Raw genomic sequence first — 72,089 nt, forward strand, 5'->3', positions numbered from 1 at the left:
TGGTGGGTTGTAATGTTGGGGGGGTTTGTATGTTTTTTTTTTACAGGCAAAAGAGCTGAATTCTTTGGGGCATGCCCCGCAAAGGGCCCTGTTCAGGGCTGGTAAGGTAAAAGAGCTTTTCTATTTTAATTTTAGAATAGGGTAGGGCATTTTTTTATTTTGGGGGGCTTTGTTATTTTATTAGGGGGCTTAGAGTAGGTGTAATTAATTTAAAATTGTTGTAATATTTTTCTAATGTTTGTAAATATTTTTTTATTTTTTGTAACTTAGTTCTTTTTTATTTTTTGTAGTTTAGTTAGTTTATTTAATTGTATTTATTTGTAGGTATTGTATTTAATTAATTTATTGATAGTGTAGTGTTAGGTTTAATTGTAGATAATTGTAGGTATTTTATTTAAGTAATTTATTGATAGTGTAGTGTTAGGTTTAATTGTAGATAATTGTAGGTAGTTTAATTTATTTATTGATAGTGTAGTGTTAGGTTTAATTGTAACTTAGGTTAAGATTTATTTTACAGGTAATTTTGTAATTATTTTAACTAGGTAACTTAAATAGTTATTAACTATTTAATAGCTATTGTACCTGGTTAAAATAAATACAAAGTTGCCTGTAAAATAAATATTAATCCTAAAATAGCTACAATATAATTATAATTTATATTGTAGCTAGATTAGGGTTTATTTTACAGGTAAACATTTAGCTTTAAATAGGAATAATTTATTTAATAAATAAGAGTTAATTTATTTCGTTAGAATGAAATTATATTTAATTTAGGGGGGTGTTAGGGTTAGGGTTAGAATTAGCTTTAGGGGTTAAAAAATTTATTAGAGTAGCGGTGAGCTCCGATCAGCAGATTAGGGGATAATACTTGAAGTTAGGTGTCGGTGATGTTAGGGAGGGCAGATTAGGGGTTAATACTATTTTTATAGGGTTATTGAGGCGGGAGTGAGGCGGATTAGGGGTTAATAACTTTATTATAATAGCGGCGCGGTCCGGTCGGTAGATTAGGGGTTAATAAGTGTAGGTAGGTAGCGGCGAAGTTGGGGGCGGCATATTAGGGGTTAATAAATATAATATAGGGGTTGGCGGTGTTAGGGGCAGCAGATTAGGGGTTCATAGGGATAACGTAGGTGGCAGCGGTGTGCGATCGGCAGATTAGGGGTTAAAAAATTTTAATAGAGTGGCGGCGATGTGGGGGGACCTCGGTTTAGGGGTACATAGGTAGTTTATGGGTGTTAGTGTACTTTAGAGCACAGTAGTTAAGAGCTTTATAAACCGGCGTTAGCCCAGAAAGCTCTTAACTACTGACTTTTTTTTGCGGCTGGAGTTTTGTCGTTAGATTTCTAACGCTCACTTCAGCCACGACTCTAAATACCAGCGTTAGAAAAATCCCATTGAAAAGATAGGATACGCAAATCGCTTAGGGGGATCTTCGGTATGGAAAAGTCGTGGCTGCAAAGTGAGCGTTAGACCCTTTCCTGACTGACTCCAAATACCAGAGGGCGGTAAAAACCAGCGTTAGGAGCCTCTAACGCTGGTTTTGACGGCTACCGCCCAACTCTAAATCTAGCCGTTTGAGATTTGCGGCAAAAAAACCTGGACTCCTAATCATTAAAACAAGATCCAAGCTACACGACTATGGGGGATTTATACACACCAGATGTGCTTTTAATATCTTTTTATTTTGTTATATGTATTAAACATTAATCTACACTTGAATCGTGTCCTGCGCTTCTCTCCTCTCTATCTTTTTAGACTGAGCATTTCTTTTGGGTTTGTGGAAATACCCTATCAAGAGGAGCTGCAGAACTTTCAAGAAGTTATATTTGTTCTTACTTGGTTGTGGAGGATTTTATGAATTTCTACATGAACTTTACAAGTATTGGTGAATACAGACTTTATATAGACGTTATATGTGTTGATTATGTATATTTATTGAATTTTATGATTTGTTTAGTATTTTACGATAGGTCTAGCATTCTGAATTTTTAACCTATATCGACTTCATATATTTATTTATTTATCACATTTTAGATCTTTTACAATTTGATCAATTTTATATATTTTTATCTCGATATTTACCGATATACAGGGTGTTTTTGCGCTTAGTCATTACTCTGTTGAGTAATTTGGGTGTTTATTGAATTATAAAAACTCCTAGCATTAGTAAATTATACAACAGGAAATACATTAAAAAAGACAGTAAAGTCAAAATTAAACTTTTATAATTCAAATAAACTATGCACCTTTCTAAATTACTTCTATTATTAAATTGTGTTCTATTGGTATCCTTTATAGAAAAATAGACTCAATAACAGCAATGCACTGCTAAACACATGTTGCGGGCCAGTGACAAGAGGCTTATGTGTAAAGCTTTCAATCACTAGCTACCTTCCAGCAGTGCATGGCTGCTCATGAGCCTACCTAGGTATGCTGTTGAACAAATAATACCAAGAGAACAAAGCACATTTGATAATAGAAGTTTATTAGAAAGTTGTTTAAAGTTGTATGCTCTATCTTAATCATGAAAGATTAATTTAGACTTTCCTGTACCAGATCAAGGGTTACCTGAAGCTTTTCAAGGAGTATTTGTATGGCTATATGGCCATTGAAAGTAAAACATGATGGATAATTATTTTAATATTGATGATGGCTACTAGAATATGAAACGAATATGTACAGACCTCCCAACCATCCAGGATCTTGTGAAATTATCAAGAGTTTCAATGCCTGCTTTCCCACCAGCAGTTCCACCAGAAAGGGCACATGTACCAGTTTCTTGGGACTTACTGGTCCAGCCCACAACATGGTTTGACTTCTCTCTGCCCCACTATTCATTGCCCCACCCATGAAATGCAGGGGGAGAGGTCAACACCCAGAATTCTACTCACCTTTATATCCTGGAAAGCCTCTAGATAATGTTGTGATAATGTATCTTAAGCATTGACCATATAGCGCTGCAAAATCTGTTGGTGCTCTACAAATAACCGATAATAATAATAATCACCTAGATTATGAGTTTTAAGTTGCGGCTTTTAACACTGAAAAAATAGCAATTCAGCGTAAAAGCAGTAAAGCACTATTGGGAGTTGTGTTGGTATAGCTATACCGCAAGCATTTTAGCATGTAACGCAACATCAATCCCGTACTCAAAAAAAATAGTGCCAATATTATAGGTTGTGCGGTCCAGCTAAAATGCTTGTGTTATAGCCTATACCGACACGATCCATACCGCCATCTGAGAGTAGTAGTTATGAGTTTTGTGTAACAAAAGTGTTTTCCAAAATTCATAACTAAACTGTTACAAAGTACACTAACACCCATAAACTTCCTATTAACCCCTAAACCAACACCCTCCCGCATTGCAAACACTAAATTAAATCTATTAACCCCTTATCTGCTGCCCACCAACATCGCGACTATTCATAAAAGTTATTAACCCCTAATCTGCCATCCACCCACATCACCGACACTTTTTAAATATATTGACCCCTATTCCCCCACACCCCGACATCGCCACCACTATAATAAAGTTACTAACCCCTATTGCGCCGCTCCCTACATCATCGACACTAAATAAAGTTATTAACCCCTAAACCGCCAGCCCCCACATCGCAAAACACTATATTAAACTATTAACCCCTAAACCTAACACCCCCCTAACTTTAAATTAAAATTACAATAAAACTCTAAATAAATAAAAACTTACCTGTGAAATAAATATAAACCTAACATTAAACTATAAATAAACCTAACATAACTATTCTAATAAAATAAAAAAACTACCAATTGAAATATCTAAAATACAAATTTAAAAAACCTAGCACTATAAAAAAAATACAAAAAAATGTAAAAAAAATCTAAGTTTACCAAAAATAATAAACACTAAAACGACCAAAAATAATAAACACTAAAACGATGAAAAATAAAAAACACTAAGATTACAAAAAATAAATGAAATAATAAAAAATAGAAACGATTACACCTAATCTAATAGCCCTATAAAAATAAAAAGCACCCCCAAAGTAAAAACACCCCCTAGCCTACAATAAACTACCAATAGCCCTTAAAAGGGCCTTTTGTAGGGCATTGCCCTAATGAAATCAGCTCTTTTACCTGTAAAAAATACAAAGTCCCCCCAACAGTAAAACCCACCACCCAACCAACCCCCAAAAATAAAAAACTAGCTCTTTTGCATTGCCCTTAAAAAGGCATTCAGCTCTTTTTCAAAGCTCTAATCTAAAAAAAAAAAAAATTGAAAAAAACCCCACTAACAACAAAAGATCTACTCATGGTTCTTGAAGTATGGACATCCGTCTCCATCCAGGCGGCGAGGTCTTCATCCAGGTGGCGACATCTTCATCCATCCTGGTGGCGTCTTCTATCTTCATCCAGGTTGCGTGGAGCGGAGCCATCCTCCTATTGGTTGTTCAAATCAGCCAATAGGATTTCAGTAGCTCTCATCCTATTGACTGTTTTGAACAGCCAGTAGGACTTCAGAAGCTCTCATCCTATTGGCTGATTTGAATTTGAAGAATCAAATCAGCCTATACGAATGCAATGCAAGGTACGCCATTTTCAACTTCAGTGTACGGCGGTGACCGTATGAACAGGACGCTCTGCACAAGATGGCATCGGCTTCCAGGATGGCTTCGCTCAGCACCGCTGGAATGAAGATAGAAAATGCCCCCGGGATGGATGAAGACCTAACCGTCTAGATGAAGATGTTGCCGCCTGGATGGAGATGGATGTCCGGACTTCAGCAACCGTGAGTAGATCTTCTGGGGTTAGTGTTAGTTTTTTGGGGGTTTTTTTGGGTGGGTTTTTTTTTAAATTAGGGCTTTGGGCTTTGAAAAATTGCTTAATGCCATTTTAAGGGGAATGCAAAAGAGCTAAATGCCCCTTTAGGGGCAATAGGTAGCCTAGCTATTTTTTAGAGTTAGGTTTTTTATTTGGGGGGGTTTGGTTGGCTGGTGGGTTTTACTGTTGGGGGGACTTTGTATTTTTTTACAGGTAAAAGAGCTGATTTCTTTAGAGCAATGCCCTACAAATGGCCCTTTTAATGGCTATTGGTAGTTTATTGTAGGCTAGGGGGTGTTTTTATTTTGGGGAGCTTTTTTATTTTTATAGGGCTATTACATTAGGTGTAATTGTTTTTATTTTTTATAATTTAGTTTATTCTTTTAGGTAATCTTAGTGTTTTTTATTTTTCGTGATTTTAGTGTTAATTATTTTTGGTAAACTTAGATTTAAATTGTTCGTAAAATTATTATTTTTTTAGTTATAATTTAGATTTTTAAATTTTTTCATAGTGTTAGGTTTTTTTAAATTTGTAATTTAGATATATATTTTTTTTTTTGTAAGAATTTTTTTTATTGAGGATATAAAGATAATACATTGGTAATAAAATGCCATGCAACAAGAGCAACTGAGTAGTTAACACACAAGGAGCTGTTGAATAATACAAAGACAATACATTAAATCTGTGTTGGCATCAACCTTGAACCTCTATTTTTGTATTATTTTCTATAGAATGATCCTCTATGTAAAGGGGGAGTTACTTTTGAACTCCCAAAAGCTTATGTGCACAGATAGAGGAACTTGGCATTTGAGGAGGCCACTTTTGGGCCTAGTGATTGGGATAGTGAGAAGGGAAAAGGCAGCAGAATAAGGCTGCTTAGAAGAGATTAAAGAGGGGGAGGGGAAAAGGTGAGAAAAGGGAAAAATGAGAGTCGGGGGGGGGGGAGATGGGCTCTTGTTAAAGGCATGAGTTGTCAAATGCTAAGGGAGTGCCAGTGAAGTTGTGGATTAAGGAGGCCCCATTAGATAAGAGAATTATAAAGGGTACCTTATAGGGTTATTAAATGAAGGGATTATGGTGTACTTGGCATTCAGAGAGACATTAAAGGCTATGTCTAGGGGACTTAAGTAGCTCGGTGAAGAGAAGAAAAGAACTTCCCATGTGCATCTGAGTAAATAATACCTTAGTTTGCACTGTGCCCTTACAGACACTATATCTATATAGTTCCTTCGCAGGAGAGTGTGTGAGAATCACTTCTAGGCAGTAAAACTCTTTTACATCAAGGGAACCATGAACAACATTAATACATATCAATAGTACATGGAAAGGATTCAAATACACCATATATGAGAGGTATAAAACCCTTTGCGGGGCATTCGCAAACTGGGGAATATATGAGAAAATGGGTATTAGTATTAGAAGGATATTCCATACAACATTAGGATAATACTCAGAACAGGTAGAACTATGCACAAACTTAGGTGTGACAATAATAAACCCATTAATAGGCAGTAGAGATGGTTGAGGTCTACGTGTCTTAAATTTTTAGCAGTTCAACCCGGTGAGGGGAAAAGTCAAATTGACCTATTAAGCAAGCATGTCTTCTCCACGTAGCATATGTCGAACAGGCTATGGGGATGTATATAAGTAAAGTGCTGACCAATCTATCCTATCCCCAATCTAATGGCCATGAACACAGCAGCTGTTAAAAATTTCTGGCTAGTGGGATTTCTGTCAAAGCCTGAGTGAGGTTTCTGGGGCAGTTGTAGGAGATCTTTGAGACCCTGCGGTTCGTTAATGTGCGGGTTATTCTCTCTGCCTTCCGTAGTCTTCTGAACTTTATGTGAGGGTTTGCTGGGCTGTCTTTGCCTGGACCGTTGAGGGAGCTGGACATCCCCATAAGGTTTCTCTCCTGAAGGCCTAGGTATTGGCTGCCGTACAGAAGCGAGGTGCGTCGGCGTAAGGGGTGAAGCTGCATCTAGTAGAGACTCCCGGCAAAACCTTGGCACAGAAGAAGCGGCAGCGCTATCTGGCTTAATAGGGTCCGATATGCTGTGTTGGGCATATATCTTAGCTTTCGGTAGCTTTGGCGTAATAATAGCGCTGAAGTTCTCCGGGTGTAGGGTAAGCAGCAAGTTTTCAAAGCAGCTGTCCATCTGCCTCTCAAAGACTGCCAGCTGATCCACTATCTTTGTAGGTAAAGTGTTTCTCTCCATCTTGCAGAGGTTATGAAGTCTCTGTTGTTGCTGGTTTCCTTCAGAGGCGATGTTGTAGTATAGCCTGCACTCTAAGATGGCGCCTGTAATGTAAGCACGTCTTCAGTGAAAAAATGCCATATAATAAGGCGCTGTAGTTGCCTCCCGTGACCTCTTCGTTAACGTAGGTGTTTTCCCTCAAGTGGCACTCATGGTCAGAGTGTATTTACCTGCTCTGAGCGGTCAATGGAGAAAAAATCAATAAAATATAGCCGGAGCTCATGTAGAGTCTGACCGCTCAGATGCAGGGCTGTCTCTGCCCCCCGTAATTTAGATATTTTAATATTTTAATTGGTAGTATTTTTTATTTTATTAGATTAGTTATGTTAGGTTAATTTATAGTTTAATGTTAGGTTTATATTTATTTCACAGGTAAGTTTTTATTTATTTAAATATAGTTATATTGTAATTTTAATTTAAAGTTAGGAGGGTCAATAGTTTAAGTTAGTGTTTTGCGATGTGGAGGACCGGCGGTTTAGGGGTTAATAGGTTTTATTAGCGGCAGTGATGTTGGGGCGGCAGATTAGTGGTTAATAACTTTTATTAAAGTGGCAGCAATGTCGGGGTTAAAAGCTTTATTATTGTAGCGGCAATGTCGGGAGTGGTGGAATAGGGGTTAATAACTTTTGTTAGTATTGACGATGTCGGGGGCTACAGATTAGGGTTAATAACGTTATTATAGTGGCGGCAATGTCGTCAATCAATGGGGTTGGGTTACGGCGATCGCCATTCCGCACTTCAGGTGTTAGTTTTTTCTAACACTCTCTCCCCATTGATGTCTATGGGGAAAAGCGTGCACGAGCACGTCAAAGCAGCCCTTGGCTTTTGTGCGATATGGACCTTAATGCCACAAAATCACACGCACAAGGAGGCTTTTCAGAAACTCATAATGGCAATACTATAGAGGGTGAAATAATGCAACTTTTTGTTGCGTTCGTTTCGCACCCTGTTTAGCGTAAAACTCCTTATCTAGGTTAATGTGAGGTGTAAATGTGTAAATCTTTAGCACAAAAAAAACTCTATAAGCAGCAAAGAAATGTCACACATGGGGTTTAATATGTTCAGGATATAGACATCTAAAACACAAACAATCTGATGGAAAAATGTTTTCTGGTAGATTGGAATACCAGTGAAGAATTGTTCACAGTTATTATATTTTAAATACAGGTTAAAATCTGTGATTAGAGTGTTATTATTGTGGTTTCAATAATATTTTAATGGGTTCAGATTTAAAAACCCAATGAAAATTAATGTTAAATACTTCACATTGAAATCTGATTTATTGTAATGGTGTTAAATGTGCTTATATATAAACAGTACCCGGATCATATCTCTAGCACAAATAAGGAACAAGTTACTTAGGTATATTGATTCTTATCTAAGCTTGGGATATCACTACCTGAACGTGCATCAGCAACATATGTATTCCTCTAATTGAATAATGTCTATTTATAAATGATACTCAAATGGGGGATTGCACTTCAAAAGCAGCTCCTAAAGACAGATATCACCACTTGCACAAAGCACTCTTCATATGAGAGAGGACCTCAGCACCCCAGTATAATGATTACATGTGACACCTATTTTGAAAAAAGTAGATAGCCATCTTTTAAAAGAGGGTTACATGCCCATGACAGAAAAAAAAAAGTCAAAAATCGTTGCCTTACAGGTTTATTAGCCTATATAATGAAAGAAAATGAAAAAAATTGTGGTCAATCATAGTCCTTCAGAAGGAAAAAATCCCCTTCAAATTTAATGGTGAATTTTGTAAACAAATCTTTTTATAAACTTTTCTAATGGATTGGAATTTACCCCTCTATTTGAAAGCAACAATATTCCTCTTTCAAATTAGTGATTATTTATTTGTCTAGTTAGGTAATTGGGATAACATAGATAAATATCTTAAGCATTGACCATATTTGGAGATGTCTGTTAACTCTGAAGAAGATCTTGTAAACTCTCAACATATAAATATAGCATATTACCTTTAATTTTGAAGAGCGCATCTTCACATTTAAATTGTTTCATGTCCTTTTAGCCCTCATTTTATCTTACTAATAACAATCAACTAGCACTAATGACTCATTCTGCAGTGTTCTTGATGTTATAGTTTATATATACTTGTTTCTCCAATATAATGAAAAATGCAGGTATCATAAAAGTATCTTATTATTCTAACATTATTTTTTGTGCAAGTATTCTATGTAGATATTTTCAAAAATTAATTAAAGCACCTTATGTGAAATAGGAATTGTTATTAGTAGAAAATGTATTTAATATTCTGTGTTATATATTTTATTCTTATTCATTTTCTACATTAATTGCAAAAAATATTGTCAAAAGTAATTAATTTTAGCTTCAAATTTTCAAGTAGTGTTTTTTATTGAAAACATTAGAATGTGATTGTATTTGTTTATGTATCTATTTATTTATTTTGGGGTAGTTAACTGATGCTAACTGTGGAACCATGAAATATGTGACAGAAATTTGTAGGATGTTGTTTACAATGTCTACTATATAAAACAAGAAATTATAATTTTTGCATTTTTCTCGTAATTTTTTACATAGTTCTTCAGATAAAGTTTAACATATTAGGGTCACTCAAAATTACATAATATAAATAAAATTAGGTATACTTTTGTAAAGGATTGTATTGACCCCATAATTTGTGTGGTTAAGTCACAGAACAAGAACTACATTAATGTATGAGTGCAACAAATAAAAAACATTAAAAACTTCAACTTAAAGTGAGGTTGAATCCAATCATTTAAAAAGTGCTAGGATTTACCATCACTAAAAAGTGGACTTTCAGTGATGAGTTTATAAAAAAAGGGGTGCTAAACTCACCATTTCTGTGCACTGCTCCTCACTAAAGCCAGTTGCTCGGGGCTCTCCTCTCACTGAGGTGATGCTTTCACCTCTAAACCAATAGCCATGCTAGTCATCTGACAGTGATATGTATGCTAGCATGGCTATAGGTTTAGAGGTGGAAGCATCACTTAATTAGTATTGAGCGTTGTGCCATGGGCGGCCTGAGCCGTTGACTTTAGCGAAGAGCCCCTGCACAGAAAGGGTGAGTTTAACACTCTTTTTTTAGAAATTTATCACTGAATGTCTACTTTATTTTTAGGGATGGTAAAGCCTAGCGTTTTTTAAACCCTTGAATGAATCATTATTTTAACAACATTAGCATACTGAAAAAAACATATAAAAGTTAAAAGGTGAAAACAATATCAAATTAATCAACAATAGAAAATATTTTCAGAAACATAGTAACATTCAGGTAGATTACAAGTTGTGCGTTCATCTTTTAATACTGAAAAAATGGTAATTTCAGCGTTAAAACAGCAGTTTAGCCATTACGAGTCTTGTCGGTATAGCTGTACCACAAGCCTTTCAGCCTGTAACGCAACGTCAGTCCCACACTCATAAAAATGACATTTTTTCATAGGACTTCCATAGCGCTGTCATTACAAGTTTTGCGGTGAGGCTAAGAAGCTTGCGTTACACCCTATAACGACAGGATCCGTACCACCATCTGAGAGTAGTAGTTATGAGTTTTACGCAACAAAACTATTACATAAAACTCATAACTAAATTGTTACAAAGTACACTGACACCCATAAACTACCTAATAACCCCTAAACCACCACCTTCCCACATCGCAAACACTTTAAATATTATTAATCCCTAATCTGCCGTCCGCCCACATTGCCCCCACTATACTAAATTTATTAACCCCTATTCCACCGCTTCTCGACACCACTGCCGCCACTATAATAAACCTATTCACTAAACCGCAAGCCCCCCACAACGAAATATACTAAATTAAACTATTAACCCCTAAACCGAAAGCCCCCCACATCGCAATTAATTAATTTAAACTAGTAACCCCTAAACCTAACGCCCCCCTAACTTTATATGAAAATTACAATTTCCCTATCTTAAATTAAATTAAAACTTACCTGACACAATAAAAAAATTAAGTTTAAACTAAAAATTAAACTAATATAACTATTAAAATAAAATTAAACTAACTACCAATTAAAGAAAACTAAAATGCACATTAAAAAATCCTAACACTACTATAAAAATTACAAAGTATCTAATTACAAAAATAAAAAATACTAAATTACAAAAAATAACAAACACTAAATTACAAAAAATAACACACAAAATTATCAAAAATAAAAAAGAATTACACATAATCTAATAGCCCTATTAAAAAAAGCCCACCCAAAATATAAAAAAAAACCCCTAGCCTACAATAAACTACCAATAGCCCTTAAAAGTGCCTTTTGTTGGGCATTGCCCCAAAGAAATCAGCTCTTTTACCTGTAAAAAACACAAAGACCCTCCAACAGTAAAACCCACCACCCAACCAACCCCTCAAAATTAAAAAACCTAACTCTAACAAAAACCTAAGCTACCCATTGCCCTTTTAAGGGCATTTGTACGGGCATTGCCCTTAAAAGGGCATTCAACTCTTTTGCTTGCCCTGAAAAGGGCATTCATCTATTTTAAGAAAAGTCCAAACCCTAAACTAAAAAAAACCCACCCGAAAAAGTTTAAAAAATCCTAACACTAACCCCCGAAGATCCAGATGGCAAGAGGTCTTCATCCAGGCGGCGAGGTCTTCATCCATCCAGGCAGCATCTTCTACCTTCATCCAGGTGGCATCTTCTATCTTCATCCCGGTGGCGTCTTCTATCTTCATCCTGGTGGCACGGAGCGGGTTCATCCTGAAGACATCCATGCGGAGCATCCTCTTCATACGGTCGCAGCTGTATACTGAATCTTCAATGCAAGGGAGCCTTTTCAAAATGGCTTCACTTGCATTCCTATTGAGATATGAGAGCTAATGAAATCCTATTGGCTGTTCAAAGAGCCAGTGAAATTCGATTGGCTGAAGAGGATGCTCTGCGCCGGATGTCTTCAGGATGGACCTGCTCCGCGCCGCCGGGATGAAGATAGAAGACGCTGCCAGGATGAAGATAGAAGATGACGCCTGGATGAAGATAGAAGATACTGCCTGGATGAAGTCCTCTCACTGCCTGGATGTTCAGACTTCAGGAACTGTAAGTGGATCTTCGGGGGTTAGTGTTAGGATTTTTTAAACTTTTTCGGGTGGGTTTTTTTTAGTTTAGGGGTTAGGCTTTTCTTAAGAGCACTGAATGCCCTTTTCATGGCAAGGAAAAAATCTGAATGCCCTTTTAAGGTAACAGATACAACAAGGTTTGGAGTAGGACACTGATAAGGGGGGGGGGGCAGGCTACACTTGGTAACTCTAAAGTGTAAGTAATTTTGCTAATTTTTGGAAATTTTATTAAAAAACTTATAAGCTTTTTTCACACACGTTTAACTCAGTTGACCCTTTTGTAATATGCACATAACTCAAATATGGCACTTTAACTAAAATTTGCCTCTATAAACACAGCTCCACTAGACCCTGTCAGAATATTCATTAACGTCTTGTCTTGGTTGGGGAGAATACAGGTGATAAAAATGACAATTCTACCCAGAATACTTTATATTTTACAAGCAGTACCTATATCCTTATCTCTTAGATATAGTCATAATTTACAAGCGTGTATTTGTGAAAACAAGATTATGAGTTCAAATCAGCAGTTTTATGAGTAATACATCATGTCAAATTAATCTGATTAGATTATATGAGGAAGTAACTAATATAGATAAAGGGGAATCAGTTTATGTGATATACTTACATTTTGCAAAAGCTTTTGCTACAAAGCCACATGAGAGATTGTTGTATAAAACTAAGGGGCTTGGAATAGTTGAAAATGCTGACTCATGTATCAATAACTGGATAAAAGACAGTAATTAGTAGTACTAAATGGATCATACTGAGATTGGATGTAGGCAATTAGTGGAGTCCCCCAGGGATCAGTAATAGGTCCTGTTTTTTTGTTTTATTATAAATGACTTGGAGGAAGGAACATCATATTTTTGCAGATAACACAAATTTGTGTAAGGTGATTAGGTCAGTGCAGGATGAAATTGCTTTGAAAGCAGATATACAAAAATTAGAAGAATGGGCTGGTAAATGGAAAATGAGATTTAAAACTGGAAAATGTAAGGTTTTAAAAATAATGAGACAACCTTTTATTCAAAAAGCACCAGACTAAGCAGGACAAAGTAAGGGATTTAGATGTACTTATAGATAATAAGTTAAGAATGGGTGCACAATGCAGGACAGTGGCTTTCAATGTTAATAAAATACTAACATTGGGTAACCAGAAAAAGTTCAGAGAAGGGCCACAAAACTAATAAGGGGAATGGAGAATTTAGACTATTAGGAGAGGCTAGACAAAATAGGTTGTTTTCTCTAGAAAAAAAAGAAGCCTGAGAGGCAATATAATTACCGTATATACATGCTGTATATTCAAGGCCCATATACAGATAGAGCAGAAGCTCTGTTTACTGCAAGGCAATTGTTTGTGGCAAGAGGTTACAATTTAAGACTGGAGGAAAGGAGATTTAATTTCCAGAAACGTAAACATTTTTTCACTGTCGGAGCAATCAAATTGCGGAACTAAATGCCTAAGGGGAAGTAGTTAATGACATTAACTTAGACACATTTAAAAATGGCTTAGACAAAACAGAACTTTACTGTGACATAGAATACTTTAGGAACCTGCGCCTTAAGAAACACTTCAATAAAACACAGATAAAAAACAATAACTCCACACAAATTGTACATACCCCCACAAAAAGGAATTCTACTGGACACAACCACCCCCCCCCACCCCAGGATGCAACCCCCCAGCTAAATGAATACATATTTTGAAGCAGGGTAAAAACACAATCCTGGACAATTAGATCTCTTAAAAACAATAAGCACATCACAATAAAGCCAGTGAACAAGGACAGCTCTAAAGTTATCATTAACACTATCAATTACATTAAGGAAGCACACAGGCAACTGCCTAACCCTGTCTACTGCAACAAACTTGGGCAGTGGGCAAAGCGCCTGGATAGTGCACCAATAGCTTCAAACAAAGGACGCCTAGCCGTCTAGAAAATAGGAGTAGGTAAAATACAATAATATTACAATAAAATACAATATTATATAATGTACTGAATTGGTACATTATATAATATTGTATTTTATTGTAATTTTATTGTATTTTTATTGTAATTTATTGTGTAATTCATTGTATGGTTTTTAGGCATATTGTAACTCATTTATCGCTTAAATATTAAATTTAGAGCAGATTAACTGCACCTGCCTTCGGCGCTTCTCACTACTCACTACCTACTACAACAAACTACAGAAGGCTCCAATGGGATCCTCATTCTCATGCTGTCAGACACAGCATGAGAACTCACACAGAACAGGGATAAATGTTGCAGCAATGGCAGCAAAGTGTAAATATATATGTATGTGAATATATACATATATATATATTTATGTGTTAATATGTGTATATATATATTTATATGTATATACACATATTAACACATAGATATATATGTATATAAGCATATACATATATTTACGGAGAACACACAGTTCACTTAGACTGCAGTCTAAAGGGACTCCCTTTAGACCCCAAACACTTTTAGACCCCAAAAACTTTTTTGGCATGTTATTTTATTAATAAGATATATCACACTTAATTTTGGGGGCTTTTTGTGGACATTTATAAAATTAACCAGAAGTCTGATCAAACTTTAGCCACTTGTAATGGTTGCTTATTTATCACAAATCCACAAACGGGCAAATTTGCCCGTTTGCCGGCAATCAATAAATTAGTGCTCCACTTGTAATCTAGCCCTAAGATGGCTAACATAGGTACACTACCAGAAAGTACCATCTTGGCAGCAATGAATGTTGAAGCGCCATACACCAATACCCTCACCAAGGTCACCTTGTAGCATGCCAGAAATTTCTACACCAACATGATTGGTGTAGAAAAATTAATAATCACGCACAACTATTTTACATTTGAGGAGGATATTTACCTCCAGAAGATGGGACAGCTATTTGGACAAGAATAGCTCCTCAGTATGCAAACCATTTTTTATCCACCTGCAACATAAGAGCCCAGGTATACTTCCGCTACATTGATAACATTCTAATAATATGACAGCAGGTGAACAACAATTCATTCTACAAAAGATTTAATTAATTTCATCCGACTAGCAAACTCTCCCTAAACCACTCCACCCCACACATTAATTTTATAGACACCATCATTTACATTAAGAACAATACTGTAATGAATATTACCTTTATGTATAGAAATATATTATGTGATAGGAGTAATGCGTGTAACTTTTAATGACAAACTTTCTTATAACTAGTTAAAGATAATAAACACAAAACCTGAATCCTTTTGGTTTCTATCAGTATATTAGTTATACTGACACCAGATGAATAAACAAAAATTAACTTTATTAAAAGATTTTGTTTGGAAAAATAATTAGCATTTAATGGTAATCTAAGCAATCAAAATATATATAGAAAAATAAACTACAATCCTATAATAATCAATTAAAGCGATAACATAATAACTAGCAAGAAAAACAGAATAATGCAGAAACTAAACTATAAAAAAATAACAAAAATTGGCTTTATGATGGGAACTAAATATTTGGTTATAAACCCTTTAAGGTAATTGCAAAGAATCAGGCAAATTAATAATCATGAAACCGTCAGATTATAATTTATCACAATTCCTAATTCATCCGGCATTATTATCAAAAGAAAAACACAAAGTTGTAAAACAATTAATTAATTACCAACTCCAAATATGATGTGACCAGTTCCAAAATACAGGAAAAACGACCTCATCCCATTGGGCTAGACCCTATATGTCACCATTCTCTATTCTAGGAGGAGTCATTAATTATAAAATTTTAAACATTAATTAACATAAAATTAATCAGATGAAATATTATTGTTCTGAAAGTAGATGGTTCCAGCATATAGGGTAAAAATTCAAGAAAGATACTTATTTTATTTATGCTTACCCCAACATTCCTAGACTACAATTAAGGTTATAAATTGCACTTATTTACAGAAATAAGCAACAAGCTGGGGCCTAGGCAAGTAAACTACCTTGAATAGTGAAAAACATATTGATATACATCTTCTCAGTTAGCAAGACTGAGAAAAACAAAATTTAATGTTATAATAGATGAGCCACGGTTAGACTTAAATAAAAAAACAACAACATGGAGTCTGTTGTGTAATGAAAAATTCATGACATATTCTCCCTCATCTAGACTATCTTACCCCAACTAGGATGGATAAGATTAGTCTAGATCACTGTCTTATATGGGCGATCATTATGGTCAACCATCCGTAGACTAAGAGGAGGAGGATATTTTCCCCCTTTTTAAATTCTTATACCACAGAATCGTTAACCCACAATTCCAAACTACAATGGATATATCAAAAATTGACATTATTGCACCCATTTTCTGGTTCCAGATGTTAAAAGGATACATGCAGCCACTAAATGTAGTATATGAAATCAGAAACAGATCAATCATCTTTGCAGATGTTCGTCTTTACAGTATGATTAGGTTTATGATTAAGGAGATATATTAACTCAGCATCTATAGGAATCTCATGACCTTGAAAGGCATCTACCACTTCTACTTCACCTTCTAATACTGAAAACTAAATATAAAAAAGAGTAATATCACCAATGGTAACAAGGTGATCTTTAGGTACCCGTATAAGCATCATATTATAGGATATTGGTATTGTATAAACCACACCATGCATTATATAAGTAACAGTCATATTCTTCAGATTTGTACTCACTAACCACTTTTTACCAACACAGCTCTAGTTTGTACAAAGTCATCAGTCTTAGTCATAGTCACATCACATTGTTCCTGAACCTGTGACATAAACCTGACACCACATAGTGCTTTTGATGCATCATTCAAGAAAGGTTTACCAGGGCATAAATAATTATGATCCTTAAACTTAACACAAGTTTCAAGTTTGGGAACCAAATATGGGCTGGATGTATGAGACTGATATGCCACAACACTTTGGGTTTGGATTTGGACATGTATATTATTTTTCCAAGTACCCACGTTATGTACAACTTTCAATTGATAAATATCATTAAATGACATATGTGACGCCTTTATTAGAAAACAAAGTTCCATGTTTTTGGGATCAATGTAGAGTGGCAAAGCAGAACCAGCATCAAAAGCAATGTTTTTTGCATTTCATCAACATCCTTTCCATAAGCTCTTAAGAGCATTGTTCTTATAATGTCTTTGTTGACAAAATATAATGGAATATGTCCCTCAACAAGAATCTCAATTCCACTTTGGATTTCTCGTAACCAGTTTCCTGTAAAATACACCACTGCGTCCAAAAAACTTAATAGTTCATTCTGAATTAGTTCATGCTTATATTGAACCTTTATAGCTTGGATGGAAAGACTTGAATGCAAATTAGTGGTCACAACAGTATCATTAACAATCTCCATCATATCTGACAAACTCTCCTTTTGTTTTTTTAAAACCTCCATCATGGTTGCCATCTGTTCACGAAAAATTGACATTTCATGATTCAAATTACTGCTGGAAATAGAATTAGACACAGCCGCAGCAGTAACAGGTGAAACAATGATAACGGATATTGCAACTAGTCCAGCAATAACTCCAGGTGAACGTTTGGTATGTGATTCAACTTTGGAAACATCAAAATATTTTTCAATAGTAACCTTAGGATCCAGACTGATGAATATCTTTTGGGAGAAAACGTTCCGGTTGGTAATCAGGAAACCAGGTGATTCCTCAAGCATGATCCTAGAAGATTGACCAGGTTCTATCACAGGCTGTACATGAATTCCAACGAGACACCCTGGAACAGGAAAAGGATGATCCAGATAACTGCCAACATCCTGGATTTCATCAATCCAAACTGGAAGGTGATATTTATCTGTAATAGGGAAAAAGAAAATTTATACTTGCCTGATAAATGTATTTCTTTTTTGACACGATGAGTCCACGGATCATCTTAATTACTAATGGGATATTCACCTCCTGGTCAGCAGAAGGAGGCAAAGAGCACCACAGCAGAGCTGTTAAATAGCTCCTCCCTTCCCTCCCACTCCAGTCATTCGACCAAAGTTAGGAAGAGAAAGGAAAAGCCAAGGTGCAGAGGTGTATGATGTTTACATAACACACAACCTGTCTTAAAGAAGCAGGGTGGGCTGTGGACTCATTGTATAAAAAAAGAAATACATTTATCAGGTAAGCATACATTTTCTTTTCTTTTTTAAGACACGATGAGTCCACGGATCATCTTAATTACTAATGGGATTCAATACCCAAGCTAGAGTACACAGATGATATGGGAGGGACAAGACAGGGAACCTAAACTGAAGGCACCACTGCTTAAAGAAGCTTTCTTCCAAAAACAGCCTCAGCCGAGGCAAAAGTGTCAAATTTGTAGAACTTTGAAAAAGTGTGAAGAGAGGACCAAGTTGCAGCCTTGCAAATCTGTTCCACAGAAGCTTCATTTTCGAATGCCCATGAGGAAGCGTCATCCCTTGTGGAATGAACCATAACCCTCTCGGGAGGCTGCAGCCCAGCAGTCTCATATGCAAGACGTATGATACTCTTCAGCCAAAAAGAAAGAGGAATAGCAATAGCTTTCTGTCTCGTACGTCTTACAAAGAAATTCACAAACAATGAAGAAGACTGACGAAATACCTTAGTCGCCTGTAAATAACAATTTAAAGCACGGACCACGTCTAAAGTGTGCAGAAGTAGTTCTTTCTGAGAAGAAGGATCAGAACACAAAGAAGGAACAACAATCTCCTGATTATTGTTCCGATCAGAAAAAACCTTAGGAAGAAATTCTAGTTTAGTAAGCAAAACTATCTTATCTGAATGGAAAATAAGGTAAGGAGAATCAAACTGCAATGCCGAGAGCTCAGACACTCTATGAGCTGAAGAAATAGCAACAAGACAAGAAATACAACTTTCCAAGATAACAACTTAATATCTAAGGAATGTATAGGCTCAAACGGAGCCTCTTGGCGAACTTTGAGAACTACATTAAGACTCCATGGAGGAATAACTGGTTTCAACACAGGCCGGATCCTGACCAAGGCCTGACAAAATGATTGTACATCTGGGACATCCGCCAGACGTTTGTGTAATAAAATAGATAAAGCAGAGATTTGACCCTTTAGGAAACTCGCAGATAAACCCTTCTCCAAACCCTCTTGGAGAAAAGACCAAATTCTAGGAATCCTAACTCTACTCCATGAGTAGCACTTGGATTCACACCAATAAAGATATTTATGCCATATCTTATGGTAAATCTTTCTAGTGACAGGTGTACAAGCCTGAATAATGGTCTTTATGACCGAGTCAGAAAACCCCCGCTTGGACAAAATTAAGCATTCAATCTCCAAGCAGTCAGCTTCAGAGAAACTAGATTTGGATGAAAAAAGGGACCCTGAATCAGAAGGTCCTTCCTCAACAGAAGTCTCCAAGGTGTAGAGATGCCATCTCAACCAGATCTGCATATCAAATCCTGTGAGGCCAAGCCGGAGCTATGAGGATCACTGAAGCCCTCTCCTGTTTGATTCGAGCAATTACCCGAGGAAGAAAAGCAAACAGAGGAAATAGGTATGCTAGACTGAAGGTCCAAGGGACTGCCAGTCCATCTATCAGCTCCGCCTGGGGGTTCCTGGACCTTGACCCATATCTCAGGAGCTTGGCATTCTGTCTGGATGCCATGAGATCCAATTCCGGTAGACCCCACTTGAGAATCAGGTTGGAGAACACTTCCAGGTGGAGTTCCCACTCCTCCAGATGAAAAGTCTGCCTGCTCATGAAATCCGCCTCCCAGTTGTCCACCCCTGGGATGTGGATCGCAACAGACAGCAAGAGTGGGATTTCACCCACTGGATTATTTTGGTTACCTTGGCCATCGCTAAGGAACTCCTCGTTCCTCCCTGATGATTGATGTAAGCCACTGAAGTTATATTGTCCGACTGGAACCTGATAAACTGGACCAAGGCTGAGGCCAGACCAGAAGAGTATAGAAGTTTGCTCTCCATTCCAGAATATTTAAGGGAAGAACTGACTCTGACTGAGTCCAAATTCCCTAAGTTTTTAGGGAACCCCAGACTGCTCCCCACCCTAGAAGGCTGGCGTGTATTGTCAGAATCACCTAAGATGGTCTACAAAAGCAGGATCCTTGGAAAAGATGATCCAGAGATAACCACCATTGAAGAGAATTTGTTGTCTACTGTTCCAGTAGTATACGTGGAGACAATCCACATAATCTCTGTTCCATTGTTTGAGCATGCTTAACTGCAGAGGTCTGAAGAGAAACCGAACAAATGGGATGAAGTCCATTGCCGCCATCATCAGCCCGATTTACCTCCATGTACTGAGCCACTGATGGCTAAAGAGTGTGCTGAAGGACAAGACAAGTATCAATAATCTTTGATTTCCTGACTACTGTCAGAAAAAACTTCATTGATAGGGAATCTAATATAGATCCCAGAAAATTACCCTTAAATTAAGCACTCAGGAACTCTTTTCCCAATTTACCTTACACTCATGAGAACGCAGGAAGGATAACACTATGTCCGTGTGTGATCCTGTTTGTTGTAACGATGGCGCCTGGACTAGGATGTCATCCAAATATGGTGCTGCAATGCACCATGAAAATTCTACATGGCACGACCTAAGGAAAGAGCCATGAACTAGAAGTATTTGTCTAGAAAGGCAAGCCATAGGAACTTGAGATGATCCCATAGATGGGAACATGCAGATACCTTAAAACTTGTCATAAATTGACCCTCCTGGATCAAAGGAAGGATGGCATGAAAAGATTCCATCTTGAAGGACGGTACTGTTTAGATTCTTGAAATCTAAAATTGGTCTGAAGGTTCCCTCCTTCTTGGGAACCACAAACAGATTGAAATAAATCTCAGACCCTGTTCCTTAACCAGAATTATCACTCCCAGGGGAGAGATGACTCCTACCAAATGAATAGAACCCATTCTCCTATTTGGTTCCAGATAATATATATATATATATATTGGGTACTTGTAAAGCACAGCTAATCACCCATAAGGATCTCAAGGTGCTGCTTATTTTATCAACCTTACTGGGGATAGAACCTGCAACCCTTGGGTTGTTACAGAGCCTTAGCATGCTGAACTATCCGCCCTAAGCACTATCTGTCTGTATAGAACCAGACAACGTATGAGCTAGTATGCTGCCGCAAAAGGTAGCAATACTACCCTAGGATGTCATCTTGAGCAAACCCACTACCAAAATATCTATTGGGTCCTGAAAAGGAACAGGTAACCTCTATAGGGATAGAAAGTCTCCTGGCTAGTGTGGACATTGTACCTTCCACCTTGCGTACATCTGCCAAGACTCCTTGAGAGGTCTTCTTATAAAAACCTCTCTGTCAATATAGGAAATGTAGATAAAAGGGTTATACCCATTCACTCTCATTTCCTAGTACCGCTTCTTGGTACCACATAAAATTAACAATGACCGAAATGTCATTCCAGAGTAGCTAAAAACTCCTCAAGTAATAACCGGAGAAGAGCTAGCTTAAACCTGAAGATACTACTTCAGTATCAGCGGGAGGAATCATACCGTCAGAACTGAGCTCTTACTCTCGTATACTACCGAAGTATCCCCTTCCTCATGTAACTTGGAGGGAACCTCTAAGATAGTAATCTACTTTGACAGAAACCTCACTGAGTATTTAGTCTTCCTCTTGCGCTCTCCCTGCAGCATGGGAAAAGCCGATAACACACCTGACAAGCACAGAGGGAAATGATGTCTTGCAAGACAACCCCAAGAGGAGTCGTGAAGGAAGCACAGGGCACTGGATGAATGGACGCTAAGTTTTTTGGAACACTTGAGGAGAAGGCCGCAGAAAATATTGAACATTGTCAGAATGTTTCTGAAACATCCGAGGCAATTTTTTTTTTTTCCATAGTTAAAAACCTCTTAATACATGGGGAAGAGAACATCTTTGGCTATTCCACAGGAGTATCAAGACATAACATGTAAACAACATCCTTATTCACTTTTTATTAGATAAAATTGAATATCATAACAAAAATTACTGTGACTTTAAATGATAAAGGAAACATATAACCTTGTTCCCTTAACATTGTATATATTAATTAATATGATGAAGGGCCTCTTAGACCATCAGAATTCGCCATTTGCTTATCAAAAATGGATGGTACTGTGTCTTTAAATTTTAAACACACTTCTTTATTTTTTACAAAAAACAATTCTTTAACATACAGTATATTATATAGAATTCCCAGATCACATCTAAACTTAGCAGAAGTCTTCCTATCAACAGATGGAACACTAACAAATAGTAGTCCTTCTGACTACTATAAGCAGTTCTTAATACCACGTGAAAAGCCTCTCTGCTGCATAACATAGCACAGCAGAGAAGGCATCCGGAACTATTCAAGTGCTTGTTTTACACTTTGCTCTACTAATTTTATACTGTATTGAAGCCTCTCTGCTGTGAGACATACCACAGCAGAGAAGGCATCCGGACTACCCAAATACATATATTATACTGAGATGGCAGCCTCTCTGCTGAATGAATAACAACTCAACAGAGAAGGCATACGGACTAATTTTGTTTTTAAACTAATTGAGAAGCCTCCCTGCTGTAGTAACATAATGCAGCAAAGAAGGCATCCGTACTACAGAAATTACACCGATACACAGGAAATGGGTGTAAAGGGTGCACAAACAATGGCGTGTATCTTAGCTCCGCCCTACGTGGGCGTATACAGCTTAACCTCCCCAGCAGCTAAAATGTAATGATGGAGCCGTCAGAGGACTTGGGCACAACCTGGAAATAAATAAACAAATCTTCTGGCTATTAGAGTAAAGGAAGCCAATGGGAGAAATAGTTGCACCAAACATGTGTAGCCCTAGACATGTACCCTATCATGTGGCAACAGGCTAAACCTCCCAGATGGCTGCTAAGGAAAATAAGCCGTTGGGAGTTGCAGGAATGTTAAAGCACCCAAAATAAAAACAGAGCCACTTCTCCACGTCCTCCAGTGCCTGCATTTACTGCCCAATAACATATCCCTAGGAAAATGTCCATTAACTCCTAGGATAATGTCATCTAGTGTCCATAAGTACATAAAGTGCCAAATTTTATGTGTATGTCCAGAAAATAAAATTTAGCACTTACCTCAGAAATCTGCCCAGCAGGAAGGCAGCTCACCCAGCTTGCGAGGTCCTCTCCCTCACATTGGTCTGTGGAAACAAAAAGTACTGAATATTTCTCCCTCAGACTTTCACAAACAGGGCAGCATACAATTTATGGGAGGCTCAGTGGGGATTATGTCCCACAAGTTCCCATTGCTCTAAAGCCACCAAAGCTCTACTGAAGAGACTGATATGGACTACGGCTACACCCTAGGACAAAGCAGCACAATCTTGTACTACTTTAAAAATAATAAACTCTTGATTGAAGAATCTAATCTAACACCTCACTTTGCCACTTCCTATCACTAACGTAGGCAAAGAGAATGACTGGAGTGGGAGGGATGGGAGGAGATATTTAACAGCAATGCTGTGGTGCTCCTTGCCTCCTCCTGCTGACCAGGAGGTGAATATCCCATTAGTAATTAAGATGATCCGTGGACTCATCGTGTCTTAAAAAAGAAAACATATTAAGTACAAAATACAGAGTAACCATATTAATAATCATAGACAATTATTCTTCTGTATATGGATTATTCTCCCCCTCTAGTTTATACTTTAACTTAGGGTGACTTTTCTATTGACTCTCCACTTGTAGGAATCAAAATCTTATATGCCACAGGTGAAAGCTTATCAATAATGACATATGACCCTTTCCATGATGGGAGAAACTTCTCTCTAACTTGATTTCTAAGAAAATTGTAAAGATAAACTTGATCATTCACCTCATATTCTTTCTTTGTGGTTTTCATGTCATAATATGTTTTAGCATATATTGCGGCTTTCTCAAGATTTTTCTGAGCAAATGCAAATGCTTGTTGCAAATGTTTTCTTAAATTCTCAACATATTGATAGGTTGTTGTTTCATTGATCAGACTCTGATCCTGAGTACAATACAACAAATTTTGTGGCAGTACCATCCTTCTACCTGTCATTAGTTCAAAAGGAGACATTTTTGTCACAGTACTAGGAGTGCATCTAATAGCCATCAATACCAAAGGCAACTGAATATTCCAATCTTTCCCTGATTCCTTCTTCGAGGCAGCATGGTAGGAAATATGTAATTTCCTTTTCACCCCCAGGATAGACCACATTCTTCTCATCACTTACCCTATGAAATGAGTACCTCTATCAGACTCAATTCTCTGTGGAAATCCAAACCTAGAGAAAACATGATTGACAGCAGCTGTTTCAGACCTACAATTAACGGATGGAAGACACTCCATCCATTTGTTAAACATACATGTAACAGTTAAAATGTATTGATTGCCCCATGATGTCTTTGTAAGTGGCCCTACAAAGTCAATTTGTAAATCGGACCATGGGAGAGACATACCTCTTTCTTTCATGTAATTAGCAAGAGTCCATGAGCTAGTGACGTATGGGATATACATTCCTACCAGGAGGGGCAAAGTTTCCCAAACCTCAAAATGCCTATAAATACACCCCTCACCACACCCACAATTCAGTTTTACAAACTTTGCCTCCGATGGAGGTGGTGAAGTAAGTTTGTGCTAGATTCTACGTTGATATGCGCTCCGCAGCAAGTTGGAGCCCGGTTTTCCTCTCAGCGTGCAGTGAATGTCAGAGGGATGTGAGGAGAGTATTGCCTATTTGAATGCAGTGATCTCCTTCTACGGGGTCTATTTCATAGGTTCTCTGTTATCGGTCGTAGAGATTCATCTCTTACCTCCCTTTTCAGATCGACGATATACTCTCATATATACCATTACCTCTGCTGATTCTCGTTTCAGTACTGGTTTGGCTTTCTACAAACATGTAGATGAGTGTCCTGGGGTAAGTAAATCTTATTTTCTGTGACACTCTAAGCTATGGTTGGGCACTTTGTTTATAAGTTCTAAATATATGTATTCAAACATTTATTTGCCTTGACTCAGAATGTTCAACTTTCCTTATTTTTCAGACAGTCAGTTTCATATTTGGGATTATGCATTTGAATTATTCATTTTTTCTTACCTTCAAAAATTTTACTCTTTTTTCCCTGTGGGCTGTTAGGCTCGCGGGGGCTGAAAATGCTTCATTTTATTGCGTCATTCTTGGCGCGGACTTTTTTGGCGCAAAAATTATTTTCCGTTTCCGGCGTCATACGTGTCGCCGGAAGTTGCGTAATTTTTTGACGTTATTTTGCGCCAAAAATGTCGGCGTTCCGGATGTGGCATCATTTTTGGCGCCAAAAGCATTTAGGCGCCAAATATTGTGGGCGTCTTATTTGGCGCTAAAAAATATGGGCGTCGCTTTTGTCTCCACATTATTTAAGTCTCATTTTTCATTGCTTCTGGTTGCTAGAAGCTTGTTCTTTGGCATTTTTTCCCATTCCTGAAACTGTCATATAAGGAATTTGATCAATTTTGCTTTATATGTTGTTTTTTCTCTTACATATTGCAAGATGTCTCACGTTGCATCTGAGTCAGAAGATACTACAGGAAAATCGCTGTCTAGTGCTGGATCTACCAAAGCTAAGTGTATCTGCTGTAAACTTTTGGTAGCTATTCCTCCGGCTGTTGTTTGTATTAATTGTCATGACAAACTTGTTAATGCAGATAATATTTCCTTTAGTAAAGTACCATTGTCTGTTGCAGTTCCTTCAACATCTAAGGTGCAGAATGTTCCTGATAACATAAGAGATTTTGTTTCTGAATCCATCAAGAAGGCTATGTCTGTTATTTCTCCTTCTAGTAAACGTAAAAAATCTTTTAAAACTTCTCTCCCTACAGATGAATTTTTAAATGAACATCATCATTCTGATTCTGATGACTCTTCTGGTTCAGAGGATTCTGTTTCAGAGATTGATGCTGATAAATCTTCATATTTATTTAAAATGGAATTTATTCGTTCTTTACTTAAAGAAGTATTAATTGCTTTAGAAATAGAGGATTCTGGTCCTCTTGATACCAATTCCAAACGTTTAGATAAGGTATTTAAATCTCCTGTGGTTATTCCAGAAGTTTTTCCTGTTCCTAATGCTATTTCTGCAGTAATTTCCAAAGAATGGGATAAATTGGGTAATTCATTTACTCCTTCTAAACGTTTTAAGCAATTATATCCTGTACCGTCTGACAGGTTAGAATTTTGGGACAAAATCCCTAAAGTTGATGGGGCTATTTCTACCCTTGCTAAACGTACTACCATTCCTACGTCAGATGGTACTTCGTTTAAAGATCCTTTAGATAGGAAAATTGAATCCTTTCTAAGAAAAGCTTATCTGTGTTCAGGTAATCTTCTTAGACCTGCTATATCATTGGCTGATGTTGCTGCAGCTTCAACTTTTTGGTTGGAAACTTTAGCGCAACAAGTAACAAATCATGATTCTCATGATATTATTATTCTTCTTCAGCATGCTAATAATTTTATCTGTGATGCCATTTTTGATATTATCAGAGTTGATGTCAGGTTTATGTCTCTAGCTATTTTAGCTAGAAGAGCTTTATGGCTTAAGACTTGGAATGCTGATATGGCTTCTAAATCAACTCTACTTTCCATTTCTTTCCAGGGTAACAAATTATTTGGTTCTCAGTTGGATTCTATTATCTCAACTGTTACTGGTGGGAAAGGAACTTTTTTACCACAGGATAAAAAATCTAAAGGTAAAAACAGGGCTAATAATCGTTTTCGTTCCTTTCGTTTCAACAAAGAACAAAAGCCTGATCCTTCGTCCTCAGGAGCAGTTTCAGTTTGGAAACCATCTCCAGTCTGGAATAAATCCAAGCCTACTAGAAAGGCAAAGCCTGCTTCTAAGTCCACATGAAGGTGCGGCCCTCATTCCAGCTCAGCTGGTAGGGGGCAGGTTACGTTTTTTCAAAGAAATTTGGATCAATTCTGTTCAATCTTTGGATTCAGAACATTGTTTCAGAAGGGTACAGAATTGGTTTCAAGATGAGACCTCCTGCAAAGAGATTTTTTCTTTCCCGTGTCCCAGTAAATCCAGTGAAAGCTCAAGCATTTCTGAATTGTGTTTCAGATCTAGAGTTGGCTGGAGTAATTATGCCAGTTCCAGTTCCGGAACAGGGGATGGGGTTTTATTCAAATCTCTTCATTGTAGCAAAGAAGGAGAATTCCTTCAGACCAGTTCTAGATCTAAAAATATTGAATCGTTATGTAAGGATACCAACGTTCAAGATGGTAACTGTAAGGACTATCTTGCCTTTTGTTCAGCAAGGGAATTATATGTCCACAATAGATTTACAGGATGCATATCTGCATATTCCGATTCATCCAGATCATTATCAGTTCCTGAGATTCTCTTTTCTGGACAAGCATTACCAGTTTGTGGCTCTACCGTTTGGCCTAGCTACAGCTCCAAGAATTTTTACAAAGGTTCTCGGTGCCCTTCTGTCTGTAATCAGAGAACAGGGTATTGTGGTATTTCCTTATTTGGACGATATCTTGGTACTTGCTCAGTCTTTACATTTAGCAGAATCTCATACGAATCGACTTGTGTTGTTTCTTCAAGATCATGGTTGGAGGATCAATTTACCAAAAAGTTCTTTGATTCCTCAGACAAGGGTAACCTTTCTGGGTTTCCAGATAGATTCAGTGTCCATGACTCTGTCTTTAACAGACAAGAGACGTCTAAAAATTGATTGCAGCTTGTCGAAACCTTCAGTCACAATCATTCCCTTCGGTAGCCTTATGCATGGAAATTCTAGGTCTTATGACTGCTGCATCGGACGCGATCCCCTTTGCTCGTTTTCACATGCGACCTCTTCAGCTCTGTATGCTGAATCAATGGTGCAAGGATTACACAAAGATATCTCAATTAATATCTTTAAAACCGATTGTTCGACACTCTCTAACGTGGTGGACAGATCACCATCGTTTAATTCAGGGGGCTTCTTTTGTGCTTCCGACCTGGACTGTAATTTCAACAGATGCAAGTCTCACAGGTTGGGGAGCTGTGTGGGGATCTCTGACGGCACAAGGAGTTTGGGAATCTCAGGAGGTGAGATTACCGATCAATATTTTGGAACTCCGTGCAATTTTCAGAGCTCTTCAGTTTTGGCCTCTTCTGAAGAGAGAATCGTTCATTTGTTTTCAGACAGATAATGTCACAACTGTGGCATACATCAATCATCAAGGAGGGACTCACAGTCCTCTGGCTATGAAAGAAGTATCTCGAATTTTGGTTTGGGCGGAATCCAGCTCCTGTCTAATCTCTGCGGTGCATATCCCAGGTATAGACAATTGGGAAGCGGATTATCTCAGTCGCCAAACGTTGCATCCGGGCGAATGGTCTCTTCACCCAGAGGTATTTCTTCAGATTGTTCAAATGTGGGAACTTCCAGAAATAGATCTGATGGCGTCTCATCTAAACAAGAAACTTCCCAGGTATCTGTCCAGATCCCGGGATCCTCAGGCGGAGGCAGTGGATGCATTATCACTTCCTTGGAAGTATCATCCTGCCTATATCTTTCCGCCTCTAGTTCTTCTTCCAAGAGTAATCTCCAAGATTCTGAAGGAATGCTCGTTTGTTCTGCTGGTAGCTCCGGCATGGCCTCACAGGTTTTGGTATGCGGATCTTGTCCGGATGGCCTCTTGCCAACCGTGGACTCTTCCGTTAAGACCAGACCTTCTGTCTCAAGGTCCTTTTTTCCATCAGGATCTGAAATCCTTAAACTTAAAGGTATGGAGATTGAACGCTTGATTCTTGGTCAAAGAGGTTTCTCTGACTCTGTGATTAATACTATGTTACAGGCTCGTAAATCTGTATCTAGAGAGATATATTATAGAGTCTGGAAGACTTATATTTCTTGGTGTCTTTCTCATCATTTTTCTTGGCATTCTTTTAGAATACCGAGAATATTACAGTTTCTTCAGGATGGTTTAGATAAGGGTTTGTCCGCAAGTTCCTTGAAAGGACAAATCTCTGCTCTTTCTGTTCTTTTTCACAGAAAGATTGCTATTCTTCCTGATATTCATTGTTTTGTACAAGCTTTGGTTCGTATAAAACCTGTCATTAAGTCAATTTCTCCTCCTTGGAGTTTGAATTTGGTTCTGGGGGCTCTTCAAGCTCCTCCATTTGAACCTATGCATTCATTGGACATTAAATTACTTTCTTGGAAAGTTTTGTTCCTTTTGGCCATCTCTTCTGCCAGAAGAGTTTCTGAATTATCTGCTCTTTCTTGTGAGTCTCCATCAGGATAAGGCGGTGTTGCGAACTTCTTTTGAATTTTTACCTAAAGTTGTGAATTCCAACAACATTAGTAGAGAAATTGTGGTTCCTTCATTATGTCCTAATCCTAAGAATTTTAAGGAGAAATCGTTGCATTCTTTGGATGTTGTTAGAGCTTTGAAATATTATGTTGAAGCTACTAAATCTTTCCGAAAGACTTCTAGTCTATTTGTCATCTTTTCCGGTTCTAGAAAAGGCCAGAAAGCTTCTGCCATTTCTTTGGCATCTTGGTTGAAATCTTTAATTCATCTTGCCTATGTTGAGTCGGGTAAAACTCTGCCTCAGAGGATTACAGCTCATTCTACTAGGTCAGTTTCTACTTCCTGGGCGTTTAGGAATGAAGCTTCGGTTGATCAGATTTGCAAAGCAGCAACTTGGTCCTCTTTGCATACTTTTACTAAATTCTACCATTTTGATGTATTTTCTTCTTCTGAAGCAGTTTTTGGTAGAAAAGTACTTCAGGCAGCGGTTTCAGTTTGAATCTTCTGCTTATGTTTTTCATTAAACTTTATTTTGGGTGTGGATTATTTTCAGCAGGAATTGGCTGTCTTTATTTTATCCCTCCCTCTCTAGTGACTCTTGTGTGGAAAGATCCACATCTTGGGTAATCATTATCCCATACGTCACTAGCTCATGGACTCTTGCTAATTACATGAAAGAAAACATAATTTATGTAAGAACTTACCTGATAAATTCATTTCTTTCATATTAGCAAGAGTCCATGAGGCCTGCCCTTTTTTTGTGGTGGTTATGATTTTGTATAAAGCACAATTATTCCAATTCCTTATTTTATATGCTTTCGCACTTTTTTATCACCCCACTTCTTGGCTATTCATTAAACTGAATTGTGGGTGTGGTGAGGGGTGTATTTATAGGCATTTTGAGGTTTGGGAAACTTTGCCCCTCCTGGTAGGAATGTATATCCCATACGTCACTAGCTCATGGACTCTTGCTAATATGAAAGAAATGAATTTATCAGGTAAGTTCTTACATAAATTATGTTTTTTTGTAAAGGTGCTCTGTGGGTTGGAGAATTTGATTGAAACTGTGAACAAACCAAACACTCCTGACAATAATATAAAGACAAAGTGTTTCCTCCTTCCCGTGTGTAAACAGAACAGATTGCTATGACTACGGCGAGGGAAGCCGAAATGCGTCAGAATTAGTAACCACCATCCCGTGCTGCTGCCCTGTGTGCTGCAATCAGTGAACTGTTGTAGCTGCTGTATCTGCTTTTAAACTAATAAAGCTGTTTTTTCATAATTGTAACAAGAAGTACCGGATCTTCTTTCACTTCCTTTTCACTCCTGACAATAAGTCTGAACATCTTTCATCATATGTGGCCAATATGCATAATCATGCAATATTTTATAAGTAATTCTCTCCCCACGATGACCTGATGTTGGTGCATCATGGGCATGCTGCGGCATAATACTTCAAAAAGAAGTAGGAACAACCCACTGTAAATATACTATTATTAGTTGTCCGAACTAACAAACCATATTTAAGACTAAATTTAGACTTATACTTAAATAAGATCCTAAGGTCCTCATTTTCAGTGCAATCTTTTTCCTGGATTGGACACACTGTAGGATTTTCCTTAAAAAGGTTAAATTTGCCCACAACGGGATCCTCCGTTTGACTGGTAATCAAATCTTCGTTAGGTGCATCCTGACTCCAGTGCACTGCAGATAGTTCTTGATCCTTCTTTATTTGCCGACGGGTTAACACTGCAATTTGACATACACCAAGAAGGTGTTCAATGTTAAAAATTTCCCCTTCTAGGGCACCTTGTTTAGCCATTGTATCAGCTAAATAATTTCCTTCCTTGTCAATACCATGCATCTTTGAATGAACCTTTGTCTTCTTCCAAAAGACAGGTCATTAGAGATAACAATATCATCAATTTCAAGTATCATCTTTCCATGTTTAACTGGCTTATTATGGGCTCTCATCATCTGATTATGCTTCCACACAGAAAGGTATACAACAAAACTTTTACGGACATAATCAGAATCTGTAATGATGACAAATTCTTTAAATCCCTGATTTACTGCCATCTGAATGGCCTTATATACAGCGCTTAATTCAGCCATTTGGCTACTTTTAGCCAACAGGTTGTATGTGATAATCACTACCCCACACAATACCTACTCCAGCTACAAGTTTTTTTTCACCATTTTCAGTGGTATGAAAAGCACAACCATCAACATATACCTTAGGTAATGGTTGACAATAATCCTCATAAACCTTATGTCATGAGAATATGTAATCATCCATATAATCATCCTCCCAAATTTCCTCCTTTATATCCTGTTCAGATCAATCATGAAGTTCAGCTAGTCCTTGTGCAACATAATTTTTCTGATTCTGTGCATAATGAACCTCCATAGGCCAACCCTGCAAAGACAAGGTCCAGGATGTAATGCAACTGTTGGATAGATTTCCTGCCTTTATTTTATCATGTAAAGATTGATGAGCAGTTTCCATAATAATTTTTTCTCCTTGGATGTAACTCCAAAAATATTGTAAGGACCAAACTGTTGCAAACAATACTTTTTCACAATCATTAAATTTGATCTCCACTCGAGATAAAGCCTTACTTGCATATGCAATGATCTTATTCTGTTTATCATATATCATATAAAGAACCGCACTTAAGGTAAGATCTGTATATCCTGTCTCCAAGTAAAATGGTTCTCCCTTTATTGGATAGGCTAAACAAGGGGCTTGAGTAAGCCTTAGCTTTAACTCTTGAACTGTTTAGTCTTGTTCTACTGTCCAAGTCCAAGGCTCCCCTTTCTTTAATAGCCTAATCTAAGGTTTATTAAAATCAGCATAGTTGTCAATACATTTCCTAAAGTAATTTGCTATACCTAGGAAAGATCTTAGTTATTTATTACTTGTTGGATTCTTTGTTTTCAATAAAGCTTCAACCTTCTTTTTCTGGGGATTCAAACCATCAGCAGTAATTTCATGACCAAGGTAATTCATCTTAGTTCTACACCATTGAGCTTTTTGAATTGAGAGTTTTGCACCTGCCCTTTTCAATTGATGAAGTACATGCCTGACTTCTTCTAAGTGTGTGCTTTTGATTAATATATCATCTACATAACATAATGTTCCCCAGCAGCATCAGGCATAGCCTATTGCATAAAAATACCAAACTCCTGTCCTGAATTAATATATCCAAAAGGCATCCTGACCCAGTTAAACTGTTCTCCACCAAATGAAAAGGCAAGTTTAGGTTGGTCCTCCTCACACACCTTGACAATAACCTTATGCACAGTCTAAGGTTGTAAAGATTTTAGAACCTTGTATCTGTGCAAGAAATTGATCTATGTATGGGACTGGCCATCCTGACATAGGTACACGCTTATTAAGCTGTCTCATTGGTTTCAATACTCCCAGAATGGGAGTATTAAAGGGACTATGTATTGGTTTAATAATACCTCTTGATTCCAAGTTCTTAATAATATCTGCTAAAAATTTATAGGAGGCCAATGGCAGACGATATTGTCTCACATATACTGGAGGTGCTTTAGGATCAGTTGGAATCCTAAGAATATGTAGATCTGTTAAACCACAGTCATAAGAATCTTTGGCAAAAATCTCCTGAAATTCCATTAAGATTTATCTTAATTGTTGGCATTCCCTTTCATTAGAACACCCATCTGCCAAAGAAATCTGTTCCTCCACCATTTCATTAAATCCATAAAAAATTCAGGTTTACCTATCTCATATGTCTCTTCAAGCTGTACACAAAAGTCATTAGTAATCATATTTACCCCCTTCTTCTCTTCCTTTGCATACCCTTCTGATTCTTCATCAGAGAGTTTTTGATCAAAGATAATCTCAGATTCCGTAATCTTACATATGCCTTCCTTTTCCTTGAAGGGGTATACAGATTGCACTGTGAACAATCCATCAGGTTGGGAATGGAAACATTGCTCCACTATCTGCTCTTCTGTTAAATATCCCTCAGGGATAAGATCTTTAACAGAATTAGTAGCATCAGAGGTGAAATACTCAGAATCTATTGCAAACCCCACTATATTACTCCTCTCCAAGCATATACTATGGGGCATCACATTATTTACCAAAATGGTAAATGGCATCTGGTGAATATTGACTAATGGCATATGAGTAACAGTTATGCCCAATTGTTTGATCTTCTGACATATATTTATCAGAGCTTCAGAGCCTTGAATTTCTTGCCCCCTTTTAACCTCTAGAGAAAGAGGAAATTGATTTCCACCCCCTGGAATAGTTACATTATTTTGAACTTGTACAATCATTGCATACGGTAATTGTTGAGCAGATCTCAAAAACGTTATGTCATCCATAAAGTTTTGTCAGTATATCGCCGGGTTATAATACAATATATTTAATAATTATTATTTAAACAAAGCCCCAATAAAATGCATATACACAACAATAAAATTAATGTAAATTCCTAAATTCTTTATATTAGTTAAAATTTATAGACACTATGAATTATGTTTATAGAAAACCAGATTATGAATCAAACTATACAAGTGTAAACTGTTACAATATTCTTTACAAAGCAAACTAAATATGTCTTTAGAATTAACCTTATTCATAATTGAATTGCATAACATCCCCACTATAAAATACCACAATATGGGTCACCAACTTAAGAGTGCCTAGTTAAACGATATAACAAGATGCTTTAGCAGCCAATTTCTCTTAGCTGAAATAAACCCTATTTAGCTACAATTAAGGCAAGTTCTAAAATATAATATAGTTACCAATAACTTAATGTACACCAGAAAGATTTACTTACAATAAAGGGCCTGACTAAGAAATATGCAACACAAAGGATATTTATCTAGCAAATAAATTAATTACTTAGCATACAAGAGTGACTAGTTAAAACTACACAGGACTATGAATGCAAGCTAAAATACGAAGTGCCCTTTTAAAATTATTAACTGCAATTTAGTTATAGCTACCAAATACCCTTGATTTAAATATTAAAATAAAGAACAGTCATACATTACCACATGAGCCAATTTAGTATTCCAATCTTTTTCAAATATATTCAGATTACCTCATATGAAGAAAGTTTATTGCATAGATCAAGAAGTTAGTCTCAGCTTTTTGCTTAAAGTGATTGTGTCCCAACTATGGCAGCCAATTATTCAATCACAAGTTTCAGCAGACATCAAAAGACTGTCTCTCTCCCTTTGCATTGAGGTTATACCATGTGATATAATCCTCCCCTTCTTTATTATAATCATTGGTGATCTGAATTTGATAGGCCCTTAATGGAGCTGTCTTTTTGGATTGGCCCCCTGAGCTTGTCCCTCTCATTGGTCACCTGGAAGACGCCTCCCTGACTGGCTCTGTATGTGTTCTAATAGACAATTTATTTGGCTATCATACCAGTTCCAATCCCCTAGGGGGCAGCAGACAACCAGCAAATACAGTCTCATCATCAATCACTGCTACAATTCAAATATCTCCCTATATAGTGATTATTTAACATACTATAACTTTTTGCATATTATAGATGGGATAATATCATGTCATTTTTCTGATTACTCCAATACTAAATACAAGCATGTCTCTAGCAATCATACCAATAAGCAATTAAATTGTCGATCATTTGCTTTCCCCAGATTCATCTTAATATGGCATACATACCTTGAGATCAGCAAACATATGTCATTTTCAAAATAATTATATCTACATTGGATTACTACCCCATAAAGATTAAGATTTCATATCAGTATATCTCTCTTTGAGAGTATAAAACACATAGGATATTATTTAAAATACCAATTATATGTGTAATTATTAGGTGCCTGAAAAATATAAAGGAATAGGTTACTAAAATTGGACATTTTAAATTGACTGTATTGCTATTTATTAACTCAGCATATATATCCCAATTTGTCCTTTAGATGTCTGGAAGACAGAAAAAAAATATAAATATGTTAAATATTTTAAAGTGGGATTATTACAATTGTTATTTAATCCTTTACAATCTGAATTGCATGTCCCCAGATCCATATATAGACATTTAATACAGTCTAAGGCATATATTTAATGTTTGAGATTTAAACATAAGTTGTGATTCAAAAATGAATTTACAAGTTATAATGCAAAACATATGTCTCTGTTTAGCTAGCACAGATGTGGATTCGAGGTCTAGGGGTAATTAACAGGTCTGTGCTAATCACCCTATTCCTTTCTTTAGTGAGTTTCAAAGGGATTTTCATAGACATCATGTCTGTTGGCATATGCTTCTTGTGTCTGATCTAAGATTTGCAATACACAACCATATAGATGACCAACTTTTTGGAGTAATTTGCCTTTCTTTGAAATGACTGTCTGAACCAACTAGGCCAAATGTCTTCCCTTTGTTCTCACCCGGATGCATTGTAATTTTGCATATTGAGTGGGGAAGGATTGAATTGTGGTCAGCCATGCATCTAATGTCTTACAAATAATGAATTATTTGGTGTAGATAGCCATATATATATATATATTAAATTATATATATATATATATATATATATATATATATATATATGATATTTAAATATTATTTAATAACATTCAGATACCATGACAGTTTAGAGGGTTACTCTTTAATCTTGACCATAAAATATGATTGGTAAAATGAATTTGAACAGCAAAGCGATGTAACAAATCATTTATCATTTCCAATATACATTTGATATTTTGGCTCATCCAAAACCAAAAATAAATGTCTGGCAGTCTTATTTCCAAGAGAGACAAACAACAAGCATTTAGCTACAACAGCTACGTCTGTTACATCACCATCAATATCATGTACCCACTGATCATAAGGTGGAAGATTCCTAATTATAAGTGGATTCTCTAATTGTCTTAATAAGCAACTACTAATGTAACTATGCTCTCTACTAAGGGCAAGTTTTGCATGTTTTATCCTTCCAATATCATTAATTTGAAGAGGAATAAACGATTCATGATTTATTTTTTTTAAATCAGTTAAAAACTGAGTATGATTCTTTAGATAAGATAACTTACCATTCTTCTGAAGAAAAGAAATAGTTAGTACATCACCTTCCACCAAAGTACCTGCAATCTCTTTTGGATTAACTTGAATTACATTGTCACACATATATAACTGCATGCCAACATCCTTATTTGGTAGGTTTGTCATCTCAGGTACCTGACTGTTCGAAAATGAATTTCAACAGAATCCTGTCTATGCTCAATTATATGACAACACTTTGGGTTAGTATAATATTTAACTCCATATAACACCATTTATGCAATCAATTATGGGATTAAGGCATCTAAGCAAATCATTCCCAATAAGAAATTGTTCTTCAGCTGTTTTAACCACAACAACTGGATGTTGCATGGACATTTTCCCAATTATGATTTTAAGCCATATATAACCTATAACGTCAATAGGTTTTCCATAAAAATTTTGCAAAATACCAGTTTAGGTTTTTAATTCAAACTTATCTGGAGCTATGTCCATGATTTGCCTAAAAATATTTTCTGACATGACAGTAATTTGAGAACCAAGGAGCAGATTGTGTTACAGCTGTTGCTGTAGGATTAGTAATTGCAGATCCTCTGCTAGGAAATCTTTTGTTATTATACCTTCTGTTAAACCAGTTTCTTTTCCCTCGACCAAAATTATCAGTATTAGCATTTGCAGGACCCCGTGTGTTCTGTCTCGGTCCCCCATCTCCTGAATATTTCTCTGTCTGAGAATTCTGACTGGATTGTAATGGATGCTCAGAAGTAACACTAATTTCTGCTACTTGGCCTGAATAACTCTTTGTTTTAGAAACACCCTTTAACTCAAGTTGGTGAATTTCATAAACCTTGGTACATTCTTTAACAAGCCAATTTAACGACACTGTCGGGTTAAAATCTCTGACCAAATTTTGGCGTATGTATGCAGGTGAGGTAATGCATAAAAATACAATTGTTTAAATTCCGGGCAATTACAATCTGCAGCTGCTTCACTTTCACAATAGACCGTTTAAGACAAGCCAGAAAATCATGAGGGCTCTGATCATCTGCACATTGCATAATGTACAAACTTTTTTTCTTTGTAAGGACAGATTTAAGAGGGGAAAACGCTGTATACAGTTCATCCTTTATATCATCCCACTGTTTAACCCCCTCTTCCTCAAAACATTTGAAAAATCCAAAATGCTTAACAACAAAAGCCCAAGGTAAATAACGTATCTTAGAACTGTCATCTGTCACCTTCAGCAACTCCAAAGTATGTTCAAATAAATCTATATGATCAACAATTGATGTTTTACTACATTCATCAAATGGTTGAATAGTCTCCTTAAGAAAATTTATGATTTTCACATCATTATGCCTAACATTCAATTGTTTTGCTTGTTTCTTTTTATTTGGCAATGTTTTATAATCAATACTTTCAGCACCATCAGAAAATTCCTCTGATCACAATCAGAACGTATCAAAGTTTTAATTCTGTGATCCAAATCTTTCTTTTCCTTTGAGGAAAAATTAACATGAGCGGGAGTTGAAAATTTAATCTCAGGATGAACAGAGAGCTCAGATAGATTGACTTTCCTTGAGTTTCTCCAACTCATTTTCAGCATACACTACTCGTCTCTCAAGCATGTTATTAACATGTGTTAAAGCATAATTCTCACAATTAGAGGATGTCAATCTGTCTTTAAGAGCACTAACTCTGTGTTCTAAGTAAGTTATTTTAAACCACAACTCCTGTTTTGTCCTTTCCTGGCAGTGAACCTTATTTTCATTTTCAGACAATTTTTTATTCAACATATCCACCTCAGCTGATACAATACTAAATTCAGCATTCTGCTAAACATATTTGCTAAACATATTTGTCAGCCCAAAAATCTTGCAAAAGAAACAATATTGGCCATGTACTATATATCAATTTATTTATCTCATTAGAGCCCTTAGCATTTGCCAATTTTAACAATTTTGCCATATAACAATCAGGGTTATCACATATTTTGGGTCACAGATCATTGTCTTTAAATCCAGATACCAATTCTCAAAAGAATCCTTTGATTTAACTTTACGAAAGAGTTGATGTAAAACTCTATTTTGCACAACTTCTGCACAACTTTTGCTTACCCCATCTATGCATCGTGTCCTGTGTATCTTTAATTATGGGGTGGTAATTAAGGCGGTACCATTCTTTCAGATTTGTTGAGAATTTGATCCCCAAGTATGTGAACGAGTTAGTGATGTGTTTAAAGTTAAATGGTAGGGTTGTGCTGATGTCCTTTGTAACCAGAGCAGCTCGGATTTATCTGTATTTACTTTATAACCTGAAACTAGGCCGGATTGGTGTATAATTTGCATGACCTGTGGAACATTTTTTTTTGGATTCTGTATGTAGAGTATCATATCATCTGCAAAGAGAGATAAGTGGCACTGGACTTTTCCAATCCAGAGCCCTTCTGTTTCCGATCGTATTTTAATGGCTAAGGGTTCAATTGACAGGTCAAAGAGTAGGGGGGACAGCGGGCACCCCTGTCTAGTACCCCTACTCAGTTGGAAGGATGGTGACGGAATCCCATTAATTAATATTGACGCTCTGGGATTGGCATATATGGTCTGGATTGTGTGTGCAAAGAGACCTGTGATACCAAATTTGTTTAGAGTATGGAAGAGATGGGTCCAGAGGACCATGTCAAAGGCCTTCTCTGCGTCAACTAGCAAAGCGCATGCCTCCGGAGTTTAATCCCCCTCCCTTTTTGTTTTGTTCCAAAAATGGGTTATTATAAATTGGAGCTTTCTAACATTTAAGACTGAGGATCTTCCTTTTACAAAGCCCGTTTGATACTGATGTATTAGGGAGGGCAAGGCTACCGCCAACCTATCAACCTGATTCAACAGGGAAATAGGTCGGTAAGATTGAGGAAGGAGTGGATCTCTATCTCTGTCTTGTCAAGTTTAAGTGCAGCTATCGCCTTTAATGTTTCAGTCTCTGTAATTTTTGCGTTTAAGATACCTAAATGCTCTTCTGATATAGTTGGGGTGCATATGGTTTTCCAAAATTGGTCTTGTTGGGAGCTATCTACTGTGTTCCCCTTATATAAGGACTTATAGTACCTTGTGAAGATAGTTTGGATGTCAGTTGTGGAGGTGTGTAAGAGGTTACCATCTTTGATGGCATTTATGTATCTGTTGGGTCTATGGAGTTTGGTAAGCCTAGCTAGGAACTTCCCAGTCTTGTCCCCATAACGGTAAAATTTAGCCTGCGTTGCTGTCATTCCCCTTATCGTGTCTTGATGTAGAGCTGTGTCTCTTGTAGCTTTTGCCTCTATGTAACTCTGTTTTGTGCTAGAGCAGGGGTTGCGCAAGTACTTATTTCTTGCACTTAATAGTCTCCTCAGTAAAATCTCTGATCTTATTTTATTCTTTTTCAGCTTGCCTGCTGAGTACGAGGTGATGATACCTCTCATCACTGCCTTACTCGTCTCCCAAAACCGGAGAGTGTTATCTTTGTGCGCTTCACTTAAGGTTTCGTATGCTCTCCATTCCCCTGCTAGAAAATGCTTAAAGTTTATATCACCATATAGGTATGTGGGGAAACACCAATGACGTGGCCCCTCCCTATTAGGTGTGAGAGTCAATTTTAGACTGATAGGGGCATGGTCTGAAATTGTTGGGATATCAATGGTCGCATCAGTTATGTGTGGTCCTAGAGAATTGGTAGTTAAGAAATAATCTATCTTTGAGAGTGTGTTTTTTGCTGGTGTTGAGCATGTGTAGTTCTTTTCCTCTGGGTGTTTGTCTCTCCAGATGTCGGTTAAAGCTAATGAGTGTTTAAACTTAGCTAGAGTAATAGAGTCTCTTTTAGTGAACAACTTTCAATACAGATTCACACTATGTTGGCGCCTTCTTCTTTTTTGTGTTCTATACAGAGTCTCTTTTAGTGTTGTTACGCAAAGTCGTGTTCTGTATGACATTGGAGGCGGGGTCTCTTAATCTATCTGCTGGTGATTGCGGCACTATGTTGTAATCGCCCCCTAGGATTATCTGTGTGTCTGCAAACTGTAGGATTGTGTTACTTAGATCTCTCCAGAACTCTCTCTTGTCAGTATGTGGGCCATAGACCCCCCAATAGTTAGAGTCTTGTTTTCAATTCTCAGTTTAGTAAGGACATATCTCCCATTCACATCAGCTTGATGTTTGTCAATAGTGTAGGATAAAATTTTCCTAAAAAGGATAGCAACCCCTCTGGCTCTCTTTTCCTCATAGGTAGTATGCAGTACTTCTCCCACCCTCCCCTGTTTCAACTTCTGGTGTTCTGTATTAGATAAATGGGTTTCTTCTAAAATCGCTATATCAGCGTGTTGTTTTTTGAGGTATCTGAGGATAGCTTTTCTCTTTATGGGAGAAGATATTCCCCCCACATTCCACGACACTATTTTCATGGTGTGTGGCACAATGTGGGCAAATCACTACCTTTCTAGAGAGTTTTATGTATTGTGTGTAGTTGATTTCTGTTGTTACTCACAGTTAGCTGGTCGAGGAAGAGAGTACAATCTTACCGACAGTTCTAAGAATAGTTCAGTTTCCCCCCTGTTAGTCTCTGAAAAGAAAAGCAACAGTTAAGTATTCAGTATATTTCACACCCACAACTACTGAGCTATAAAACTTAAGACAAGAAAACTGGAATCAGTTTCACCCTGCTCAGCAACAATTAGAACAATTAAACTTTTTAAGTAAAAGGAGAAGAAAGAAAAAAAACCCAAACAGCCCACGCCCCCCCCTTATTCTTCTGTAAGAGCATGCAAACCGTGGTAAAAACCACTTAGAGGATCAATATTGGCCAGTGAGCCAAAAGTGTGGATCTTTGCAGTGTTTAAAAGTACTTTCCTCTTTCAGGTGTCATCATCTTCTCTTCGGTGAGGAGCCTGTACATTTTCTGGCGGTTTTTCCGGTGTGGTCCAAAAAGACCTGTACCTGCTTCGGGGTTTCAAATAGTCTCAGGCCTTGTGGTGTTTGTAATCTCAATTTGGCCGGGTATAAAAGCGTCACCGACTTTCCTTGAGCTATCAACTCTGTGCAATATGGCGAGAATTATCTCCTCTTTTTGGCGACTTCCGCCGAGTAGTCTTGAAAAATGTATATTCTTCTCCCCTCAAAGGATATAGAGGGTATTTGCCTGTAAGCTCTGAGCAGCAGCATTTTGTCTTTGAAATTTAGGTATCGCACCATAATCTGTCTTGGTGGTCTGTCTTGGCTATTCTCTTGTAGTGATGCTCCTATTCTATGTGCTCGTTCAGCTATGCATGGCACATTAGAGGGGGGGAGCTTAAGTAACCCTGGAAGGACCGTTTCAGCAAAGTCTATCAGATCCTTGAAGGGGACAGATTCCGGAACTCCCACTATACGGATATTGTTCCTTCTGGAACGGTTTTCCAGATCCTCCAGTTTAGTTTGTAAGATCTTGTTTTGCTTTTGTAGATTGGTGATTGACGATGAAGTCTCTCTGTAGCGTTCTTCTCCTTCTTCAATTTTTTGCTCCACATTAGTTAAGCGGGATGAGAATGCTTTCACATCTGTGGACAAAGTATCTAAACCTGTCTGAAGCTGCTCTATCTTGGGTAAAAAGAGGGCAGAGAGTTGTATTACAATTGGGTCTTGTGCAGAGCCATCCGAAGTTTCTGGTCGTTGTTGGTCTGTTTCTTGACTTTCTATTTGATTTTTATTCTGTCTATCTGGTAGCTTCTGTCTCCCTGACATCCTGTCAGTTTTTTTGTGGTATGGGAGAAAATACTTTTGCATGCATGTAGTTTGTGGTTAAGCAAATAATTTGTGGATTAGGAAAGTACAATGGATTATAGAGATACGCATCAGAATTCAACGATTGTGCAATTTCCCTACAGTGTGGAGCTCCTTTCTCTTTTAGATTCCGACAGCCTTCAACTGTTAAGGCTGCCAAGGATACAAGTTGTGGGGCGCTTTGAAAGGGAGTTTAAACCCTTTTTCATCGCTAGCTGCACGGAGCTCTCTTGCTGTGCGTCTTGCTGGTGCGCCCGCCCACCGGAAGTCTCGGAACTTTCTATATTTTTATTGTCGAAAGTGTGAACATTTTCAGGGTTTCACTGCCTTCCTCAGACACAGACAAACATATTAAAACATAAAATGATCAACCGGAAAGGTGGACTTGTAAGTTTATATTCTATATACACAGACAGACATAATACTTCTCTACATACACCCTCCTTTCTGCAATTTCACTTTAAATCTCCGCAAGCATCCATCTTTCCTGTAAGCAAAATCACACTGACATAATACTTCTCTACAGACAACGTCCTTCCTGCATCTTCACTGTAAATGTCTGCAAGCACCTATATTTCCTGCAAGGTAACTTCACTGATTTATGTCTAAATTTAGCACCAATTTACATATCTTTCTAAACAGCCTGTTGTGCCATTTGAAATTCTGAAAATGATTTCTTTTTTCAGACAGATACACAGAAGAAATGCAAAAGAAAGACAAAGAAAGTAGTAGAACAAAGAAAGATAAAGGTATAGAGTATACAGAAATTGTAGAGAGGAGAGAGGTAGCATAAAACACCAAAATCCAGTGTTTACTAATGTATACTGTTCCATGAGAAGCTTGTAATCAACTTATCAGTGTGCTGAGAGAAAACATTTTTGATGACAAATACATCATGGTATGTTTTCCATAGTGAACAAATACAAACCAAGCTATTTTCTAACATAAAGGGCTAGATTACAAATGGCACGAGTCGCGTTAATCCATATTGCAACCGTGCTAACTAGCACACGTATTACAAGTCCAAAGTAAACGCATTCTCATAAGCACAAATTAAATTTGCACTAATTGGGTTATCGCAACTGAAGACCTTGTATAAAGTCTAGGGGGCAACAAAGCTTCAACGATGAATGCGCTGGAAGTCTGCGTCAAATTAGATGCAAAGTTGATACAGTGTCAATGTTGAAATGTTTGACATAATATACGCTCCCAGGAGATCAATCTGATGCGAATCGTTGCCTGTGTTATTCGAGCATAATACAGATCATCCGCCTTCACATTTGACTTTATTCAATCGTATTACTGATGATCCGCCTTCACATTCGACTCTATTTGACCCTCTTACCAATTTATCAAACATTCAACAGATACGCTAGTGTACCAATCCTTCAAACTGCCACCTCTGAGGTCGCGAATACCATAGAAATTAATGGGAGTCTGAAAAAAAAAATTTCTATGCATTTGTCATTACAGAGAGTTAACAATGAACATGCAGAATATTTTTAAATTTGTGATACTTTTATGACACGGAAGGAGGATATTAATAAACCATCTGAATCATAAAGTATAATAAAAAATACAGGGATGAAAGAAAGGAAAACAGTCCCTGACCTTTCAGACGCAGAAGGAGAAGATTAAAAAAAACAGCAACAGGCTGCACAAGTAGATGTGCGTCAACAAATGCATTGATAATGATAGGTAATGCCTGTATGGCAGCAGCACTAGTAGATATATTGATAAAAATGAAAAAAATACATTACATAATATAGTTGATTTCCTTTTTTTGATAAATATATTTGCACCATGTTTAACGCTTGTAATACAAGTCCCACTCTCCACTTCACACAAAATTTGACGCAATACTTTGCACCAAATTTGATGCAATACTTCGCACCAAATTTGACGCAATACTCAAACTCCTTATTAGGAAATGCATAATCACGTGATTAATTAAATCAGCCAATTTAATTTAAATATACATTTTATAATATCACTAACGAATCAAATTGTTCTTGTGTCATTGATCAATCATCAGAACTTGTAAGTGCCATTAGTTACATTGTGTATTATACTTTGAAAGTTTGTATATGTGAAATTAGTATTAAATATAGACATTTATGATGACATTAGGCCACACAGTGTAATATTTTTTAATTATTTTAATAATCAAATGATGTTTGATTCAATATAATCTTAAAATGATAGCTCAAAGGGATAGTCTACCTAACATACATATATATACATACAAGTATGTGCAAAGATATATGTACGAATTCTAGCATTAATATTAATTTAAAAACAACAAAAAAACAACAAGAGATAAGAATATCATGATTTCTAGAAATACAAATACACATTAATTTATGTGAATATATATATATCAGGTTTTTTTTATAAAAATAAATAGAAAAATAACTTTCTATGAGATAGTATTGTTTGTTCAGGTATAAATCTAGCTATATCTTGGGCATTAACTAATGAAAAATAAAAGATTAGCTTTAGAAAAATGTGCATGTTCATGGACAGTAATGGAATGGTATAAATAAAGTTAATTTGATGGACATTCAGGGTAGATCTTTTGATAAATAAGGATGACTCTTATTTATCAACAGTCCGATGCTAATCATGCCGGACTTGATGTGCGTTTTTGACAGACTTGTTGATAATTAAGGCCGTTGAATGTAGATTCACGCCAGCAATGTATGGCGAGCGTATAACCCATCGCGAATGCGTCCAGACTGACGCCTTGATAAATCGACCTCTAAGGGCTGCAAAAAAGGTAAAAGTGCACCAAACATATACAGTATATATATATATATATATATCTATATATATATATATATATTAGCCTTTTCAACTCAAATAACTGAAAACTTAAAAAATCAATGTTAATACTGTGTATGCGCTGTAAGTGCTAGATTACAAGTGGAATGTTAATTTAACCTGCAAATTCACCCACATGATAAATAACCAGCCATTACGAGTGGCTGATTAAGGCTACCGCAAGCTCCCAGTAGCAATTTGCTCTCTGAATCTCTGAATATACTGTATATTTATGTGTTAATATGTGTGTACATATATATATATACATATAAACACATAAATATATATATATATATATTCATATACATATATATGTAAACTTTGCTGCCCATCACTGCGTGACTTACCCCCTTCTCTGTGCTAGGTTCTCTAACGTGACTATAGGCATGAGAAAGAGGCTCCCATTTGAGCCTATGGGGCATATTTATGATGCTGCAAATGCAGCAGTTTCTGCGCGAGGCTTCAGGTTCGCTGGAAAAATAAGTTAAGAAGCAGTGGTCTTAAAGGGACATGGTTCATGGCTCAGATAGAGCATGACATTTTAAGCAACTTTCTAATTTACTCCTATTATCAAATTTTCTTCGTTCTCTTGCTATCTTTATTTTAAAAGCAGGAATGTAAATCTTAGCAGCCAGCCCATTTTAGGTTCAGCACCATGGATAGATCTTGCTTATTGGAGGCTTACATTTACCCACCAATAAGCAAGCATGACCTAGGATCTCAACCAAAAACGGGCTGGCTCCTATACATCACATTCCTGCTTTTTAAATAAAGATAGCAAGAGAATGAAGAAAAATGATAACAGGAGTAAATTAGAAAGTTGCTTAAAATTGCATGCTCTATCTGAATCATGAAATAAAAAAAGGGTTTAGTGTCCCTTTAAGATCACTGCACCTTAACTTGTCCACCACCTCTACAGGGGGCGGTATTGCACAAGCATTTCACACAAAATGCTTGTGCAATGATAAATACCATCAGCGTATGTTGCCGGCATTTATTGATGTCGGGCGGACATTATCCGCTACATGTTAACATGATAAATCGGCCCCTATGAATTCACACTCTCATGAGCACAACGCATCCATGCAATGCAAGGTCACATTCGCATTGCCTTTCACTTTAAATACCAGCACACATTTGCGTACACTGGTATTACAAGTGGAGCGCAAATGTTATGCTTGCGAAAGCGCAAATTTGCTCTATACTCGGAATCTGGCCCTAAATATTTTATATTCCAATGTTCTTTGCATAGTAGAAAATGTTAATTTATTTTAAATAGATGTTCTATTTATCTGTTTTTAAATGGTGGCGCAATCTTTCACAAGGACATTCCCAAACCTCTTTCTCCCACCTCAGGTCTCAGCAGAAAACCTCAGAGTGAGTATGTTTTAGTGCAGGCTAATTTCTAAGCTATTGCACTATTGTTGGCCTTTTCTTCCGAGGTTTGTATATGTTTACTTGGAGTGCACCCCGGAGGCTGTCGTGGTATGGTGAGTGCTGGATCCTGGTGGATTAAGTTCTATATATTCATAAATATACATTGGAATGTAAAATATTTATAACTACCTTACGGTTTCAGGTTGGTGCACGAGCAGCACATTTTTTTTTTTTTAAAAAAAAACCCACTCCATTGAAGTCTATGGAGAGAAAAAGTTAATGCGGTCGAGATATCTAAAGTCCTAAAGTTGTAATTTGCACTCTATCCCGCCAGCGTAAAAACTTCCAGCAGTGTTTGCACTTGAACACAAGCGCTTTATAGCGCAGCAATTTTAATCTGGCCAAAAGGGTCTTTACCTGAACATTTTTTTTAAATGCCCTATATTTTTAAAGTATACTTCATCTTAGCTAGAACTATGAGAGTAAATAATATTATCTATCGATTTGTGTATTCTGAAAACTTTGGCTCTGGAATGCTCACCAACATTTAAAAAAAAAAAAAAAATAGTTACAATATCTATGTTCTTTCTCTGCACTCAAAGATCTTAAATAAAATTATGTATTAGCATTTTGTAAATTGCCTTTAATTGTAATTACTTTTATACAGTCCACAGTCAGATGGGAATACGGTACCACTGCAAGTGCTCGGTATAGGGGGATAACTGCAATACCCCAAAAAAGTATACAAAAATTTGTAGATACCAGCACAATAGGGTAAAAAAATATATCTTTATTAAAGACCCTTTAAAAAATTAGCATTAGCTAATTTTTTAAAGGGTCTTTCATAAAGATATTTTTTTTTACCGTATTGTGCTGGTATCTACAATTTTTTGTAATTACTTTTATGTTAACTAAAGTTTATTTAATACTTTATGCTTAAACTTTTTTTACTTGTAAAATACAGAAAAATATGATATATTTTAACGTGGAAAAAAAATACATATTCTCTTTTTATGTCCTACAAACACGTTATAAGATTAAAAATAACTCTCTTCAAAGCTGCTGTATGCTAATATTAACAAGAGATAAAAACAGCCTGAAGCATGTCTCTGAACATTAGGAAACTCTGTAATCTGAATGTGAAATGCCATTTATGATGCCAGAAAGCATGAGGTGTTATTGCACTAACTCACATCTATATAATGCTACAAGTGAATCATTAAAACTGACTCAGGAGATGCGAATACTCCAGAGGAAAGAAAACCGCAAGATGCTTGCATCATCATGAAATCTTTGATAAATGATACTTTGACAAACCTCATATTTTGTTAATAATTCAAAAAATCTTTCCCTCGTATAAAGGAGCTCAAGCTTATATAAAAAATATCAGAAGGTAAGATAAATCATTTTTTGTTGTTGCTAAAAACATTTGAAACTGCTACTCAACTTGCTATAAGCATTCACATTTAATATGCTGTAGATGAATCAAAAGCTGAAGTCCAGGGAAGCAAAATGCTAACGTAAAGAAAACCATGTTTTATAGAAGTAAATCATGTTGTTTTATATACATACCAATGTTCTTGTAAATCTTAAATTAAAATGTGACGGAAGTTAAGAATAATAGTTTTACTTCTATAATAGTTAACCAGCTATAGAACATTTTAACATAATTCTTGAAAATTCCACTTGATAAATGAATATTAATAAATACATTTTTAATAACTTTAATATTATATAATTATGTGTTAAGTATTCTTTTATTAACACGACAAAAAAAATATATATGAATTTCACATGGTTATCAAAAACTAACTCTTTGCTCATCTCCCCAACATACTACATGCATATATGGCTGGAAAAAAGCATCTCATGCCCAAGGACTTCCTTATTTCACAACATATTGTAATATGACTCTAGGGAAGTCTCCCTAAGGGTGATTGGGGAAAACAAATATTGACCTCTAGCCCAATATGAGTAATATGGCTGCACCTCACTGCTGAGGGATGAAATGATTCTCTTGGGTTGCCATGTTCCTTGTTTAGAGAGAGATAGCCTGGTATTTTGAGGTAGGACTGACCCTTTAAGGAGAAATCAGACTGATATAGTACTTCAGGAAAGCTCTTTTCTGTTAAAAGCATGATTTGGCTAAAGAGCCTGCTCCCAGGAGGTAAATTGCTATAGAACAAACTATTGAGCTGCTGTTCCTTCCCAAGAGAGTGCTTCTCATTCTTTATGTATTTTTAATATGACCCTAGGTAAGTGACCCTAGAGGGTGATGGGGTAAACCAGACAATTACTTTTTGCTCAATGTGCTTACAGTAATATAGCTGCACCTCACTTCTGAGGCCCAAAGAATGCCAAAAAAATTATTTGGGCTTGCCATGTTCCTTGTTCAGAAAGGGATTGCCTGGTATTTCAGGGTTGGACTGACCTTGTTAGGTGGGATAAGACATACTTTAGGAAAGTTCTTCTCTGAAAAAAGCACAATAAAGCTATATGAGGCTGCTTCCAGGTGGTATATCATTATAGAACAAGCCACTGTTTTCTGAGAGCGCGCCTCTTTTTCTGTGTGTGTGTGTGTGTGTGCGTGCATATATATACAATACATAGAAAATCTTGCACTCTCTTGCAAGCACACAACTAGATTAATAGCAAAATGGAATAGTTAGTTACAGCATTTGGCCAGATGGTGATAGGCCCAGGATCACGTCAAGATCTATTCCTTCTTGAGTCCCAAACCAACAGGCACACAATGTATGCCTTCAGCCAAACATACTGAGATACAAACAAGGGTGACACAGGCCCTTTGTAATTTTCCTAGACACATACAAAACACGGTCTCAAACTAGGTACACATTCTATGACTCCACAAAACTCACAGCCCTGGGTACTCACCAGCACTCACAGACAGCTGCACAGCTTTCATAGACTCAGGCACCTAAACCCAGACAAGTCTGGGAGAAGCTGTCTGTGAGTGCTGGTGACCACCCAGGGCTGAGAGTTTTGCAGGTCATAGGATGTTGCTTCCAGTCTGGTTTGAGAGTGCAGGTTATAGCTGCAATTGAAGAAATTGGAGAAACATTTTTGAAGAGAGACTATCTAGATGCGATTGTAAGTGAAAGCAAAGAGCTGGTGTTAAAAGGACAATGTTGGATAATTGGAAAATTCTTCAGGCTGATGATAGAAAGGTCCCAATTTTCTCCAATAGAAAGGGGAAGAGTATTAAGGATATGCTAAGACAAGCTTATCCAGTGGATAAATAAAAGAATATAGTTTCTAATTTCTTGACCAGAAAACCTGGGATCTATTGATGTCATGGGTGAGTAACATGTGATCTTGGGTGATGCCTTTTCCCATAGTCATTCAGGCAAGAGATATAGGATTAATATCTTTTTTCATGTAATGCAAATTATATTGAATATCTGATAAAATTCCAATATGGGGGCATGTATATAGGTAAAACTAAATGTGTGCTCAAAGAAAGAATGGTGATGTATAGATCCAGTATCCAGTATATTTGTGTATGTATATATATATATGTGTATGTGTGTGTGTTTGTAATTATGGCTCTGCAACTCTGATATATGTCACCAACTTTTTTTTCTCATCCCTTTTGGAATTTAAAGGGACAGTCTACACCAGAATTTGTATTGTTTTAAAAGATAGATAATCCCTTTATTACCCATTCCCCAGTTTTGCATAACCAACACTGTTATATTTATATACTTTTTACCTCTGTGATTATCTTGTATCTAAACCTCTGCAAACTGCCCCTTTATTTCAGTTCTTTTGACAGACTTGCAGTTTAGCCAATCAGTGCTGGCTCCCAGGTAACTTCACGTGCATGAGCACTGTGTTATCTATATGAAACACATGAACTAACACCCTCTAGTGGTGAAAAACTGTTGCAATGCATTCTGAAAAGAGGTGGCATTCAAGGTCTAAGAAATGAGCATATGAACCTCCTAGGTTAAGCTTTCAACTAAGAATACCAAGAGAACAAAGCAAAATTGGTGATAAACGTAAATTGGAAAATTGTTTATAATTACATGCCCTATCTGATTCATGAAAGTTTATTTTGGACTAGACTGTCCCTTTAATTTGACTGCAGCAAAGTGTGAAGCTTCAGGAATCCTTGCATCCAACTCCACATTGTTATGTATACAAGTAATGTTTAGATTTATCAGGGCTGGCAGTTATATAGCCTGGTGTGTCTGCTTCAACTGAATCTAGTGATCAATTAAAGGGACAGTATAGACAAAAACAAACTTTCATTATTCAGATAGGGCTTGTCATTTTAAACAATTTTCAAATTTACATATATCACCAATTTTGCTTTTTTATCTTGGTATTCTTAGTTGAAAGCTAAACCTAGGAGGTTTATATGCTAATTTCTAAGCCCTTGAAGGCCGCCTCTAATCTCAGGGCATTTTGACAGTTTTTAACCACTAGAGGGTGTTAGTTCATGTGTTTCATATAGATAACATCGTGCTCACGCACGTGGGGTGCAATCAAATATACAAGCGTGGGAACCTGCGCCGCCCGTAATTTCACTTTGCACATCGGGGAATTACATAAACCCCGCCGGCAGTTCATAAAGTGCCGTAAGTCGAATAAACTAGCGATGTCCAGAAATAAGCGTAAAGACAAATTTCTGGAGTCGCTAGTGACTTACTGCACTTTAGAAACTGCCGGTGCCGAAGAAAAATAAATAAAATAACAAATCTCCCGTAAAAGTCTAACACACCTCATAAAAAATAAGCCCGACACGTAAAACTGCTATATCCACAATCACCCTCCTCATTACTAATATTAAATGTATTAACCCCTAGACCGACAACCCCCCACAACGCAATATGCCTATTTAAACTATTAACCCCTAAACCGCCATAGCCCTCATAGCCTATTAAATGTATTAACCCCTAATCTGCCGCCGCCAATGTCACCGCCACTATAATAAAGTTATTAACCCCTAAACCTAAGTCTAACCCTAACACCCCCTAACTTAAATATTATTTAAATAAATCTAAATAAATTTACTCTTATTAACTAAATTATTCCTATTTAAAACTAAATACTTACCTATAAAATAAACCCTAAGTAGCTACAATATAATTAATAATTACATTGTAGCTATTTTAGGATTTATTTTTATTTTACAGGCAACTTTGTATTTATTTTAACTAGGTACATTAGCTATTAAATAGTTAATAACTATTTAATAGCTACCTAGTTAAAATAAATACAAATTTACCTGTAAAATAAATCCTATCCTAAGTTACAATTACACCTAACACTACACTATCATTAAAGAAATTAAATTAATTAACTACAATTAAATACAATTAAATAAAATAAACTATAGTACAAAAACCCCCACTAAATTACAGAAACATTTTTACAAGAAGTTTAAACTAATTACACCTAATCTAAGTCCCCTAATAAAATAAAAAAGCCCCCCAAAATAATAAAATTCCCAACCCTATATTAAGTTACAAATAGCCCTTAAAAGGTAAAAGTAATCAGCTCTTTTACCTGTAAAAAAAGAAATACAACCCCCCAACATCAAAACCCACCACCCACACACCCAACCCTACTCTAAAACCCACCCAATCCCCCCTTAAAAAACCTAACACTAACCCCTTGAAGATCATCCTACCTTGAGCCGTCTTCACCTAGCCGGGCAGAAGTCTTCATCCGATCCGGGTAGAAGAGGTCCTCCAGCTGGGCAGAAGTCTTCATCGAATCTGGGCAGAAGTGGTCCTCCAGCCGGGCCGAAGTCTTCATCCAAGCGGCATCTTCTATCTTCTTCCATCCGACGAGGAGCGGCTCCAACTTGAAGACATCCGACGTGGAGCATCCTCTTCGTTCGACGTCCAAGTGAAGAATGAAGGTTCCTTTAAATGACGTCATCCAAGATGGCGTCCCTTCAATTCCGATTGGCTGATAAGATTCTATCAGCCAATCGGAATTAAGGTAGGAAAAATCCTATTGGCTGATGCAATCAGCCAATAGGATTGAGCTCGCATCAGCCAATAGGATTTTTCCTACCTTAATTCCGATTGGCTGATAGAATTCTATCAGCCAATCGGAATTGAAGGGACGCCATCTTGGATGACATAATTTAAAGGAACCTTCATTCTTCTCTTGGACGTCGAACGAAGAGGATGCTCCGCGTCGGATGTCTTGAAGATGGAGCCGCTCTTCATCGGATGGAAGAAGATAGAAGATGCCGCTTGGATGAAGACTTCTGTCTGGTTGGAGGACCTCTTCTGCCCAGATTCGATGAAGACTTCTGCCCGGCTGGAGGACCTCTTCTGCCCGGATCGGATGAAGACTTCTGCCCGGCTGGGGGAAGACGGCTCAAGGTAGGGTGATCTTCAAGGGGTTAGTCTTAGGTTTTTTTAAGGGGGGATTGGGTGGGTTTTAGAGTAACGTTGGGTGTGTGGGTGGGGGATTTTAATGTTGGGGGGGTTGTATTTCTTTTTTTACAGGCAAAAGAGCTGATTACTTTGGGGCAATGCCCTGCAAAAAGCCCTTTTAAGGGCTATTTGTAATTTAGTATAGGTAAGGGAATTTTATTATTTGGGGGGGGGGGTTATTTTATTAGATTAGGTGCAATTAGTTTAAACTTCTTGTAATGTTTTTTTATTTTCTGTAATTGGGGGGTTTTGTACTTTAGTTTATTTTATTTAATTGTATTTAATTTTAGGTAATTGTAGTTAACTAATTTAATTTATTTAATGATAGTGTAGTGTTAGGTGTAATTGCAACTTAGGTTAGGATTTATTTTACAGGTAAATTTGTATTTATTTTAACTAGGTAGCTATTAAATAGTTATTAACTATTTAATAGCTATTGTACCTAGTTAAAATAAATACAAAGTTGCCTGTAAAATAAAAATAAATCCTAAAATAGCTACAATGTAATTATTAATTATATTGTAGCTATCTTAGGGTTTATTTTATAGGTAAGTATTTAGTTTTAAATAGGAATAATTTAGTTAATAGTAAATTTATTTAGATTTATTTAAATAATATTTAAGTTAGGGGGGTGTTAGGGTTAGGGTTAGACTTAGGTTTAGGGGTTAATAACTTAATTATAGTGGCGGCGACGGCAGATTAGGAGTTAATACATTTAATAGGATATGTGGGCTATGGCGGTTTAGGGGTTAATACTTGAATAGGTTAATTGTGTTGTGGGCTATGGCAGTTTAGGGGTTAATACTTGAATAGGTTAATTGCGTTGTGGGCTATGGCAGTTTAGGGGTTAATAATTTAGTTATTACTTGCGGTGTGGGTTTGATTGGGAACATAGGAGTTAATACACTTTATTAGTTATTGCGGTGGGGGATTGCGGTTGACAGGTAGATAGACATTGTGCATGCGTTAGGTGTTAGTTTATTTTTGCAAGCATTTTCGGGAGTTACGGTGCTCCCATACTCAGCGCAAGGCCTGCTACGGCTGCCTTTTATGGCGAGGTAAAAATGGAGTAAGATTTCTCCATTTTTCCCGCGTAAGGCCTTGCGCTGGAAATTGGATACCGATTTACGACACGGTCCTATGTTAGCCTATGGGAGTAAAAATTGCGAGCGACAGTTGAAATATATGCGCGTAACTTGTATGCTATGCCGTATATGTAATACCAAAATCGCGTAAAAACTGGCGGCGGAGGATTTTGCGGGTGACGCTGCATATGTAATGGAGGCTGTGGAGTTCCTATGAGCCAGCACTAATTGGCTAAAATGCAAGTCTGTCAAAAGAACTGAAATGAGGGGCAGCTTGCAGAGGCTTAGATACAATATAATCACAGAGATAAAAAGTGTATTTCTATAACAGTGTTGGTTATGCAAAACTAGGGAATGGGTAATAAAGGGATTATCTATCTTTTAAAACAATAAATATTCTGGTGTAGACTGTCCCTTTAAATTTGGTTAAGAGGACAGTTTACCTTCATTTGTTCTCTGCTTTAATTTGTTTGCAATGATTCATGTTACCTGCTGGAGCATATTAAATTGTTTGCAAATAGATCCTTTGGGGTCTATTTAAGTAGGTGAGGACAGACATGATCCTCTATCGAATCGTGTCCGCAGCACATCGATAAATGCAGACAGCATACGCTGTCGGCATTTATCATTGAACCAGCAGTTCTGGTAAACTGCTGGTGCAATACCGCCCCCTACAGATTCGCGGCCAAACGGCGGCTAGCAGGGGGTGTCAATCAACCCGATCGTATTCAATCGGGCTGATTGCTGTCCGCCACATCAGAGGTGGCAGACAAGTTAAGGAGCAGCGGTCTTAGGACCGCTGCTTCTTAACTTCCACTTCAGTCGGAACTGAAGCGGAGAGGGTCGGAAGCTGCATCCACTGCTTCATAAATACACCCCATAAACTTTATAACAGCAATATGAAGCTAAATATCTGATTTTGCCTGTGGCATCCTTATATATACTGAAAGTTTTTATACATAGGTGTAGGCAATAAAAAAGCTGTGTACATTTAGCCAGCGGAAAGGAATTACACTCCCAGTGGCAGGTAGGTGTTATGGTAGGCCAGATAAATAATACAATTTATTTTTAATTGTTCAAGAATTTGTTTGTACAGAAAGTGATATTATAAGGAGTTCTAAACTCCCTGATAGGTTGTGGCATCAATGAACAAAACCAGCTATTTCAAATGCAAAATTAAACCTAAAGCAATTGCTTATACGTTTTATACTCTACTGCTGGTATAACAAGCCATTGGAAACACATTAAGGGAAAACCAATTTTATATTATACTGGCACTGTAATGATTTAATTAAATAACTAACAAATTTAATTTAAAAACGATTTTGGTGGTTAGTCAAATTATCTATGTGTTATATTTCATGTTGTATGAACATCTGAAACCATTTAGTGATAAATAAACAAAACTAGAGAAAATCTAGAAGGGAAGCAAATATTTTGTTCATGGAACTGTATATAGTTTATCTGCTTTGGGTTAGAGTTGAACTCAAAAACTTATACAATAATAGGCATTAGCCCCAGGTGAAATGTAGTTAGAAATAAGCTTAATGTGCCTATGGTCTTAAGTAGAATTGTGCTTAAACATAGCATAAAATATAACTCTTTTCAAATTCTCAGTTATATGTTCCCTATGTCAAATTAAGAGATGTGTGTTTTTTGTTTTGGTTAAAAAAGGACCTAGGCAATGTATAATAGAAATGTGCATTCTGCAGTTTTGTTCACTGCCAAATGCGTAAGTAAGAAGTTATTTTCTGCTCTTTCCGGAGCTGAATATCCTCTGTGCAAGTTAAACACACTAAGATCTGTGCAATGAGCAGAGTACCTAAAATGTCCTCGCACTTGAACAAAACTGCAGAATGCACATCTCTAATGTATAATGTAATTTAACCTATTAGAATGAGCACATACAAAAATACATTTTCCAGAAACAGATGCACTGTTGCATGTAGAGGTATGCAGCTGAGAAAAGTTTAGTTCATCTGAATCTAGTTTTATTAGTTTCCCTGATAATTCATCTGCTGCACTATTTGGTATTTGTTTCTTTTTAAATGAAACAAATTGTGATTATTTGTGGAACATTTGTTTTCCTTAAACAAATGTAAATGTTTTTTTTTTACAGGTGAAAAAGTTACGTCTAGTGAGCTGGAAAGCTGCAGTAATCCAGGCCCTTCCTCTAAGAGCCCTGGGCTATGCTTATAGGCGCCTTAGCATGGCAGATCCCAGGACCTGATAAACAAACACTAATTGTGCGCAATATAGACATCTATACAAGCAAATAAAGCAATAAGGGTCTCCCAAACCTACAATACACAAGTACACAGAAAAAAACAGGGTGCTATCTTGTGCTACAAAGATAAAGTATAGGTCATAAGGGAAAAATGGATAACTAAAGTCAATAAATCCAAATATAAAGCCTACTAAAACATTGGACTATGTATAAAATGCTTTACTCAATTCATATACATCACACAATAATTAACATATGCTAGCAAAAATACATAAATAAAAATATATACATAAAAGATACAGGGTACAAACACAACAAATGTTGCAACTTAAAAGTATCCGCTGATGGATTTAAACTCGGTATGAGAAAGTTTAAGTCTCCAACTCCCAAACAAAACATCCTTATGCGAGTATCACAGCATTGAAACAATCAATAGGATAAAAAAGAAACAGGCAATTCAAAGTCCAATAAGCATATCAGGGGATATGCAGTAAAATTTTACCTTGGATTTCAACAAAGGCCACTTGTTATATTCCTCATCCCAAGCTGTCCTCTATAGCTTGCTGTTATTGGTCCTTGGCAATCCGCTTGCAACAGTTCATTAACGGTCAGACACACTAACTTTAAAGGGACAGTTTAGTTCCAACAAAACCTTTCATGATTTAAATAGGGCATGTAATTTTAAACTTTCCAATGACTTTTATCACCAATTTTGCTTTGTTCTGTTGGTATTCTTAGTTGAAAGCTAAACCTAGGAGGTTCATATACTAATTTCTTAGACCTTGAAGGCCACTTCTAAGCTGAATGCATTTTGACCACTAGAGGGCATTAGTTCATGTGTTTCATATAGATAACATTGAGCTAATGCACATGAATTTACCGAGGAGTGAGCACTGATTGGCTAAAATGCGAGTCTGTCAAAAGAACTGAAATAAGGGGCATTCTGCAGATGCTTAGATACAAGGTAAATACAGAGGTAAAACATGTATTATTGTAACTGTGTTGGTTATGCAAAACTGGGGAATGGGTAATAAAGGGATTATCTATCTTTTAAAACAACAAAAATTCTGGTGTTGACTGTCCTTTTAATTTAAAATACAGCTCCACACAATGATGCTCCACGATGGAAGCCTGAGTGTGGCAAACTGAGCAACACGTTTCAATTATCTACAAGGTCTTAAAGAAGCTGGAGCTGGAAAGCCGCACTAATCCAGACCCTTCCTCTAAGAGCCCTGGGCCATGCTTATAGGCGGCAGATCCCAGGACTTGTCCTAAAGGACCTTCTCCGTGCTATGCCTTCTATTTGTATGGCTCAAGGCTCTAAGAAGAAGTGGTGGGATTAGCACAGCTCCCCCATGAACAAGAGGTAAATATGTTAACCCTTAAGAGTAATTTATAGCAAACAAATTAATGCTAATGAGTTTTGTCACTATTTCTTCATTTTCTTTAAATTTAGTTAATGCATTCTTTCAGAATATCTATTTTTTTTGTTGAGAATTTGCATTTATAATGAAAAAAAATGTGCATGTCTAGTTGCATTTGTTGTGGGCTGGTCAAAAAATTCTCCATCCATCCATACCCCTTTGCTTTTATTAGAGAGGAATGAGATCCCTCATTTGTATTGTGATCCTTTTACCAAAGAAATGCCCTTACCATTGTTAATCATTGGTATATCCTTTTATTTGAAGAGATAAAAGTTTCATACAAAGTTTCTGGCCTTTAAAATCTTATTTGTTTTTTTCTTCCATTGTTAATCATTTGCCAAATGTACGTATGTTATGGAAGAATAGTGCCTTTAAAACAAAAATGTTCTATGTCCTAATAATAGCATACAAAACATGTCATATAAAAGAGGGGATCATGTTTTTTTCTGTTCAGGGGTGCTCTGCCTCTATAGGTGTCCATGATTTGAACAGGAATGATAATTACCTTTCTACACCTTTAGGAATGTCAAAGCTTGAAAAATGAGGCTATCAAACATATTCAACCGGTAAAATGGGATAAGTAATTCCTCTGATAGAAATGTATCCATACAAAACATTATCAGTGAAGCCCCTACGTTGTACATAATTATACAAATTAGGGGTATGATTCTTTATTTCAATATATAAAAAAATCTCTTTCAAATTAGTGTTCCTTTGCTCATATATCTTCCAAGTGATTATAATAATGATGACAAAGATTATCGGCTAGATTACGAGTTTTGCGGTAAGGTAAAAAAGCAGCGTTAACAGGTCCTAACACTGTTTTTCACTACCATTGCTATTAGGAGTCTTGCAGGTTTAGGGCCCCTTCAATTTTTTGGCCTTACCGCAAACCGACTTAAGTAAACTTCGTAAACCCTTTTTTCAATGGGACTTGAATAGCGCCGGTATTACGAGTCTGTCCTGGGAGGCCAAAAAGTGAGTGGTACACCCTCTACCTCCAAGATCCGTAACGTATTCAGTAGTTATAAGTTTTACACTACAATGCCATAGCATAAAACTCATAACTAAAGTGCTACAAAGTACACTAACACCCATAAACTACCTATTAACCCCTAAACCGAGGGCCTCCCGCATCGCAAACACTAAAATAAAATTATTAACCCCTAATCTGCTGCTCCGGACATCACCGCAACTATAATAAACATATTAACCCCTAAACCGCTGCACTCCCACCTCGCAAACACTAGTTAAATAATATTAACCCCTAATCTGCCGCCCCTAACATTGCCACCACCTACACTATATTTATTAACCCCCAATGTCGCAGCCACTATATTAAATTTATTAACCCCTAAACCTAAGTCTAACCCTAACACCCCCTAATTGAAATATAATTTAAATAAATCTAATAAATTTACTATCATTAACTACATTATTCCTTTTTAAAACTAAATACTTACCTATAAAATAAACCCTAAGCTAGCTACAATATAACTAATAGTTACATTGTAGCTAGCTTAGGGTTTATGTTTATGTTACAAGGCAAGTTTGTACTTATTTTAACTAGGTAGAAAAGTTATTAAAAAGTTATTAACTATTTAATTAACTACTTAGCTAAAATAAATACAAATTGACCTGTAAAATAAAACCTAACCTAAGTTACAATAACACCTAACACTACACTATAATGAAATAGGACTGCTTCTGCCCGTCTGGAGGACCACTTCTGCCGGCTTTGTTGAGGATATCTTGCCGCTTGGATGAAGACTTCTCCAGGTAAGTGAATCTTCGGGGGTTAGTGTTAGGATTTTTTTAAGGGTTTATTGGGTAGGTTTATTTTTTTGGTTAGGGCTTTGGGCCTGCAATAGAGCTAAATGCCCTTTTAAGGGCAATGCCCATCCAAATTCCCTTTTCAGGGCAATGGGGAGCTTAGGTTTTTTTTAGTTAGGGTTTTATTTTGGGGGTTGGTTGTGTGGGTGGTGGGTTTTACTGTTGGGGGGTTGTTTGTATTTTTTTTCAGGTAAAAGAGCTGATTTTTTTAGGGGGGCAATGTCCTGCAAAAGGCCCTTTTAAGGGCTATTGGCAGTTTAGTTTAGGCTAGGGTTTTTTTTTTTAATTTTGGGAGGCTTTTTTATTTTGATAGGGCTATTAGATTAGGTGTAATTAGTTTAAAGATCTGTAATTTGTTTGTTATTTTGTGTAATTTAGTGTTTGTTTGTTTTTGTAATTTAGATAATTTAATTTTTTTAATTGTATTTAATGTAGATAATTGATTTAATTGTAGTGTAGTGTTAGGTGTTAGTGTAACTTAGGTTAGGTTTTATTTTACAGGTAAATCTGTATTTATTTTAGCTAGGTAGGTATTAAATAGTTAATAACCATTTACTAACTAGTCTACCTAGTTAAAATAAATACAAACTGGCCTGTAAAATAAAAATAAACCCTGAAATAGCTACAATGTAACTATTAGTTATATTGTAGCTAGTTTAGGATTTATTTTATAGGTAAGTATTTATTTTTAAATAGGAATAATGTAGTTAATTATAGTAATTTTATTTAGATTTATTTAAATTATATTTCAATTAGGGGGTGTTAGGGTTTAGGGGTTAATACATTTAATATAGTGGCGGCGACGTTGGGGGCAGCAGATTAGGGGTTAATAAATGTAGGTAGGTTGCGTCGACATTGGGGCGACAGATTAGGAGTTAATAAATATAATGTAGGTGTTGACGATGTTGGGGCAGCAGATTAAGGGTTAATAAGTATAATGTAGGTGGCAGCGATGTCCCGAGTGGCAGATTAGGGGTTAATAAGTGTAAGATTAGGGGTGTTTAGACTCAGTGTTTATGTTAGGGTGTTAAGTGTAAACATAAAATGTGTTTCCCCATAGGAATCAATGGGGCTGCGTTACTGAGTTTTACGCTGCTTTTTTGCAGGTGTTAGACTTTTTCTCAGCCGGCTCTCCCCATTGATGTCTATGGGTAAATCGTGCACAAGCACGTACGTCCAGCTCACCTCTGACTAAAGCAGCACTGGTATTGGCTATTGGAGTGCGGTATGGAGCTCAATTTTGCTCTACGCTCACTTCTTGCCTTTTAACGCTGGGTTTTTAAAAACCTGTAATACCAGCGCTGCAGGTAAGTGAGCGGTGAGAAAAAACTGCTCGTTAGCACCGCACAGCTTGCAAGACTCGTAATCTAGCCGATTGTTATTAAATAGTTATTTTCCTAAGTTAGGATTCCTACAATTCAGCTTATAAAAATATGTGCTATATTTATTACAATATATCCAAGAGACTGGACATAGCTCCTTAACAATATGAGGACTTGAAAATGTCACTTTTGGCACAATCTGCTCTTAGTTTATTAACTTAAAAGGACATTATAATGTCCTCTTAAAGAGGCAGTACATTCAAAATTAAACAAACAAAATGGATAGAGTATGACATTTTAAACAACTTTACAGTTTACTGCTCATATCAATTTTGCGTAGTTCTCTTAAAATCCTCTGTTAAAGAGCAATATTAGGTGAGCTCAGGAGTGTGTACCTGTCTTTAGCCATCTGGCAGATGTGTTTGAAACAATGTTTATGTTAATGTTATAGATAGTTGCAAATGCTGCTTCTATAGACTTCCAAAGACACCTGTATGCTCCTAAGCTTGTATCAGCCCACCTAGGTTTACTCTTTAACAATGAATACCAAGAAAAAAAAAACAAATTTAATAATATAAGTAATTTTGGAAGTTGTTTACAATTTTATTCTCTGTCTGAATCATGAACATTTAATTTTGACTTTTTTTGGCCCTTAAATGTATTTCCATTGACGTGTTATTCAAGCTGCAGAGTATAAATTCGTTTATTTTGTATATGAAATAGCTGTTTTACTTAATGAAAACATGGCCCATTTAAATGGATGGAACCTGAAGAAAGAGCAGACATCTGTATCTATTTCCCTATACACATATGCCTCATTATCTTACCTTTTTGTTTATTCACAAAGGTGGACACTTAGAAAAAGCAATTGAAAATTATTATTTTAGTATCTGATACCCCTACCCTCACTGGACTGCTGGTTCTTGTTTACACAGCTTTTCTTCAGAGAATACAAAATGTTAATATTTTATTTTTAAATGTGCAGGTAAAATTGATAATTGGAAAGATATCAAAGGGGAGAAAATGTTAAAGTGCACTGTCCCTTTAATCATTGGATCTAGAAAGAAGAAGGAAGAAAATGGTGTTATATAATCAAATGTATCATGTTCAGAATGCAAATGCTAACTGATTATGATTATAGGAAAAATATAGATATCAAATAAAAGATTCTGGTGTTTTGGGTTAAACTACTATTAACCATGGAATCGCAAAGTGTTTGCAATATTTAAGAACCAATGACACTCGTGTCCAAAATTCCTTAAATACAATTTCTTAAATACAGATGGTGAGAGTCCGCAATCTATTGCTCCTGGGAATTACTCTTCCTAACCACTAGGAAGAGGAAAAGATTCCCAAACTCCAAGAGCCCTATAAAACCTTTCCCACCTCTATGATAACTAGTCTTGTCTAGGCCTCTGCCTTTTTTTTATGTCGGGTTAGCAATCTGTGGACTAGCTGTCCCTATTTAATACTCTGATTGGAGAGGTTAAGTTTTTTCCTTGCATCAAGAGCTCTTGGGGAATATATCATTATGATTGTAGATTCTGATTTCTCACAGAGCCTTCAATCTGTCCCTAGAAAACTCCTCTGAACACTCACCTACCAATGTGAAATGTGTATATTGTAAAAATGCTGATATATTGCCTCCAGCTCAGCTTTTCAATTCTTGTTTAAATGTTATGATGCATTCCAATCAGACTAATGCTGTTCTTGCTTCTAAAGGTTTCTGCGCTCCTATTGTTTTTTCTGCACAAGGGAGTTCTACAGAATTCTCTCCAGGTGGCTATGCCCCCTACAGGTCAGTTTATGATTTACCTTCTACTAATTCTAAGCCTGTAGCAAACCTACTCAAGGCCCTGGCGCCCCCCAAAAGGTATCTTGATAGTAAGCAATAGTAATAATATACATGCTGCTTTTTATAATGAGTATAGATAGATGGACCTGCACTAATAAAAGTCTCCCCTTCATTAGGATTGTACAAATTCTGCACATACCTATATAAAGACTGACTGATTTGGCCCCTTCCAACAGTTGGGCCCAGATGCAACTGCACCTACCACACCAATGGTAGTTCTGCTCCTGTTCTAAGCCTATATTGAACACTGTTCCAGATCCTGGATCAGCTGATTCATCCTCAGAGTGTGGTATTTTCTGATGATCAGGGGTCTGTTTCTGATCATACTTCTGATTTATCTTCTTTATTGTTTAATGTGGATCATATTTGTTCCCTTTAAAAATAGGTTTTATCTGATTTAGGCATTCAGGATTCTAAGGTGTCTTAGGACAAGTCAGTTAATTAATTATTTTGAATTTGATTTTAAAACCTTTTTCTAAGTATTCAAGAGGTTTTTCCTGTGCGCAATGTTGTCTCTTAGATAGTTTGGAAGGATTGGTCTAAGCCTGGTGGCCCTTTTAATCCTTCTGCTATATTTAGGAAGATGTATCCTTTGCCAGCATCTAATGTTGAGCTTTGGAAAACAATTCCTAAGGTAGATGTTGCTGTTTCTAATGTGGCTAGGCATACTACTATCCCCTTGGAAGATAGTTAATATTTCAAGGATCCCATGAAAAATAAATTATAAATGTTTCATAGGAGGGCTTTTTAGCAAGCTAGTTTTCTTTATATACCTGCAGTAAGCCTTTCCTGAGTTGCTGCAGCTTCTTCTATATTGCTAGGTAATCTGTCTGTGCAGTTTTCAGATGATGATTCTGCTTGTAATTACATTTTAAACCTTTTAGGTTTGTTGAAATCTGCTAATGCTTTAATTTGATATGCAGTTATGGGCATAATTATAATTAATTCTAAGAGTATGCCATTATCAGTTTTTTCCTGAAGGGCTTTTTCGCTTAAATCCTATAAAGCTGATATAGGGCCAGATTACAAGTGGCGTTGAGGACCGTAAACATGATTGCGAGATTGAGGTATTTTTATGCTCAAATCCATAATACAATGTCATTCTATTGGCTGTTTTGAAAATGAAAATCAGCCAATAGGAATGCAAAGGTACCCCTATATAAAGTGGGTACCTCACATTCAAAATTCAGTGTGTGGCGGGTGACTACACAAAGAGGACGTCTATAGGATAATATAGTAGTTGGGATGTTGCTGTGGGCTATGTGGTGGTTTAGGGGTTAATAGTATAGTGGGGACTTACTTCACATGAGACCTCTTCAGCTTTGCATGCTTCTGCAATAGTTCAGGAATCATACTCAGCTTCCCAGAAAATTTGTCTGAATTCAAAAACAAGACAGTCCCTGTCTTGGTGGCTGGATCATCATGCTAATATTCAGGGGGGCTACTTTTGTTTAACCTATCTGGATTGTGATCACAATAAATTCAAGTCTTTCAGGTTAAGTCTGGGGTTCTCAGAGAACTCTGGAATTTGGTCTCCTCAAGTAGCAACTTTACCAATATATTTTTTGTTACAATTTTCAAGGCCCTACCAAGTGGGTTAAATTCAGAATATCACGTAATCAATTTTGGCAATACGAAAGGTGAATAAAATGACTTTCATATTAATATGAGAGGAGTCAGGTTATATACACTGTAAAAACAAAGTAATGTAATCATGAACCACCATTTTAACATATTTGGATGGAACAATAAAAGTTGTTTTACCTTAGTTGCCGTTGTACCTCATCTTTTGGATTTTTACAAATGTTACAGCAGTAGCATATATCAATCATCATGTGGGAACTCGCAGTTTCCTAGCCATGAAAGAAGTATTCTCTAATTCTTTCTTCGGCAGAGGCAATTGTTTTCAAATATCTGCAGTTCATATTCCAGGGGTGAGTAATTGGGAATCAGAAATCCTCAGTCATCAATCCCTGCGTCAAGTTCAGTGGTCTCTTCATCTGAATGTTTTCTGTCAAAGTGTGGATCTTTGGGGTCTCCCAGAGATAGATTTAATGGCCTCTCGGTTAAAGGGACACTAAACCCACATTTTTTATTTAATGATTTAAATAGAGCATGCAATTTTAAGCAGCTTTCAAATATCTGCAGTTCATATTCCAGGGGTGAGTAATTGGGAATCAGAAGTCAAAGAGAAAAAAACCCAGAAAAAACACCACACTCTCGTGCATAAATGATCACATATTCCCATTTGTGCTAACCCAATTTCATATTCTCATATGCACAAGCCCTATTGCATATTCTAACATGCGCAAAGCCCAATTGCATATTCTAATATGTTAAAACCCGATCACATATTCTAATATGCAGTAACTCAATTGCATATTCTCATATGCACACGTCCGATTGCATATTCTAATATGCGCAAACCCGACATGAAAATATAAAATTGCATAAATATGCTTTAACATTTTTTATCTACTTAAATGCAAAGGTCACCAATGCACTTATATATTTGTCTATATATGTTTACATATGTATTTATGTGTTTCTATGTGTATATGTTACGGGTAAAGTAAGAAATCTGGTTAATCCTAGGATTAGTCCAGCAACCCAAATGCACTCAGCTACCAAAGGCAACACAACAGGTAACAGGTAAAGGTGATGAAGAAACTTCATTCATACATGAACACGAAGAAAAGTACACTGGATTAAAAACATGCAGCATATAACATGGTCAAACGTGTTTCGTTTACAAACTGACTTCCTCAATGACGACTAGTTTACTACAACAAACACTGCTACCTTATACACTATTTAATTGGCTACAAACATCCCAGGATTACCTGGCTAAAATGGACATTACCTAAACGGCTGTGCGTAATGCACAATACTGTAATTCCCCCATCTACACTATTTCGCCTGGGGGGTTTAATGAAGGTGCCCCACCGATCCTCTGGCAACTGCCCCTCTTGAACCCCACAGAAGGAGGCAAAAATATATTGAAGATGGGGAAATTTCAGTGCATCGTATATATGTTTGATCCGATGACTCCGCACTCTGAGGGGATTTATGATCCTACATCAGGCTTTACCCATAGCCACTTGGGTAATGTCCATTTTACCAGAGTAATCCTAGGATTACCCAATATCTGACTTTACCCGCAACATATATATGTCTGTAAATTGATATAAATACATAAATACATATGTTCACAAAATATATATATATATACATACACAAACATATCTATATATATAGTATCTCACAAAAGTGAGTACACCCCTCACATTTTTGTAAATATTTTATTATATCTTTTCATGTGACTACACTGAAGAAATGACTACAATGTAAATTAGTGAGTGTACAGCCTTTATAATAGTGTAAATTTGCTGTCCCCTCAAAATAACTCAATTTATGTCTAAACCGTTGGCAACAAAAGTGAGTACACCCCTAAGGGGAAATGTCCAAATTGTCCCCAAAGTGTCAATATTTTGTGTGGCCGTCATTATTTTCCAGGACTGCCTTAACCCTCTTGCCTTAACCCAAGCTTCACAGGTTGCCACTGGAGTCCTCTTCCACTCCTCCATGATGACATCATGGAGCTGGTGGATTTTAGAGACCTTGCGCTCCCCCACCTTCCATTTGAGGATGCCCGACAGATGCTCAATAGGGTTTAGGTCTGGAGACATGCTTGGCCAGTCCATCTCCTTTACCCTCAGCTTTTTTAGCTTTAGGCAGTGGTCATCTTGAAGGTGTGTTTGGGGTCGTTATCATGTTGGAATTTTGCCCTGCGACCCAGTTTCCGAAGGGAGGGGATCATGCTCTGCTTCAGTATGTCACAGTACATGTTGGCATTCATGGTTCTCTTAATAAACTTTAGCTCCCCAGTGCCGGCAGCACTCATGCAGGCCCAGACCATAACACTCCCACCACCATGCTTGACTGTAAACAAGACTCACTTGTCTTTGTACTCCTCACCTGGTTGCTGCCCCACACGCTTGACACCATCTAAACCAAATAAGTTTATCTTGGTCTCACATCGGACTACAGAACATGGTTCCAGCAATCCATGTCCTTAGTCTGCTTGTCTTCAGTAAACTGTTTGTGGGCTTTGTTGTGCATCATCTTTAGAATAGGCTTCCTTCTGGGATGACAGCCATGTAGACCAATTTGATGCAGTGTGTGGCGTATGGTCTGAGCACTGACAGGCTGACCTCCCACCACTTCAACCTCTGCAGCAATGCTAGCAGCACTCATATGTCTATTTCCCAAAGACAACCTCTGGATATGACACTGAGCATGTGCACTCAACTTCTTTGGTCGACCATGGCGAGGCCTTTTCTGAGTGGAACCTGTCCTGTGAAACCACTGTATGGTTTTGCCCACCATGCTGCAGCTTAGTTTCAGGGTCTTGGCAATCTTCTTATAGCCTAGGCCATCTTTATATAGAGCAACAATTTTTTTTTTCAGATCCTCAGAGAGTTCTTTGCCATGAGGTGCCATGTTGAACTTCCAGTGACCAGTATGAGAGAGTGTGAGATTGATAACACCAAATTTAACACACCTGCTCCCCATTCACACCTGAGACCTTATAACACTAACGAGTCACATGACACCAGGGAGGGAAAATGGCTAATTGGGCCCAATTTGGACATTTCCACATAGGGGTATACTCACTTTTGTTGCCAATGATTTAGACATTAATGACTGTGTGTTGAGTTATTTTGAGTGGACAGCAAATTTACACTGCTGTACAGGCTGTACACTCACTACTTTACATTGTAGCAAAGTGTCATTTCTTCAGTGTTGTCACATGAAAAGATATAATAACATATTTACAAAACTGTGAGGGGTGTACTCTCAGTATCCCCAGCTCTGAAGTTTCGGTACTCATTCTAGAGTAAATCTCGATTGTGCTCACATGATTACGTTTACTTTCAACTTGTAATACAAGTGCAATTTAACCTGCACCCAAATGATTGCGGAAAAAAAATAGATATATTATGTGTGGGTTTTTACACTGAAAAACTACCTACAGTAAGGCTTAAAAGTGTGCAGCATCTAAAAATTGCAAAACAGCTCAGCTTAGGGTAGAATTATATGAGAGTGAAAGAGTTAAGAATAAATCTATGTATAAATACATATTTAGCAAAATATATTGGGTTCCATTTTTCAAGCTGCCAATGCTGCTTTGAAACCCTAGTGAGTAAGTCTGCTATGCTTGTTAAGAAACTGTGCAAGACCTTTGCTATTTAACCTCTCCACTGCCACATGGGGGGCAGCATTAAATTATCCAGAACAGATCAGAAAAGGATGTATAACAAGCCCTGTTCATTAGTGATTATTTGCACAAGAAGTGGGGTGCAGCTGCAAAAGTATTTGTCATAGTAATATACAAGCCACAGTACAATAATATGTTCTTACACCATAAGAGCATTTTATGCTTGCACTTTTAGATTAGATGGTCTGTCGTTGTCATTTCTGACATCAAAATCTGTGCTCTTTCTTGGAAAATATAGAATCTAATATATCCCAATCTTAAAGTGTTCAATGCCCCTTTAATAATGCATGACTTAATTCTGGAGTAGACTGTCCCTTTAAACATGATAAACACTTAAAGGGACAGTACACTGTAAAATTGTTTTTATATGAATGTATTTTCAACAACTTGTTATACCAGTTGCAGTATAACATTTATGAGAAATTGCATTTTTCGGTTTATTTGTGTATATGAAGTAGCTGGTTTTGTGTTTTTAAACCACAGCCTATTACAATGGGTTGAGCTTCAGATAATATCATATCTCATTATGTTATCACTTTATGTACACACACTTACTTCCTTATCTTATATTTGTCTAGAAAACCAAAGCTCAATACAGAGAGACAACAATGGAAATTATCATTTTATTACTTAACTATTATGCCCCCCACTGCGAGTGTAATCTCTTCTGCTGGCTGTGTTTACTTAGGCTATTCAATAGAACATACTCTAGTATAGAAACTTTCAGTATAGGTTGGGATACCACAGGCTAAATCAGCTATTTCAAATGCCAAATTATGGGTAAAGGAGCTACTTGTAAAAAATTTAAAACACTCCAGCAGGTAAAATGAATCATTGGGAACAATTTAAAGGGGAGAACATTTTTGGGTGAACTGTCCCTTTAAATAATTAAACTTGGTAAGCAATCATATGTAAACTATAGCTGCACGGTTATGTTACACAGCTATAGAGCTGGCAGCTGTTTCAAACTAATGAAGTACAAGGCTGATTAGAGTATTCTTGATCATTATAAACTAGTACTTTAACTTCATTCTTTGTCAAACAAAATAATGAATAGGCTTTTTTTTCCAGATATTTTCATACAGTTTGTAATGGGGGATTATGTAATGTTTGTCCTGTGGCATTTTCTATTCTTATCTTCATTTCTGCGCTGTGAACAGTTTTGCTTGAGTATTTTTTTTGGCTTCTGGGTGTTTTCCATTATCAGTGAACCTTCTGCTGCTATATTGCACACTTCTTTATCCATCCTTTGGTTCCACTTTCCTGTTGCTGTTGTTTGATCTTTTTAAGATGCTTCTCAATCTGTGATTACAGTTCCATAATGGTTCCTAAGGCAAAACATCTGGCCTTGCTCATATGTCTCTCTCTTTATCGCCTTTAAAAATCTTAAGCATTAAAGTGGCATTTTATATCTTTTCACTCTGTGACCACAGGGGAATTAACACTATTTGTAATACTTGACCACCTCTATTCTATCTGGTCTATTTTTATTTTTTGTTACCAAAGAAGCTATATTTTCTTGCAGTGATAGCACAATACTGTTGTGATTTTTTTTGCGTTTTGTTTTTTTGTCATCTAGAATGATTAATTTATTTTAAAGGGTTTCTATCCCTCCAAAGTATTTTTTCAATACAAAATATCAAGGGCTCGATCCGATAAAAATAATCGCCCGCAAAAGCTGGCCTCGCCAATATTTGCGCGGGTTTGGTATCCTATATACGGCGTAACCTAGAAGTTACGCGCGTATATTTCTGCCGTCGCCCGTAGTTTTTTGGGCCATAGGCAGGTATACCAAACCAGCGCAGTTTGGTATCCAATATACAGCGTAAGGACTTACGTGGCGAAAATGGAGAAATCTTACTCCATTTTCACCTCGCCACAAAAAGCAGCCGTAAGAAGCCTTACGCTGACTATTGGAGCCCCGTAACTCCCTAAACTAGCTGCTAAATAAACCTATAGCTGCTAAATAAACACCTAACGCATGAGCAATGTCTATCTACCTGTCAACCGCGATCCCCCGCCGCAATCCCTAATAAAGTATTTAACCCCTAAACCGCCGCCATCTACATAAACTAACCCCCTACTGTGAGCCCCTAAAACCGCCACCATCTAACTGATCTATCCCCTACTGTGAGCCCCTAAAACCGCCACCATCTAACTGATCTATCCCCTGTGAGCCCCTAAAACCGCCACCATCTACCTGATCTATCCCTTAATCTGACCCCTTACACCGCCGCCAGCTATATTAATATTATTAACCCCTAATCTAATATCCATAAAGTAATAAGCTCTATTACCAGCCCTTAAAAGGGCCTTTTGCGGGGCTTTGCCCCAAAGTTAACAGCTCTTTTGCCCTATAACCTGCCCTCCCTACACCGCCGCCACCTATATTAATGGTATTAACCCCTAATGTAAGCCCCTTACACCGCCGCCATCTATATTAAAATTATTAACCCCTAATTTAATCTACCTACCCCGCCGCCAGCTATATTATCTATATTAACCCTAAGTATATTATAGTTAATATAGTTATTACATTATATATATTAACTATATTAAACCTAATTATATTAGGGTTAATATAGTTAATATAGTTACTATAGTATTTATATTAACTATATTAACTCTATCTAACCCTAACACTCCTAACTAAACTCTTATATAAATAAATCTAATATTAATATTATTAGTTAAAATATTCCTATTAAAATCTAAATACTTACCTATAAAATAAACCCTAAGATAGCTACAATATAATTAATAATTACATTGTAGCTATGTTAGGGTTTATATTTATTTTACAGGTAAATTGTTAATTATTTTAACTAGGTATAATAGCTATTAAATAGTTATTAACTATTTAATAGCTACCTAGTTAAAATAATTACCCAATTACCTGTAAAATAAATCCTAACCTAAGTTACAAATACACCTACACTATCAATAAGTTAAATAAACTACAAATATCTATCTAAAAATACAATTAAATAAACTAAACTAAATTACAAAAAACAAACAAACACTAAATTACAAAAAATAAAAAAAAGATTACAAGATTTTTAAGCTAATTACACCTATTCTAAGCCCCCTAATAAAATAATAAAGCCCCCCAAAAATAAAAAAAATTCCCTACCCTATTCTAAATTAAAAAAAGTTCAAAGCTCTTTTACCTTACCAGCCCTTAAAAGGGCCTTTTGTGGGGGCATGCCCCAAAGAAAACTGCTCTTTTGCCTGAAAAAAAAAAAAAAACAATACCACCCCCCAACATTACAACCCACCACCCACATACCCCTAATCTAACCCAAACCCCCCTTAAATAAACCTAACACTACCCCCCTGAAGATCTCCCTACCTTGTCTTCACCACACCAGGTCGAACTCCTCATCCGATCCGGGCGATGTCTTTATCCAAGCGGCAGCAAAGTCTTCTTCCATCCGGCAGCATCTTCCATCAAACGGCATCTTCAATCTTCATTCGTCGCTCCTCCAACGCGGAGCATGTTAGGGTAGATTGTAGATTGTAGGCAAAAGAGCAGTTTACTTTGTGACAAAGCCCTGCCAAAAGCCCTTTTAAGGGCTGGCAAAAGAGCTGAATTCTTTGGGGCATGCCCCGCAAAAAGCCCTTTTAAGGGCTGGCAAAAGAGCTGTTACTTTGGGGCAATGCCACGCAAAAAGCCCTTTTCAGGGCTATTTGTAGGGTTAGACTTAGGTTTAGTGGTAGGGATAGTTTAGTATTTTAGGGGTTAAATAATTTAATATAGATGGCGGCGGGGTAGGTGGATTAGATTAGGGGTTAATAATTTTAAAATAGATAGCGGCGGGGTAGGGGCTCACTTTAGGGGGTAGGTAAGGTAGATGGCGGCGGTGTTAGGGGCTCACTTTAGGGGGTTATAGATTTAATATAGCTGGCGGCGGTTTAGGGGTTAATAACTTTATTATGTTGCGGCGGGGTTTGGCAGCGGCGGTTTAGGGGTTAATACATATTTTATTGTTAGGCTAGTGAGGGGGAATAGCGGATAGAGAGTTAGACGTGTCGGGCTATGTTAGGGAGGCGTGTTAGACGTGTCGGGCTATGTTAGGGAGGCGTGTTAGACAGTGCTGGTGATTTCATACTTTAGTCAGGTTTTGTAGGCGCTGGCAGTTTCTAACGTGGCGCAA

This window comes from Bombina bombina, chromosome 1 (genome assembly GCF_027579735.1).
Source record: "Bombina bombina isolate aBomBom1 chromosome 1, aBomBom1.pri, whole genome shotgun sequence".
NCBI lineage: Eukaryota > Metazoa > Chordata > Amphibia > Anura > Bombinatoridae > Bombina > Bombina bombina.